We start from the raw sequence: 72,089 nt of genomic DNA, 5'->3' as shown, positions 1-72,089 counted from the left end.
TATACTTGTTTAGGACCTTCTTCTCAAGTTTTCCAAGATCTTACTTGACTTCTTAGGATTCCTTTGCGAGTTATAAAAGGTAAGGATGGTTATTTCCTTAATTACATAGATAGCATGAATCTAGTTTCTATATTTGAATATCATTGATATGTTTCCTAAATTAGATTCTTACAATGATATACTACTGTTGCATAACCTTGATTACAGTAGCATTGCTTAAATTGATTCATGTATGATTTACTTACCAATTATATACAAGTGATTGTAATTATTGATTTCTTTCCATATATGAAGTTACCATATATGTGATGATATGAATTGATGCATGTGTATGCTTAGGTATGGTTTGGAAAGGAGAGGTGTTCTTTTGACACTTCTATCCTTGGACTACTACGGGAATATTATGGGATGTTTCCGGAGATGCCCTCTGGACACCTTCCTAAACTGTTGGATGACATATCTAGGATTGTCTAGTAGTGTTTGGCTAGGATGTCCTGTTATGTCGACCCTAATCGGAGGGGGTATTGAGACCGAACGACCCGTGGTAGCAATGGGGATTCATGGGCGCTCAAGACCGGTAACCAACCCGTGAGAGGACAGGGAATCACATTGTGGGGGCCATTTATTGGTAGGGTTGCATATGGTTAGACTTGGGCTCACGGGCGCTTAAGACCGGTAACCAACCCGTGAGAGGACGTGAGAGCTTCCCGTTTACCATATGTGGATGATCAATAGGGTTGATGAGTCCGTAGTCGGGGACTATGAGGACTCTAGTGTGAAGGATACCGGAAAGGATCGTCGGGGGACGAGGAATGGACGTATCTGGATCCGACTTGATGTAACCAAGTAGAAGACTTGCATTTGGCTAGGCTTAACCCTGACATGCGCCGGTACTTAGACCAATGGTGATGTGAGAGAGTGGTGACTTAACCTCCAGCCATGGAATGTCCCGAGGGATGCCGGACCCATTACCAACTGATGATGAGTGATTGAGACCTTCCTAAAGAAGTACGGTGCTATGACTTAAAGCATGTCGCCCAATAGAGACCAGCATACATAGAGTTAGATTCATTCATTCATCGCTTGTCTCATATCATATTGCATTTATGTTTGTTCTGAAATCCTGCCATTTATGATATTATGGATTTAATCGCCTTCTACCGAGTTTCTTTGAAACTCATTCCTTTATTGTACAATGTTTGTTAGACTATCCTGCAGGTACTGAATACTATGACAGTCCCTATGAAGAAGCACAAGGCGAGGAGGCATATCTCCAGGAAGGTGATTGCGGTTACCACAATTACACTGAAGATCCCGCGAGTGGTTATGCTCCGTACGATGCTTAGTCCGACCATTGAGTGGAAGCGTCGTTGTGCCATTTATGAGATTTACACTTATAAGGATGTTGTCTATAAAGTGGAGAACAATTTAGTTACCCAATGTACTTGCTACTGGGATTAGATTTGTCTAGTTTATTATCTTTTAGAGCTACTTTTCCGCTAGTTGTAAAGTGGGATTTTTGCCTCACTTTACTTATCTGTTTGATACTCTGATTATATCTATCATTCTGATTTGTTTATGATTCATTCTTTCCTTATTGGATTTATGTTTTATCTTCTGCACTTTTATTATGATTGTTCATGATTATGTTATTGTGAATGTGGGAGGCTGATCACTCGATACCTGATCTTCGGGCCGTGGATCACACTCTCGGGTATGCCAGATAGGGTACCGGCTGGGAGGACGTGACACTTACTTGTTCAAACTCTGTGATGGAGCAAACTTGGAGCTGAAGAACTGAGAATCGTCAAAGAAAACACTGAAAGCTCGAGTGCAAATTCACGAACTAAACAAGTAAAGTTTGAAACAGTAGATGGAATGGTTTAAATAGGCTCATGGATAAGAATGTATACCGGCAGGATTGACTTCAATCAATGGATGGGGATGAACGATGATTCGACTGATAATAACCAACGAACAAGATTAAGAGGTGAAAATCGACGGATCACAATCATTGGCAACTCGAATGTCAGAGTAATGATGGCTACGGTTGTTAGGAGCTATGTGGTGTAACTAGCACAAGTTGCAAGAAGCGCGTGCGGCTAGAGAGATGTACCGTTGCGTAGAAAAAAGGAGTAAATGTGACGATTAAGAGAATGAAGAAACATTTGGCTTCCCACCTTCCAAGTTCGACAATCGTGATCGAAGAGAAACAAACCAAGCTATCAGTTGTTCAATCTTGATCACTTGGCTTGAGGGGCTCATGATAAGGATAAAATTGTAATGAATTGTGGTGTTCCAACTGCTAACTTAACCTTCGGAGGTGGCTACTCGACCGTGTGGTTGGCCCACGTTTGACATCTGTTTCGCAAGAATCTAGAGGCTAAACAGTTTTTGGACGCATCAGCTGCATTTCTGGTTTTCCAGATGCACCAAGTCAAAGCACTCCATATTTGATCAACGTCATGCATATTATTGCTATCTTTAAAATGTTGTGAAATGTACTGCATACACTCATGTAAAGAATCCCCTAAAAAAAATAGATGTATCAATATGAAGGGGAGCTAGGGAACCACTAACACTCCTTCACATGGTCACAAAAAAATAAAGCATGAAGCATGAATTCATTTACATCCACAAATTAAGCAAATAGGGGTTTAAGTGCCACCCCTCACAAACAATGAATTATCTATGGCCAAGGCTTCATGAGATGTGCACCACAAGAAGTGCCTAATCTTGGGCAGGGTATCCATACTCCAAATTCTATTCCAAAAATTAGAGTAAGTAGAAGAAGATGCAATGTTACCTTTGGAGCCTGCCATGGCAATAGGCCAATTTGACTATGAACTTACCATGTTTTGTTTTGTACCAAATCTAAGAATCACTAGTTGTGGGAGATAAAATTTGTAAGGAGCTAATAGTTGCCACTTCCATGGGGAAAAATAAGGATTGTAACAAAGTTGTATTCTATTGCAAATCATGTCATAAGATAAGTTCATGTAAAAATCTAGGACTCCTAATGTCACATCCACCCAGCCGGTATCCTATCTGGCATACCCGGGAATGTGATCCACAGCCCGAGGATCAAGGATCGAGCGGCCATGCCTCCCACATACACGATAACATAATCACGAACAATATAATCAATGTTTTAAGCAAATAAAAATAAGATCGAATGAATAAGAAAAGATAATCAATCAAAGTGTGGAAATTATCAAGTATCAAATACATATCAAGAAAATCTCAAAAGAGAAAGAGGTGATCAGAAGTCACTCCTTCTCCAAAGCAGAGAAATGGTTAATCAAATCAGTTACAAATCCCAACATCAAAGAGTAAATTCAAAAGAGTTATTACAACATATTCGGGTTCCAAAATGACATAAAGGGGCCTAGGCTAGGGTCTCCTCCGTCTCGTATAGAATATCTTCGTATGTGTACACAAGGAGACCAAGCATGGCCTCTCCCAAATCAAGGTCGGACTAACTCTAGTACGGAGGTTAATCACCCTCGGCACCTTCACCATAAGCTTTGTAATAGCCAGGACCTTCACCATAGTATGAGGGATCCTGTGCCGCCTCATAGTTGGAGCCATCAATGTCTTCGGTAACTGTAGATATATCTAACAAAAGCAATTGCAGAAAGGAAATGAGTTCAAAGAACTCAGCAAGGTGAATCGTTCCACTATACACAAATCATACGATACAAGTCACAATATGATGCAAGATGATATGAGACAATAATGAGATATGATTTTAACTATGAGTATGCTAGTCTCTAAGGTAGACATGCTTTAAGCCATAGCACCATACTTCTTTAGGTCGTCTGTCACTCCCCCTCAATCATACATGATATCTTGGGTCTGCCGGGGTAATTGGGTAAAGTCCTTATCAGAAACCATGGTTGGGGATTAGGTCACCACTCTCTCACATCACCATTGGTATAAGTATTGGCGAATGTCACGGCGAAGCCTAGCCCAATGCAAGTCATCTACTCAGTTGTATCACGTCAGATCCGGAACTTCCCCTATGGCACGGACCAACTCGGTTCCTCCTCCTATGGCTACAACCAACTCGGACTTCGGACTCATCAACCCTATTGGACATCCACAAATGGTAAATGGGAAGCTCTCACATCCTCTCACAGATTGGTTATCGGTCTTGAGCGCCCGTGAGCCCAAGTCTATCCATTTGCAACCCTACCTATAAATGGCCCCTTTCGGGTATCCGCAGTATGGTTTATGTCCTCTCACGAGGTGGTTACCGGTCTCAAGCGCTCATCAACCATACCCTACCACGGGTCGTTCGGTCTCAATACCCTTCCGATTCGGGTCTGATACAACAAGGATAGTCCTAGCCATACATCTAGACAATCCTATGTATGTCATCCAATAACTCAGGAGAGTGTCGATGGACACCTTCGGAGAACATCCCATACTATTCCCTTCAATGTCCAAGGACAAAAGTGTCGGTAGGACACTTCCCAATCCCAAGTCATACTTAGTTATTCACAAGCTCAATCTCATCATATCATACATGATCAATAATTCATCCTATAAAGAAGGCATAATATAACATGATTAATCATATACGTAATCATAAAGAATAATTAAGCATGATATTCCGAATGACATGTAACATACTATTACTAATACAAAATGCATACAACAATCATAAATGGCTAAGGAGTACACATATGAAGTATATTTACTGAGTTTTCAAAGTAGAAGTAGATTTGCATAATCAACGTACTTGAGGTAACGACCGTCCTTACCTTAATCGAGTCGGGAATAAAATCAAGAGTCACCAAGAATAGCCCAAAAGTCAGTGTTTGTACCCTAGACAACATATAATCAACATTAGAGAAGAAAGCAATCGAATCGGAGGTCAAACGAAGCAATTCGGCCAAAGATAGAGTTGCTGTCATATCTTGGTCGACTGGCTGGTCGACTGTCAGTCGACCAAGCAGTCGACCAAAGCAAACAATAACGGGCATAATTGGGGATTTGGCCCGAAACTGATCTTCCGATGCTCCGATCGACATGAAACTTGAAGGGCATGATTATGGAAATATGGGGACACTACACACCAAAAAATATCACGATCCAACGGTCCAATTGTGAATACCCAAATCAAAACCCTATGTTCTATATGCTAAACATCAAGTATTGAATTGGAATTGATTGCAATAGCAAGAATTGATGGGGAATCAATTAAGGGGATGATAAGAACTAAATTAGGATAATGAATCAATAGTAATTCAAATCTAACATACATTTCCACATCAATTTGAATTAAAGAATATGTTGAAATGAAAGGAATCATGGGATTGTAATGTAGGTGAACATAATCATAGCAAGAATGAATTGAGATTGATGGAAATGAAAGGGGAAGCTCATGGCCAAGTATTTGCTAGGTTGCAGCACTTCAACCATGGTCCAAAGATTATAAATTAATAGAAGATTGAGTAGATTAGAAGAAGAATGAGAGAAATCATACCTTGAATTGATGATTGAGATGGAAAACCAATGATTGGAGTAAAAGATCTTCACAAACACCAAGAGATGGCCTAGGGAAAGTCACTCCTCGTTCTCTGGAGTGCCAATGATCAGGGTAGACCTTCATTCACGAGTTCCAAAAAGGTAGGGTCAAAATGGTAAGTATTTTTGGTAATTTTCGAATTTCATAACTGCTAGTCGACTGGTCATCGACCAAGCAGTCGACCAAGGCTGACAGAAACCTTAGAACATGGATTCGGAAGGCCAGACTAATCCGAATTGAGTTGGGTTTTCTCCTACAAGTCAATCAACAAGTCTAGTTTCAAGAAATACCTTCGGATTGAGCATGAGGGTTCAATAGGCGCTTCAACTAATTCAATTCTTCGATGCGCAGATTTTCACTAAACAATGTGCTCAAGTAAGGGGCATCACTGTCAATGTCCATAGGCTCTAGATCAAGCATCGAATCTTCAACCAAGAGGGCCCACAAGTCTCTTCTACCTCCACTTTGGGTCTTCGGACCTACAATAGTACAAAATCCGGGCCGGGTCATTGTTAGGATAAGGCCGGAATTTACACCTAGGACGAGGGTGGCTACCAATGCACTTTAGAGGAAATAAATGGAGCCAAAGATATCTATAAATATCCATAGTCAATCCATTCCCTACTTGTTTCACAAGACCCTACTTCGGGACGTTTCTACCCATAAACACACTTCTCCATCCCGAAGAACGATAAGTAGGGGCTTCTATTACCGACAAAGATTTTCCCTTAATGTATTTAGCAATCGTAACCTGGCCCATAAGGATTCAGGATATTTTAATAATTTCCAACTTTGTTTAGCTAAAAGGGTCTTATTAAAACAACTCACATCCCTAAACGCCAAACCTTTCTCCCTTTTACTTTTGCATAAAGTATTCCACTTAATCCAATTAATACACTCCCCTTGATCATTTTCCCACCAAAACTATGTGATCATTTGGTTCATTTTATTACAAATTTCACTTGGGATAATGAAGCAAGATATGGCATACACAGGGAGGGAAATAACCACTACCTTAATTAAAATCTCCTTCTCAATTAGGGACAGAAGCTTTCCCTTCCAACCCACTAACTTAGAGGGAAGTCAATCTAAGATAAAAGAGGAAGTTTGAGTCTTTGACTTGCCAATAGAGGAGGGTAAGCCTAAATAAGTGCCATGGGAATGTACATCTTTGATGTTCAGGATATAAGAAATAGCAGCTCTGACATCACTTGGGGTCTTGTTGCTAAACAAAATATTTGATTTGTTTGGGTATACATGTAACCCTGACATCTGTTCATATTCCTGCAAAATAATGTTAATTTGAAGAGCACTAGGAATAGAAATAGGGGCAAAAAGCATACAATCATCAACAAAATAAGTGATCTATTTCAGGTGGTTGGTGTGCTATCTTAATCCCTAGAAGTCTAGGAATCCCATAGTTTGAAATCAGCTTTTGTGAGAAGGTTTCTTGACAAAGTATAAAGGTACATCGGCTAAGAGGATAACCCTGTCTAATTCCTCTCTAGGGCACTATTTTCTTGGACAAGGTTCCATTAATCTTGATTTGAAATTCCACTATAGTGATGCACTGCATGACCCATTGAAGCCACACATCAACAAACCCCAAATATCTCAAGGCGTGCTCAATATAAGACCACTTAAGTTTGTCCTAAGTCTTACATAAGTCTAATTTTAAAATCATATATCCATTCCTAGATTGAAATTTCTTAAGGAAATGCAGATATTCATGAGCTAGATAAATGTTATCTTGAATAACTCTACCTGGGACAAAGGCACTCTGGGTCTAGCTAATAATGGCACCCAAAATGGGTTTAAGTCTATTTGCCAAACACTTTGCAATCATCTTGTATGGAGTAGTGCATAAACTGATGGGTCTAAAGTGAGACACCTCTTGAGGGCTAGATTTCTTAGGGACGAGGAAGATAAAAATTTTATTAAGACTTTTCAACATAAAACCTTCATTAAAGAAATGTTGAACCCTTTGACTAAATCCAGACCCTCAATGTATGTCCCAAGCTTCTGAAAAAATATGCAGAAAGGCCATCAATACTAGGAGCTTTGGTTCCCTTCATTTGGAAAAGAGTCTTCTTAATTTCCTCAAGGGTCAAATGTTTGCAAAGTGCAGCATTATCTGAAGCTATAGTACATAGAAGAGAGTGAGCGAGAAATTTATAGGAGGGTGAGGAGAAGTTGTGAATAAGGATGAGAAGTATGTATATGTTTCATAGTGAATCATGTGTTCCTCCTTCAGCCAGTTTTCAGCAATGTCTTTCGGTCTGTAGATGGTATTTGTTTGTCTCTTCTTTGTAGTAGAAGCATGAAAAAAATATTAAATCGCAATCTCTCTATTTTAACCATAACCCCCTAGATCACTAACACCAATATTTCTCCTCTACCAATAGTTGTGTCTCTAATTGCCTCTTAAGTTCTAGCTCTTACTTGGCTAGATTTTCAAAAGGAAGTTGTTGTTGACAAACTTCGAACAATTGGGACAATTTGGTAATTTCCAAAGAAGCATCCTGGAAGGTAGACTTACTCCATTTTTTTAAGGATTTTATGCAATATCTAATCCTCTGCTAAAGCTAGAAACTAGGGGATCCAAAGTTTGAGCGAGTCCAACCTTGGTGAACCTGAGTAGTCAGAGCCTAATAGTCCTCCCACTTGGTCTTATAAAGAAACCTCATGGCTCTACGCTTAGATGGATATACGGTGACCTCCATAGGGGTGTGATCCGACCCCACCATGGGAAACCTATGGCCCTAGTCCCCTAGTAAGAATTAAGGAATTCTAAATTTACAAAAGTTCTATCAAGACACCATTTGACCAACCTAACACCTTGTCTTTTATTGGACCATTGAAAATTTTGGTCCAATAAGTTTTAGTAATCCATTTTTATTTTTTTATTTTTTTGAAATTTTTTAGAACTAAAGAAAATTTCCTTTTCACTTTTTGAATATTTATTTCGAGTTCTTTTAAAATGGGTTTAAAAAGGGATGGTTGTTTTTGGGGAGAACCAAATGAAAATTCTATTTCCATTCCCCAGACCGTTAAAAAACTAAAATTAGCTTTTTTTTTTTCCTTTCTTTTTCATTGGATCTCTATAGTATGATTGTAACTTAGATCTATGCCAAGGTTTCAAATGGAAAGAAAAGATAATTTTACCTGAATACCTTTTGTTAACCAGTTTTTTGAAAATTCTCTTTCTAATAATTGCACATTGTTATAAGTGCATTTAACATTAACTTCCCTATTCCACACTTTAAGTCTTCATACCATTCGAGCATTTGAAATAAAATACGACTGACATTTTTAGCTATTATCAACGAAAGCAATAGAAGATATTTCCTAATAATCGAATGGATCACTCATATGCAACCCATTATTGGTTGAGCAAATAATAGATTATCCTAGACTTTTACTATTCTCTCATTTCCTTCTTTTTTTCTCTGTCAAGTCCCTCCTTTTTTCCTTTTCTTTCTTCTCAGAATTCAAAGTTTTTAATTCTATATTTTTTCCTATCTAATTCCTAAAAATTAACCTCACCTCTCCGGAGATATCAAATAAAGAGGTTTGTCTATTCTGTCCAAAAAAAGCGACAAATGTACATTTGCTTGAAATAGTTCCCATATAGCTCTTTTACATTTTTGAGAACGCATGAATCCTTGGTTGGGATCGAGCAAGTGTTGTTGAAGGCCCCCGATTCAAGTGATGGTTCTCTGTAAACCTAAAGAAACACTTGATTCTACTCTTTGCTGGGATGATGGGTGCTAAATAATTTCCCTTTCCTCAACCTGCTCGAAATATGAGTACCTTTATTCCTTGTCATAATATCCAAAGATTCTAGATTAAAATTCTGCAAATCTTAAGGAAAAAGAGCTGTTTTTGCTGTTTCTATAACTAATAGAGAGGATTCTTTTTTACCAAAAAAAAAAGATAGAGAGGATTCTTGAGTTGAAGATGATGAGGCTTCGAAGTGTTGAGAGGATACCAACGAAATATTATCCAATTCATTTCTTTGTCAGAAATGGATCATCCATTTCCTTGTAGATGTATGACATGTGTTCCACCATCACATCAAATGGTTGAAATCCCTTTATAAGTCACATAAACCTTTTAAATGGTATGACTTGTAAATGGACCTCAACATTTTGATGTAATGTTGGAACACATATCACATATCTACTAGTTCCTTGTCAGAAATGGACCATCTATTTCCTTGTCAGAAATGGACAGGAGAATTGTTCGGATACCAACTTGCGCTGAAGGGTTGCATTCATTCAATGAGGCGTGTAATAGCCCAAGATAATTATTCACAACATGAGTTTCATGGCCCATCACCACCCATTTTCTTCCCTATGAAATGGGCCTGGGCACTGGACATGGGCTTTCCCTAGTGGATTTGGTATTCATAGAAGAAGAATCATATGCAATCAAATTTACTGTTGAAAACGAGCCAACCCAGGTGTTTCAGTTCAAAATTGTCAGACCAGACCTAGAACGATTTGCTTGGAATGAACTGGACTGGTTTGAGTAGTTAGGGTTTCTCCTATTGCTACTAGCTCCCGTTCCGACACTGCCTGTTGCTGCAAGAACAAGACCCATGACTTCTGGGTGAGATTCTGGAATAGAGATGAGTTCATTAACGTATTTGAGAAATTGTGGATGAAAGGGTAACCAAAGATTTTCTGTCTGTTGGAGGTAAAAGAAGATTCTACTCAACCAAGGTGACTTTGGCCGATAACCGGTGAGATTCCTCCCTAGGTGGACGCTCAGCGGTGCTACGTATCCAATCTCCCAAAATATAAGCACAAAACTCTCCACACATTATATTAGATATTACTTTGTAGATTGGAATGCCAAATTATCAAGGTGTGTTTGAATCATATAGCTTCTTCAATCGTGTCCAAAGTAACTGCACAAATAAAAATTTGAGGGCAATTTGTTGTAATGTAAATCCACCCAAGTCTCCTCGTTTCTCGATATATGTGTGGGTTTCTCTTAGCGAGATCTAAACAATCGTTGCCAATGGTGGATTAATAAAGTGGTTAAAGGTCCAACCTCTCACGGGAGGTCTTGGGTTAGCACCCATTCAACGGCATTAATATTAACTTTTTTTTTTTCTTTTAAATTTTTGGGTGAAGGTATGGGTGTGGGGAGGAGGTGTGCAGCTTAGGTGATCCAAGTTAAATTTGTGAGGGTTTGCGTAGAAGTTGATCTGTAGAAAACCCTCTTATCCAAACTTAGGCATAAATGGAGAGTGCACTAGATCTTTTATGAATCTCTTTACTTGCTCTACTATTAATGCGGAAGGTTTGGCCATCAAAAAGATTAGTGCACTGTGATAGTCAAAGGCAAGAGATAGCATAAATAATTTGGGAGTTTATAACAGAGATAGCATAAGTAACATCCAGCTTTCTGAGGTTATGGTGGATCCTAGTGAAACTTCTTGTTCAGCTCTCACAATGTCACAACCAATAGTTATCTGCACAGCTTCAACCATGGTTCCTAATCATGGACCGAGAGCACATATTAAGGAGATAATGGAGGCAGGGGAGGCACAAGGGGATTTGGGACGGAATAGTGGAAGAAAAAGAGCTGCTTCTCCTGAACAGGTGACCAAGCTGCTTAAAAGATTAAGGATTGAGGAAGAAAATGCATCTATTGTTTGTTTAGAGTAGAGGGGGTTTTGGGATAAATGTTTCAGCTCGTGGATTTGGTGTGAGATCTGCAGATCGTCGTCGACATTTCATGAGAGCTTGTGGATATGATCTACTTCTTTTGGACAGGGTTAGGCAGGCTGCCCTTGATCAGCCCCCGAGGAGAAATGAAGTTCTTATTCTGGAATTGTCAGGGGATTGGCCCTCTCCTGACTCAACATTAGTTGCAAAAATTTTGCAGGAAAGGAAGGCCAAGCTTGGTAATGCTAATGGAAACAAAACAGGGAGATGGTGAAATGTTTAGAGTTGCTAGAAAAATAAACTACAATGGCTCTTTCTTTGTTAATCCTATAGGTTTATCAGGTGGTATTGGCATATTTTGGAATGGCAACATCTTTGTCACTGTGTTATTTTCTTCCTCTCATATAGTTGATTTGTTGATTCTAGCTCCCTCTCTTAATGCAGAGTTTAGAGTGACTTTGGTTTATGGGCATTCTCAAGCAGAGAATCGAGATAGAATATGGTATGATCTTTCAAATTTGGGTGAATCGGTAAGTACCCCTTGGCTGGTCCTTGGTGATTTTAATGAAATTCTTTTTAATGAAGACAAGATTGGGGGAATCCCAAGACCACATGGCCAAATGGATAGATTTAGAATAGTCATTGAGGACTGTAATCTTATGGAAATCAAATGTACTGGCCCTAAATTTTCCTGGTCTAATAAAAGACAAGGGAGGGATCTTGTTAAAGAGTGCTTAGATAGGGCTTTTATAAATCTTGATTTTCTCAACCTATTTGGTAGTGTTCAAGGTCATAGACATGCTATGGTAGGTTCTGATCATACTCCAATGGAGGTTTCTTTGTTTCCTGCAAACAAAAGACCTATGAGATTTCACTATGAGACTAAATGGGAGGATCACCCTTACCTGTTGACTCAATTAAATCTTGGTTGGAAAGGCCCTAATCTAGGTTCCCCATCTTATAAACTCCATTAAAAAATAAAAAATTGTACAAAAGTTTTAAGGAGTTGGAGTAAGGCTACTTTCCAAAATGCCCCCATTGAAATTTAAAAACTTACCCATTTGTTGGAAGTATGTCAACAAAAATCACCATCAGAGGCCTTAGCTAGTGAAGAGTTAGACCTAAAGAGAGAAATTGAAAAACAATTACTGGCTGAGGAAAATTTTTGGTGTTAGAGGTCTAGAGTCTTATGGTTAAAAAAAGGGGACTGAAACACAAAATTCTTCCATGCATCCACAACTCAAAGAAGACAAGAGAATACTATAAACAAATTGAAGGATAGCAATGGCCTTTGGCTAAATGAGGACTCCCAAATTCATTCGGAGATTTGCTCATATTTCTCTTCTCTTTTCGCAACCTCGTCTCCTCAACCTGATCAGGAGTTTCTTAATAGTACTCCCCATGCATATCAGCTTCAGATAATATCTCTCTCTGTTCCCCTTTCTCTTCTGAGGAAATCACAAAAACCCTTTCCCAAATGAAGGGAACAAAGGCCCGGGAATTGATGGTCTCCCGACAAGATTCTTCCAGAAACATTGGGAGGTAATTGGCCCAGATCTAACCCAAGGGATTAAGCATTTTTTCAATGGGGGTAACATGCTTAGAAGTCTTAATAGTACAATTATTTCCCTCATTCCTAAGAGAGCCCATCCCCGGGAGGTATCTCACTTCAGGCCGATCAGTTTATGCACTACTCCTTACAAAGTCATAGAAAAATGTTTGGCTAATAGACTCAAACCTATTCTTAGGTCCATTATTAGTTAAAACCAAAGTTTTTTGTTCCAGGTCGAGCCATTTCAAATAATATCTACCTTGCACATGAATATCTTCATTTTCTTAAAAATCTAGATCACCATCTGGCTATATGGCTCTTAAATTGGACCTGTGCAAAGCCTATGACAAATTAGAGTGGTCATACATTGAAAATACTTTGAGACACCTGGGGTTTGCATCACAATGGGTACAATGGGTTATGCAATGTATTACCACTGTAGAATACCATATTAAAATAAATGGTGCTCTCTCTAGGAAAATCTTCCCCAGTAGAGGTATAAGACAAGGAAACCTTACCCCAAAGACTTACCTCCAACTTAGGCATTCCTAGATTGCCTGGTATTAGGATTTCCCAAAATGCCCCTGAAATAAATCTTTTGTTTTTTGTGGATGATTGTATGCTATTCTCCCCTACCTTAATTTCCAATGCATCCTGAATCAATATCTTGCTACAGGATTATGAATTGGTGTCAGGACTGCATATCAATATGGATAAATCAGCTGTGATGTTTAGCAAACAAACCCCTCAACCTATTAGGGATGATATTGTCTCCACTTTTGACATTAAAGAGGTTCAACCCCATGGAGTCTAGCTTGGTCTTCCTTCTTCTATAGGAAAATCCAAATCTAAAACTTTCTCTTTCATCCTAGATAGACTAGACTCCAAACTCTCTAGTTGGAAAGGGAAACTATTGTCCCAGGCAGGAAAGGAAATTCTCATTAAGGCTGTTGCTTTTGCTTTGCCTGTATATGCCATGTCATGTTTCCTCATCCCAAATGAACTATGTTCTAAGATGAATAAAAAAAATTAGACAATTTTGGTGGAAAAATGATCAAGGGAGAGGAATACATTGGGTTAATTGGGATACACTATGCAAAAGTAAGAGTATGGGGGGTCTTGGATTTAGGGATGTTCATTGTTTCAACAAAAATCTTCTAGCAAAACAAAGCTAGAGACTGCTTACTTGCCCTAACTCTCTGTGGGCACAGATAATGTATGCAAAATACATTAAGGATGTTCCTTTCCTTGAATGTCCTCTACCTAGGGAATGCTCTTGGGGATGGAGAAGTGTCCTTGCTGGAAGAGATGTGTTGAAATTAGGTATCCTCAAACAAAGTGGGAAATGGGGCAAACATACAAATCTACCAAGATCCTTGGCTTCCATCCCTTCCTTTTAAATGCATCAGATCACCTCCTACGGCCTATGGTCCAATTTGGGTTCAAGATTTGATTCTCTGGCTGGAATCTCAATGGAATCTCCAACTTCTTACTTCTTTTTTCTCCCCTATGGAAATAGAGGCCATTCTCACTATACCAATTCTATCCTAAGATACCTTTGACTCATGGATTTGGGAAAAGACCACTCATGGTAAATTTTCTGTTAGATCTGCTTACTACCAGTGTTTGGCTATGGCAGATGCTCATGGAAATATTGCTTCTTCTTCCTCCTCTTACAATTTCTAGAAACAAATCTGACAGATTCCCACTCTTCCAAAAATAAAAAATTTCCTATGGAGAGCTTCTCATGAGGCTATTGCAATCGGTAGTTCTCTTTTTCATAGGAGGGTGGTTCCTGCTCCTATTTGTTTGGTTTGTGGTGGGGGTGTTGAGAATATGAGTCATGCCCTGTTTCATTGCGCACATGCTAGAGAATGTTGGAGCCTATCCCCTTTAAGCATTGACACTCAAGATTTCAGGGGTGAACACTTACATGATTGGATGGATTTTGTTCAAACTAGATTTAGAGGTTATGAGCATGGGTCTCATATTAACCAACTATGGAGTGCTATGATTTGGTGCATATGGAATTCTAGAAATACAAATGTGTATAAAGGGTTGGAGGTTTCTATTGGACATACTATGACAATGTTCTCTTTCTTATTTGTAGATATTCAAAATCATGTTTGCACTACTTTGGTTGAGAGAAATTTGGTTCAGCAAATTTCACTTCATCTAGCTGAGGACCTCGAGATTTTTTCTAGGTCTTTGTTGATGGCTCATGGGATAACACTTCGAAGAAGGGTGGCAAGAGATGTATTCTTTGGGATTTGGTTGGCTTTTTTGTTGCAGCTCAAAGCAAGTTTGGACTAGGAGGTTCGGCAGCGGCTATAGAGTTGGAAGCAATTAGAGATGGTTTACTGCTCGGGAAATCTTTGGAGGTTTCAAACCTTCAAATTAATTCTGACGGCTTAGATACAATTTCTGCTCTGCAGGGTCTTTCCTCTTCACTAGATTGGAGGAGTCTTAGTTTAGTTTCTGAGATTAAGAGGTTGTCCTCCTATTTTCAACATGTTTTTTTTTTCCATTACATTACTAGGGAAGGTAATTTGTTTGCAGACTTTCTTGCTAAAGGAGCTTCTAGGTTCTCCTTGGTTCGGTCTTGGTGGAATGTTCCACCTCTGTTTATCATTGATACTTCTTTGTTATTGTCCAGGTCCCCTGGTTTGTCTGCTTTCAATTAATAATTTTAGTGTTTGACCAAAAAAAAAGAGAGCCTTACCCATCAATATACCGATGGGGAAGGTGGAAGGTTTACTTATAATAGTAGACACTATGATGGCAAAGGCAACTCCATCAGGTATTTATGGGCCTTGGATGCACGTCCAGAAGCTGAAATACAATAAAGAAAATTGCCAGAACGTGGGAGGTGGTGTTGAAGTTGGGAATAGAACAAGAGAAGGGAAATCAGAACTAGGAGAATGGAGGACACGATGCAGACGTGTGGTTTTGGGGCACTAATGTCCGATGAACTGGTTGACATGTTTGTAGAGTCCCACTTGGACATTAAATTTATATTAGTGCTAGAATGGATCCACATCTTGTGAAATCCAGCCCTATCCTTACCCTGACCCGGAACCCTTGATGTTTGTAGGTCCGAAGACCCGAAGTGGTGGTAGAAGAGACTTATGGACCCTACTAGTTGATGATTTAGTGTCGGAGTCCGAGCCCATGGACATTGACGACGATGCCCCTTACTTGAGTACATTGTTAGTGTTTAGTGAAAATCTGCGCATCGAAGAGGGGTGAACTAGTTTAAGTACCTAATGAACTCCCGTACACGATCCGAAGGTATTTCCCGAAACTATACTTCTTGATTGACTTGTAGAAGAAAACCCCACTCAATTTGATCCCGTATAGCCCTCCGAATCCCTGTCCGAAGTTGTTGAACTATTTACTGATTTTCTACTGAACTATGCTTGGTTGATCCTGCTTGGTCGATCCCATTGACCAAGGAGCATTGACCAAGACTGCCAGATTTGAGTTGATGATTCCTTTGGAATATTTCACACCCTATTTATGCTAGCCTCGTGTTTTGAACCCTATTCTAATCATTGCAACATCTGAGAACGTGGAGAAGGTTCCCCAAAGCTCCTCCTTGATATTGGTGAAGGATATTCTACTCTAATCATTGCCAATCATTTGATTCTTGCCTCCATTATCATCTACAAGGCATGAACTCTCATCTTCACTCTCTATCCTACTCTTTTCTCTTCTTTTCTTACTGTTGTAACCTTGGAGTTGATGTTGCAACCTTGCAACCATCACTCCAAGTGTCCATTCCTCACTAAACCATGATCTCTTTCCATTCCTACTTATGATATACTCTCATTTTGATTCTTGTATATGCATTACCATGATTCCTTGCTTAGCAACTTGATTTCTTGTCCTAAACTGAAATGTGGGGTATGATTAGTCTAATTAATAGCTTACAAATGATTGTAATATTGTTCCTAACCTATTCCCCAACTAATTCCCTAGCTTCCCTTTCAATTACATTGATTTCTCATTGATGCTATAATTCTTGTCTATAGAACTTAGTATTCCAATATGGGGCTTTCTAATTAAACCATTAGATGATGTTAATTACTTGCTTAGGTGTATTCTTATACTGTTATTAATCATCCCTCCAAGTTTCGGATCGATCCGAGCCCCGGAAGACCGATTTCGGACCAAAATCCCAAAATCCCAAAATCCACTATGCAGCCCCGAGACTGTCCTTGGTCGATCATGCTTGGTCGATCCCATCGACCTCCAATTTTCCCGATTTCTTCTCTAATCTTTCATTTGTGTTTGTTTAGGGTCTTAATACCATCATTGGATCATTCTTGTGTGACCTTTAGATCATCATCATCACAGCGTAAGGTAAGGACGGTTATCGCCATAAATACATAGGCTATGTGATTATTTCTTGATTTACATAACTTAGTGAACATAGTTTCTTTATTACTTTTGGATATCATAGGACTGCTATACATGCTTTAGAACAATAGTATTGTGTTTGTATATATTCTTGTTATAATGATTAGTCATTCTTGTTACTTATATGATGAATCATTGCGATGTTATGACTTAACTTCTATTATGATGATGTATTATTTGTGTATGGTATAATGGACTTGAGCATGTGATTGCTTAGGTATAATTTGCGATTGGGGAGTGTCCTATTGACACTTTTGTCCTTGGGCATTGGAGGGAATAGTATGGGATGTTCCCCAAGGTGCCCATCGACACTTTCCCGGATTATTGGCTGACATACATAGGACTGTCTAGTAGTGTGGCTAGGATGTCCTTGTAGTGTTAGACTCGAATAGGAAGGGCATTGAGACCGAACGACCCGTGGTAGTGTATGGTTGATGGATGCTCAAGATCGGTAACCAACCCGTGAGAGGACATAAACCATGCTACGGATACCCAAAAGGGGCCATTTATTGGTAGGGTTGCAAATAGCTAGACTTCAGCTCACGGGCATTCGAGACCGGTGAGTCATATCCGTGAGAGGACGTGAGAGCTTCCCGTCTACTATTTGTGGATGACCAATAGGGTTGGTGAGTCCGGTGGATAATATCCGTGGCTCTAGTGTGAAGGATACCGGAAAGGATCCCGGGACGGGAGGAACGGAAGTATCCGGATCTGACTTGATACGAATGAGTAGATAACTTGCATTGGGCTAGGCTTTACCTTGACATGTGCCAATACTTAGACCAAATGGTGATGTGAGAGAACGGTGATCGAAACCTCAGCCATGGATTGTCCAAAGGGATGCAAGACCCAAATCCCCCCGGTGCTGAGTGATTGAAACTTACCTAAAGAAGTATGGTGCTATGACTTAAAGCATGTCTACCGTAGAGACTAGCATTCATAGAGTTAGAATCATACTTGCATCTTGTGTTTCATATCATATTGCATCATGTTATGACTTGTACTCATATGGTTTATGATTATTGAATGGCTGCCTTGCTAAGTTCTTTTGAACTCATTCCTTTTATGCAAATGTTTGTTAGATTACTTCACAGGTGTTGAAGACCCAGATGGTACGACCTATAAGACGAACTAGGATTCCGCATACTACCCTCCAGGTGGTGGCTACTATGAAGATCAAGGTTATGGTACCGAGGACGATTATGCTACGTACCAGGGTTAGTTCTACAATGGTGTGGGAGCGCCCGTGTTGGGTTTCCTTCGTTTACACTTATGAAGATGTCTTATATAAGACTAAGGAAACCCTAGTCTAGGCCTTTTTCTCTGTTACTTTTGGAACTTGGATATGTAATTAACTTTCACTGAGTTACTCTTTTAGATGTTGGATTGTAACTTAATTTGATTTTTTCCTACTTTTCCGCTGCCATTGAGGGAGTGACTTCCGCTCACTCTCTCTTTCTTTTGATCACACTTATACATTTGGTATCATTTTATTTCGCACTCTAATTATATGTTCGTATCTTATTCATGATATTTTTTATTATTTCCTTTCACCTTGATTATTATCGTTCATGATTATGTTATTGCATATGTGGGAGGCATGGTCCCTCGATGCTTGATCCTTGGACTGTGGATCACATACCTAGGTATGCCAGGTAGGGTACCGGATGGGTGGATGTGACACATCCCTATAATTCCTTTCCCTGCAATTCCCTACAATTCCCTCCTAGGATTGTACCATGTGGCATTTAAGTAATCCACCGGTCACCCAACAAACTAGAGTTTAAATAAAATTCAAATTTATGGGTGGTTTTAAATAAAATTCAAATTTAGTTTGAATTGGATAACCGTTGGATTACTTAAATGCCACACGGCACAATCTTAGGATGGAATTGTAGGAAATTGTAGGGAAATGAATTACAGAGGATGTGAATCCTGCTAGAATTGGGTCAAATTATTATTTCCTTGGAGAATGTCAATAGAGCGCAAATACCAAGAAACCAAATTCGAAGAAGAGTCTTATCCTTATCAATGTGACTTAAGAGGAATCATATGTGGTAAAGACTCCCTTGGGATTGCAAACTAGGAGGTCTTACACACTGCCCTACTGAGTTACATCAAACAAGGAATTCTCTCGGAATTTTGTGCAATAATGAAATCCCAAAAAATGTGGTGGAACTTTGCCTCGAGTTGCAGTGCCTTGAGAATCATGATTTAAATCAACTAGTGGGTGACAATTCTGTGCCTAGCAAACATATGGAGGTTAAACATCTTGAAGGGACGTTTGACCATGGGAAACCACTCGATGGGAATTCCCACCTAGCGGATCCTATGTTGGACATGAAAAATCGAAACATGCAGATCCCCCACATAGGCGTTGACATGGTTATGGAAGAAGATTGGTAATTCTTTTCAGTCTATTTTATGAAAAAAATTTCATGGAATTGCAAAGGGGGTGGGAAGTAAAGCTTTCACAACCATTCTCAAACACTACAGGAAGCAATACAATTCAGATTGTATCATAATGGTTGAGGAAATGCCATATCAGCATTGCCACATCAATGCCATCTCAACCCTCCATTGGTTTTGATGATAACAAACACAAGGTACTAATGTGTGCTTTGAGTTTTGTATGCTTTAGACCAAGCCAAAGTGCAATGACACCAGCCCAACTCAAAAGGATATGTCCAAGTCCAAGTGAAGAATGGAGTCAAGATGAACATGAAGATTAAGTCAAATCAAGCATGGAGTACAAGAAGACTCAAGAGTGAAAAAATCAAATCAAGTTCAAGATGAAGACTTAGTATACTTAGGCCCTAGGATACACTCATGCACGTTAATACTTGTAATTGCATCTAATAATGGAATCATGTGCACTAGAATGACCTAGGACATGTTGGGAGTTTATAGGTGGACTTAGGGTTGGCTAGCAAGACCAAAATTTGCAAGAAATTCACATGTTGTTTCAGATAGAGCACCGCTTGAATGAGAAGGCACACCATCTGAACTCAGACGATGCACCCTAAAAAATGGGACACATCATAGTAGCTCAGAGGGCCAAGGCGTTTGGACCCAACGATGATCCATCTGAGCAATTAAAGTCCAAACAACTACTTTTCCAATGGCTATATTCCTAGACGATGCACTATTTCAGTGATATAATTGTTAATCTATCTATTGGGGGTTTGGCTAAGGCACCAGAAAGCCATCTATATAAGCCTAAGTAACCCCATTTGAAAGCCACTTCCTTGCACATTGAACACACCAACCACATACCCACTCAAGCTCTCAATTTACTTGAATTTATATAGTTATTGCCTCTCACCCTCTCTCAACCCCCAAAGAACATTTCAACGTATCAAAGCAAGCTCATTAGAACCAAGCTTAAGGTGATTGAAGGCATTTGGGAAAATCAATAGTGGTGCATACATTCAATGTTGGACATTCACTCTCATTGCATCACTCACACACAAGGGGTAAAGTATCACACCCCTTGTTAGGTAATATCTTACTTACTGTAATTTGGTGCTTTTAATTCTAGTCTAGGTAGAATAGAATTGGTTGAAGTGATTCTTCCTGTAAACAAAGATTTGTAATAGGGTGTTCTTGGCCATGAACAAAGGGTTATAGAGGGTGTTGTTGCCTATGAACAAAGATTTATAAATGGTGCTCTTGCCCTATTGAACATAGATTTCAAGCTTTTGGTTTTATACCCACCATATTGAAAGAGAATCACTAGTGCAACTCTCTTAAGGCCAAGAGAGGAGTGGAGTAAGCTTGGAAAGTCAAACCACTAAATCATTGTGTTGTGGTTTGTTATTGTTGCAAATTTGCCTAAATTCAATTTCATTTCATTTAAATTTGTTTATTTAGTCTTGTATGTGCAATTATTTGAAAAAAATAGGTTAATCCACTAGTTGCAACCTATTCAAACTCCCCTCTAGGTTGCATCAATAATAAATTTTGGAGCCCTGAATCAGTGGTGCTCGTGTGGAGGAAGTTATTTAAAAGCTCAAATGTGTAACTAGTTTTCGGAGCGATGTGATATGTTTGTCAGGGGGACCTTCTTTGTTCTTTTCAATGCAAATTCCCACGTCTCTTTACTCCAGGTCCATCACCAATTCCTTTTGATGGAGGTGAAGACCAGTTTGTTAATTCAAAATGGATCTTAGTGGTGTTGTATGCTAATCCATCAGAGGTTAAGCACTAAAGTGCTTGGGCGGACCTATCCACGGCATTGGAGCTCTTCTACTAGCCTTGTTTAGCGGTAGTTGATCTTAATGATGTGGTTGACGCATCCAAATCCTAAGGAAGGGCTTCTATTTCTTCCAGAAAATGCACATAATTCATAAATAACTTAGACATGTGCCATTTTCTTGATTTGGGTTCGTTGGACTGAAGTATACTTGGCATGGTCCTAAATGGAGAGGTCTTTGTTGCACATAATGTGAAATCCCCCATATTTCTACCCCTTTAACATGTGGCTTCAAACTGAGAAAACCAGGCCTCGAGTTGATGACAAATGTGGGCCATTCAAGTGGAGCCCGAAGGGTTGGAAATGGAACTAATGTTGGTGGATGACCCTTGAGATGACTCAAGAACTCTCCAAGAGTTTAAGTGAAGAGAAAAGATTAATCATCAAGGTGTAAAAAGGGTGATTTTGGAACGTCCTTAGATCAACGATGGAGAATCTGATTGATGCGAATAAGGTATCAAATCAAAGATCGTCGAATTACCTTTCCAACGAGCCAAAAATCATCAAAATCGGAGTCCATTTGAGGGGTCAACCAGGGGCCGGTTGAACGTCAGGTCGACCACCCCAACCCCCCACCCATTTTCCAGCTTCGGGCCAGAATCGGGTTTTTCATGTTTAAAACCCTATTTTGAGTTTCTAACCTCTCGCACTTGCATTTTAGAAGGCTAGTACGAGGCTGAGGCTAAAGGAGGAGGATAAACCAAGGGAAATTAAGGTTTCTAACCATTCGGAAGCGTGCCGGCACCCGGATCTTTGTGGAATCTTTAGGAAAGGTAAGATTCATCAAACCCTCTTCTTTGGGCTTGGTTTTAGGAGTAGTTCTTCGCAATAAATGTTGAATTTGAGTAGTTGTAACATGATAGGTGTATTAAATGCTTGAAAATAGTTTTATTTATGTTTCTCTTTAGTTCGTGAGTGGTTTGTGCGGAACGTTGCAAACAATTTCGCGTTTTGACTCTCAAAGACGCTCTCAGGCGACTCGCGAGAGCCAAATTTGGGGCTTTTTGATCCAAAACGAATTGGATAAAATTGAAGGTACCCTTAGGACCCTATTGCTGCCAATTAGACATTCCCAAAGTTTTCGTTTTGATTTGAATTAAAATCGATGGTAAAATATTGATTTTCATCGAAACTAGGTTGAGAACGGTGGGTTCGAACCTAGTTGGCAGATTAGGCTTTTGTTGGGTGATTATGGGAACTCTATTAAAACCCAACTGACTTCTAACTTATGTCTATTGATCTTCTTACATGATTAGGTTTATTTTGATTATAATCACCAACTCATGAGTGTGACTTTGTGGAACTTTGGAGAGCTTAAACTAACTAGAAAGGTGAGGAATATACTTAACCTTATCTTGCATGTTTAATCATGTTAATTAAATTTCATTATTGATATCTTGCCTTGCTTTAGTATTTATTTTCTTGTGTTCATGTGTGGGACTTTGCACGAATGAAAGGTAAGAAAGTATGTTTGCTTCCATTTTCAATATTCTTTGAAAATAATATGAGAATGTATGAGATGGATGAGATTGAATGGAGTGAGTTTTTCTTTTATTCAAATCCTAAATTATTGATGTGAAGATATATGGATGATGTTGGATTAAATTACTTTTTTTATTTTATGTTTCAAACTAGGGTTGTGGGTTTGCCCATTACCCTTGTGAACTTACATGAATATTCATCTAGAGCTAAGTAAATGAATGCTAAGTGTCTAGAAGTGTTTGGCTAGGTAACCTCATGAATACTACTACCCTTTCGGCAGGGGTATTGAAGCCGGTTAACCCATGATGTTAGTGGCTGGGTCCTGAGTGTCAAGCAAGCCCACTATCATCATAGAGAGGTAGGGTTGCATATAATAGATAAGGGCTCCTCGGCGCTCAAGACCGGTGAAATGATCCGTGAGAAGACATGGAGAGCATCATGTCCATTATATGTGGATGACCACTGGGTTAAGGAATGGGATCCAACAGATGCCTCCGTTGAGGATTCCATTCATAGGTGGGAAGGTATCGAACCAAAAGGGCACTAGGCATGAGGGGATATATCCGGACCATATGTAGTACGAGATCATATGACTTTGCATTGGGCTAGGATTATGCCTTGACACACGCCAAATCTCATACCAAACGGTGATTTGTGAGAGAGTGGTGACCTATACCCCATCCATGGCTTGACAAGACTTTACCCAACAACCGCGGAGAACCCAATAGACGTCTCTTGTTGAGGGAGAGTGACTGAGACTACCCAAAGGAGGTTGTTGTTTAAACTTAATGTGTGTCTACCATAGAGACCTCATGATAGAGTTAGGAGCATAATATCATAATCATTCATATATCATGTCATTATCATTAATTATATTTGTCGATACTCATGCTATATGTGTGGTGTGGAATCTTATGAATGAATGCATGATATGATGTGGAAATCTTGTGGACAAATGCATGATATGATGTTGAGTTGACCTCACTGAGTTCTATTGAACTCATTCCTCTTTATATGTTTGTTTCTATTAGAGTATTCTACAAGTCATGAAGACTCCTTCCAAGTGGAGGATTCTTTGCCGGCAGACTTTCTTGAAGGAGTGACTGAAGAAGATGCAGATTCGCATGGAGCTTCATGCCCGTGCAAGTACTGTTCTTATGAGGTTGGATTTCATTAGGGAATCAGTTTAGTTTAAATTCTGCTGCAACAAACTATGCTTCCTTCAAACTTTGATATCAATTTTGATTAACTTTAGATAAATGGATGACTATAATCTTTTGATAATTCAGATTTGATAACTTTATACTTGAACTTGATTTATTCCTGTCTTTTAATTATGCTATATCGTGTTGTATGGAATTGTCATTGAACCTAGGTCTTGCGGTGTATCACCCCCACGGGTATTCGGGTATGGTCAGATCTGGGTGGGTGGGGTGTGACACATACAGACGACTTGATTGCAGCCTTTTCCCTAGAGACAGGCGAGTTATGTACCTTGAAGCAATAGTGAGAGTTCTCCTTAGATTGGAATCCAATCATCACCCTTTTTTGATTGACATGAACCCAATTATATGCCCATTCCGAAGATGCCCCTTCAAAATGGAGGCGATGTGGTTCATTCATAGTGAATTTAATGATGTTGTTACCAAAGGGTGGAATGGGAAGGGAAATCCACTGAATGATTTATCCCAACTTCAACAAAGCTTATTGAGTGGAATAAATCCAGTTTTGACAGCGTGGAGAATTTAATAAAGAGACTCCATGCCAAACTAGGTGGCATCAACAGAAATCTTTCATCAGGTTTGTATAACCCTTTTTTGGTTAAATTGGAAAACAAACTAAGATTGGAACTTGAGAATGCACTATGTAGAGAAGAAATATTATCAGCTCAAAAGTCCAGGAAGTATTAGGTGCTTCTAGGAGAAAAGAACATAGTATACTTCCATATCTTTGTTGTCACTCGTTGCAAGAGTAATAAAATTGAGGGGCTGAAGAGTGGTATGCTATGAGTGTATGTGGAGCCTTGGAGCGGCGGCTAAATGGAAGTCTGATTGAGCTACAAAGTTTGCATGTGTTCTCTATCTCCTGTGATGAATAGAGACACTCACGACAAAGATTTCATGCGGCCTGGAAAAGGAAGAGCCATTATAGAAATTACTTTATGGGCATTAAAGAAGCTTGGAAGAGCTGTTGTTCTTCTGTTCGAAAACCTATATAGGTCAACCACAAGATAGGGTGGAAGCCTCCAAGGGAGGGCTGGTTTAAATGCAACACAGATGCTACTGTCAATAGCCAAATAATCATGCCCTACTAGGTGGATTGGTTAGAGACAAGGAGGGGAGCTATAGGGGCGGAATCGCTGAACCATGAACACTAATTAGTACATTATAAAATTGTAAAGGATAAGCCTATTAATTCAAATTCAAATTCAAATCCACCGTAGCTAACTCTATACTCGATTGATACTATCTCCAACCGATCAAGAAGAGTTTGAGTTATTGCTAAAATGTCAACAAGTTGTAGAGTTTGATTGTAAACAAGTTGTAATTCAAATTCAAATATTCGAATTGTAATTCAAATTCAAATATTCGAATTGTAATTCAAATTCAATATTCGAATTGAAATTCAAATTCAAATATTCGAATTGTAATTCAAATTCAAATATTCGAATTGTAATTCAAATAATATTAATGTACATCTCCCACTCACGAATTTGAGTGTCGAAGAATTCTCTCTCAAACGAAATTCTAGCTTGGTATTAGTTTTTCAGCCTCTGGCCACCGTCCACACAATCCTTAGGACCTTCTCTTCTCCCCACAATGAGCGTATTTGCTTCCTCCAGCTCCACCACTACCATGGCTTCTCCTCTAATTTCACCTACCAACATCATTTCCCTCCTACCTGTAAAGCTTGATCGAAGCAATTATCTCCTATGGAAGTTGCAATTTCTCCCTTTATTTCATGCACATGACCTTTATGGCTATGTAGATGGAACCAATCCAGCTCCTCCTCAGACCATACCCAATCCCTCCACCACATCACCCACACCAACCTCCATTCCTAACCTTGCATATTCTCAATGGTGCAAGCAAGACTAGATGATCTTATCATGGATCATCTCCTCCCTTTCTGAAAGTGTTGTTTCTCAAATCGTTGGTCTCACCACTTCCCACGCTGCTTGGAGTTCCCTTGAATGAACTTACCTCCCAATCTCAAGCCTACGTAATGCAACTGAAATACCAACTCTTGCAAATTCTCGAAGGTCACTCTTTTATGGTTGAGTATGTTTAGAAGATTAAATCTATTGTTGACCATCTCGTCGTAACTGCTCATTCAGTTTTTTATGCTGATATTATCCTCACAATGCTTCGTGGCCTAGGCCATGCATATGAATCCTTTGCCACCTCTATTACCTCCTGTCTTGACCCTCTTCCCCTTGATGATTTCATAGGCCTTTTACTAAATCAATAAATCTTTAAAGATTAAACAAGACAACAACTTGATTTGCCTTCATCAGAAGTTAATTTATCCACCAGATTAATCGCCCCACCCCCTAACCGAAATCGTGTCCCCTTTCATAGCTATGCTAGAGGATGAACTTGAGGTTACTCCAATCATGGTCGACATGCAACACATCTTCCACCTCTCCTCCTTACCCCTATGATTTCTTGTCAGATTTGCAACAAAACTAATCATACAATGGTGCAATGTTATTTTCGCTATGCACCAAGTACCAATGCCTCACAGCTGAATTCTTCACCAAAAGCTTTCATGGTAGCACCCATGGCTTCATTTGATCCTTCTTGGTACCCTGACTTAGGTGCCACTCATCATGTTACGTCAATGTAACCCACATGGATACAACAATGCCCTACCATGGTACTGGTCAACTTCACATTGGTAATGGCTCAGGTTTGTATATAAAAAAATATTTGAAGTGCTTCTCTATCAACCCCTTCAAAAATTCTTACTTTTATCTAAAGTGCTACGTGTTCCTTCTATTACTAAAAATTTGCTCTCTGTGAGTAAATTTACACGTGATAATGATGTTTATGCGGATTTTCATCCAAGTTCTTGCTTTGTGAAGGATCTCAAAACGGGGATTGTTCTACTTGCCTCTATTGCTTCCATCCACCATCTGCATCTCCCTCTGTTCATCTTGGCAAACGTTTGTCTCAAGAAGTGTGACATGACCGATTAGGGCATCCATCGAAGAGAACTTTGCTTTAGTCCCCCTTATTTTTGGCCAGCCACCTTTGAAATGGCCATCTTCTTAATTAACCGAATGCTTACACCAATACTTGGGAATAAATCTCCATTTTACATGTTATATCACAAAGATCCAAATCTTTTATTTCTCAAAAACTTTGGTTGTGCATGTTTTCCTTGGTTATGGTCTTATAACAAAAACAAGCCGCAATATAGCTCCAAGCAATGTATTTTTCTTGGATACAACAACTCATACAAGGGGTATGTATGTTATGATCCAACTCTTGGCCGATCCTACATCTCTAGACATGTAGTTTTGGATGAAACCAAGTTTCCCTTTGCAACTCAACCTCCCAACCACCCTTCCTGCTCTCACTTCACTCCCACCATAGTTACAGCTAATAATCTCTTTTCAAATTCAAATTCAAAATTTGAAATCTCTCATCCCACCCTAAATTCCAATACAAATTCAAAATCTTGAATTTTCCCACCCCACTCAAACTTCTAATACAAATTCAAATTTTGAACTCTCCTTTCCCACTTGAATTCAATTTGAAATTTCTGAAACTCTATCTCAACCTCTCACCGCACCCGAAAACCCTAGCCCATAACCCACCTGCACCATCCAACCAACTCAACCTCAACCTTACTGTAACAACCCCCGTATTTCTAACCCGGGATTTGTATTGCAGGTCCGATTAGTCGAAGGTCCAGCCAGAATAAGTTGTCGAATATCCAAATTGAAGTCCATGATCCATATCTTGAATCCATGGATCTAGATTCTCTTGATGAAGAACTTGCCTTACTAGGAAAGTGGATCACCAGTTGTTGTCATGAGGTGTTTGAAGATGTCCGTAATCAAGGTAAGATCTCGCCCACATGTTGTATAGGGTTAGGTTTGAGTTGGGGATCAACCCTTTGAGCAAAGCACCCAAGTAGTGAAAAGTACTAGGGGGCAGTTGCTTAAGGTGGTTGATTGGCCAATCAATCACCCCAAGCGACCGCCAGGTATGCTTGCGGGATTTTTACCCTAATTTGCCCCCAGTCCCATGTATATAGCAAACCTCGACCTTTTTACTCATTATCCTATTTGGGATTGCTATTGGGGACGGTTAGGAGGAAAAAAACACGTGTTGGAAGGTGAGAGAAGCGTGGTTTGAGAAGAAGATCCAATCCTTCATCTGTTTTGTGAGTCAAGTAGAGGTAAGTGATCCCCACACTCTCTATCTTTCTTTCTTCATCTTTTGAATGGTGTGGATGATTGGTGGTGAGTGAATTGTATTGATTCTTTTCCCCATCAGTGAATTTGATTAGATCTTGTCCGAAAATGAATCCTTGCATTTGAATAAAGGATAGATCTAATTGAAGGAGATGATTTAAATAATGAATCTTTAGAATTCTTGAGTTCAGTTTCGTGCTGGTGTTGCAGGCTCCTTATGGACGAAATTTGGATTTAGATCTTCCCAAAACCGAATTAAAATTGGGAGATCAAAGTTAGAATTTCGGACTTAGAAGTAGTCTATAACAGGGGTGGTCACTTGACCCAACCAACCGCCCCAAGCGACCGGCTAGCTCACAGTAGCTCTGTGAAGTTGGTCTTTGCTCTGATTTGACTTATGTCTTCTATATATTTTTGCAACTTTATATTTAGGTGATCTTTGAGGTTCTTTGAAACTATTGTGGGTGAAGTATACTTGCATTTTAGTAAGCTTTTTACATATTTACAGGTAAAAACACATTCTTATATATATACGATGATATGTTCTATCATGAATTGTTTAATTTTTATATATATATATCATTGCTCTTGTAACTTGTTGTAGTTGTATAATTCAATGATTAGTAGTTGAATGTATGTTGTAAATGATGTTTATATGTACTTTATTTGTCACATCCACCAAGCCGGTACCCCAACTGGCATACCCGGGTGTGTGATCCACAGCCCCGAAGATCAAGTATCAAGGAAATCATCCTCCCACATAGACAATAACATAATCATAAATAGGAAATAATCAATGTTTAATATTATAAACAAAATATCCAAATCAGGAAATGAATAAATAATGTAATCAGAGTGCGGAAAATGATACCAGATATCCGAAGATATCAAAATAGAGTAGAGAGAGGCGGAAACTCGCTCCACAGATACAACGGAACGTAGTATGTAAGTCTAAAAAGAATTACAACCAAGTCAAAAGAAAATAAGAAAGACAAACTAAACTTAAGAGTTTTCTATCCTATAGATGGCATCTTCAAAATAGTGGACTTCGTCAATCCAACATAGATATTCCATCTCTACGTTACGTCTAATCGTAGTACTCAACTTGATCACTTGCGGGATCATCAGTGTAATCTTGATTGTCGCCAACACCTTGCGTGTAGTACGCTTCATCGGCTTGCACTTCATCATACTGTCCTTCATAGTAGTCAGTACCTGTAGGATAATCTAACAAAACATTGTACAAAGAGGAATGAGTTTCGAAAGAAACTCAGTAAGGCAAGTTAATTCATAACATGATAAATAACATGCGGCAAATCATAACAAGATGCAATGCAGTATGAAACAGATAATGTATGTATGCATCTAAACTCTATGTATGCTGGTCTCTATTGGCAAACATGCTTTAAGTCATAACACCGTACTTCTTTGGGTAGGTCTCATCACACAACACCTTTTGGTAGTGGGTCCGGCATCCCTCGGGACATTCCATGGCTGGAGGTTAAGTCACCGCTCTCTCACATCACCATTGGTCTAAGTACTGGCGCATGTCAAGGTTAAGCCTAGCCCAATGCAAGTCATCTACTCAGTCACATCAACTCAGTTCCAGATACGTCCATTCCTCGTCCCTGACGATCCTTTCCGGTATCCTTCGCACTAGAGTCCTAATAGTCCCTGACTACGGACTCATCAACCCTATTGGTTATCCACATATGGTAAACGGGAAGCTCTTATGTCCTCTCACGGGTTGGTTACCAATCTTGAGCGCCCATAAGCCCAAGTCTATCCATATGCAACCCAACAATAAATGGCCCCCACAATGTGATTCCCGTCCTCTCACGGGTTGGTTACCGGTCTTGAGCGCCCATGATTCCCACTGCTGCCACAGGTCATTCGGTCTCAATTCCCTTCCGAATCGGGTCTGATATGATGGAGACATCCTAGCCAAACATTGCTAGACAGTCCTAGGTATGACACCAAATGATTCGGGAAAGCGTCAATGGGCATCATTGGAGAACATCCCATACTATTCCCTCCGATGTCCAAGGACAGAAGTGTCAAAAGGACACTCCCCAATCCCAAACCATACCTAATCAAAGACATTCTCAAATCAGTCATGTCATACACAATCAACAATTCATCATATAAAAGAGAATATAAAGTCATGATCTAATCATTAAACAATATAGTAATAAGAAAATCATATAAGCTCCAATAATGAAAAAGAAAACATAAGTGAAGTGCTACTGTACTTACAGTAGTACATCAGAAGTATAAAGTACAAGAACAGTACATAAACTCAGAGTTTCAAAAGGTATAAACTCAAGAGTATACGATCTATGTCATTATGAAATAACTATCCTTACCTTGATTATCGCCGAAGATAAACCAAAGATCAGACTCCTAACAAGCATATATACAACATTAGGAAAGATACCTAAAAGATCAAAGAGCAAACGAATCAAACTAAGCGAAAAAAGAAGCTACTGTCTCCTTTGGTCGACTGCTTGGTCGATGGCGAGTGCTTGGTCTACTGACCCAGTCGACCAACTGAGTCAGTACGGAATTGCAAAAACTAGATTGGTCATAACTTCTTCGTTTGAAGTCGGATTGATCCGAAATTTGAAGGGGAACTTCCTAGAATGTAATATAACTATATGGGAAGGTAAAATCATCAAGTCATGGTCAAATGATGGGTTCTTGATTTGAACCAAGAAACTAGGGTTTCAACCTTATGGCTCTCATGAAAAGGCTATGATCACAAGATGAAAGGGAATAAATTGCTTGGCCAAAAATAACAAGAAAATCATTGGAAAAAAAAATAAAGTTTAGATTAATCTAAACATTACCCATGAGGTTTCCCTCGCATGGGAGGTTACCAAAGGTTTCCAAAAATCAAACAAGGGTTAGGGTTTCAAGAAAAGTTCCAAGTAGGGTTAAGATCATGATGATGATCATAGATCTCAAGGAATAGAATGAGATCATGGAATAGATGGTTGCAAGAATGCAACATCTTCTTCCTGATCTCAATCAAGAACAAGATCGAAGAAAGAATAATTTAAAATTTAGAAGAGATACTAACTTTGAATTGTCAGATCAGAGATGAGAGGCTTCAGATCTGCAGAGGAATCTTCGAAATCACCGGAAAGAGTTTTGGAAAGGTCTTTCCACGTTTACAAAGTGTTTAGGAGGCAGCCGTAACTAAGAAACATGAAGTATGGTTTAAATATAAGTGAAAAACCCTAAAATTGGATTTTCTCGAATTTAACACACAGTTGGTCGACTGCTTGGTCGACTCGCCCAGTCGACCAATGAGTCGACCAATTAGGCCAAAATAGGGAAATGGAGGATCAAATGGACAGTAAACCTCAAGGGCTTTTGCACACACAACAAGTGACATACCTAGTGTGTAGAAATGCCTTCAAACCAAGTCAGATAACACTCCAAGTCCTTCAACTAATCTCATCTTCATCAAGCTGCAGCTTCCTTTCCAAATCTGCACAGACTTCCAAGTATGGAACTCCATCATCAACATCCATGGGTTCAGAGTTTGACACCATGTCTTCTACTGAGATGGCTCATAGTTGGCTTCTTCCTTTACTCTAGGTCTTCGGACCTAAAAGCAACCGGGTTTCCGGGTCAAGGTCAGGGTTAGGTTAGGGCTGGATTTCACATTATTACTTTGTGACATGGAATGAATGATTATGTTATAAAGGTTGGTGACGTGATGTAATTGTGATGGAAAGGTATCCATTTGGGTATCCACTGCTTGGGATATCAAATGGTTGTGGTATGGGACACATGTTGACTAATGCCCCCAGCACTATCATGATTGTTGGATGACATACCTAGGGAGTCTAGATTGCATGGCTAGGTACCCATACATGCTACTACCCTTTCGGTAGGGGAATTGAAGCCGAATGACCCGTGATAATAGTGATGTGACTCTGTTTCATCTTACAGCGGTAACCAGTCCGTGCAAAGATTTAGTGGTCCACTATTGATCATGCAATGGTAGGGTTTGGGCTCATGGACATCCAAGGAGCGGCGGGAGTCGTGAGGGGTCATGAGAGCATCCGCCCCAACAATATGTGGATGACTATAGGGTTAGGGAATGGAGTCCAACAGCGGTAGCCAGTTTGTGAGGGTTCTCTCTCTTAGGTAGAGAATGATACTAAACCGAGTTGGTTGGTGCCATAGGGAAGTATCTGGAACTACATGTAGTATGTTACCGTATGACCTTGCATTGGATTAGAAACCCCGACATGCGCCAGTACTCATGCCAATGGTTGTGGTAAGAGAGTGTTGATCTAAACCCCAGTCATGGTTGATTGATGAGGACTGAACCCTTTTACCCAGGATCCCAACAGAGGTAACCAGTCCGTGAGGGATCAGAGCCACTAGACCTACCTAGAGGAGGGTTGGTGTTATATCTTAAAGCATGTAAACCATCTAGAGACTTGCATAGTTAGATCTTAGTAGCATCCATATATTTGCATATTGATAAGCATGCATTTTATCATTAATTATTTGATTTAATTTCTCTTACTCAGTTAATTAAAAGAGAGCTAATTGAGTAATTTTGTGTCTTTTTCAGGAATAAGATGATTTTGGTTATTACAGATAATGTGGAGCAAAGTTGGCAAATATATTAGAGGATTTTAATTAAAATAAAATTAGGGATTCAATCTTGCTGCCCAAGAAATCATGAAGGCTGAGACCCAACTTAATTAATGCAAGGAGAGCATGAATCTTAGCCAAATTGGAAACATGTGGAGATCCAAGGAACAAAATTGGTAATAAGATTTGAAAATCGGGTAAACAAACCCACTCTGAGTATTTTGAACATATCTCTCTCGTATGAACTTGGATTGCAGTGATTCAAGATGCTATGGAAAGATAACGAAAATATCTACAACTTTATAATTTTGCATTTTTCCAGAATCGGAAACGAATAAATGTCGAATTGATGGGTAAAGAGGACGAATTCATTGTATGCGGGATACATAAAAGAGAAGCCAGCCACAGAGAAGAGGAGAAGACGGCAAACACGGATCTTGGCTCTCATCTCTCTCATTGCTCAAGAAGAAGACCACATCTCTCTCTCTATCTATCTCTCTCTCTCTCTCTCTCTCTCTCTCTCTCTCTCTCTCTCTCTCCTATTTCATCTTTATTTGTTTGATGATATTTTATAATGAGTAGCTAGTTCCTTTTCTTTGGGATGTAGATGAACCATTGCTTATTTCATTAATTTGATTGTTCTATATCTTCTAGTAGATTGTGGTTGAGTCTGAACAAAGATGTTCTATAGCTAAGCAAACTAAGCGTGCCATGTTTCGACAAAGGACGATAGTCTTACAAAGGAATATCTAGGAAATACCATCCTTTGTTTTGAAGTATAGAGTTATATTGATTAGTGAAAAGCATTGGGAATTCGAAATCCTAAAGATCCTCACATATTCATAGTTAAAGTTTTTGCATTAATTAATATATTTAATTTAAATTTAGTTTTGTTGAATTCAATCTTAGTAACCTAGCCTTTTAGTTCCCCATAGTTCTACCCCGTACTATCTGCTAGCTAGATTAGTATAGGATTTTATTTTTGATTGCTTAGTTGCACAATCACATATCATTCATTACATATATGTTTCATTGGATATACATGTATGTGAGATGTGTTTGTCCTTACTGAGTTTGTCAAAACACATTTCTTTCTTTGTATGTTAAAACATATTGTACAAATGGTGTTCCCGAATCGGGAGAAGTTCTGTATGACTGGAGCAACTCCTATGAAGAGAATGTGGTACCGTTAGTGGGAGATGGAGATGTTTGCCACGAAGCCTCCTAAGGATGCTTGGAATGCGCTTATAGCACCCATTGATGGCAGAAGGAGGCAGATCACCCGGCATTTTGAAAAGTCTCTCGAGAAAAACTAGAGAACCCCCTTTATTTTTAGATTAGAAGATAAAGTTTTGGCTCAGAAGCGAGCTACCGAAAAGAGACTGACTTAGTTTAATAATTACTTCTGCTGAATTCAATAAATTTTGGAACTTGATTACTTTGATTCTTTTCTTTGATTCATTCTTAGAGTATTTGAACCATTGTAATCCTTTTCAATTAATTATTTGAGCATGTTCTTGCTTATGATTATTATTACATGCATTTATTAATATTGATGATAAAACCGTGGATCCTGTGACAAATGGCACCCACGGATTGTCGGGCGGGACCAAGACCGACGGGTGGGGTGTGACACTTACCATGTGTGAACTTGATCCAAAACGGGTCATCCCAAACCCATCTTTAAACCGCACCTCCTAGCCACCTCTCTTGTTGATAATCTTGAAACTGAACCCACCTCATATACCATTGCCAGTAAAGACCCCAAATGGAGGCTTGCTATGAATGACGAATTTAATGTGCTCTTACATAGTGGTACTTGGAGTCTAGTTCCTAATCATCCCCACATGAATTTGGTTGGAAATAAATGGGTTTACAGAATCAAACAAAACAATGATGGCTATATTTCACGTTATAAGGCTCGTTTGGTTGCCAAGGGATTTCCTCAGCGTGAAGGAATTGATTATTTTGACACTTTTAGTGCCGTAGTCAAACCTACTACCATATGCTTTTTCTATCGCTAGCAGTTGCCCAAGGATGACTCTTCCCCAATTGGATGTTCAAAATGCATTTTTAAATGGTGAATTATTTGAAGAGGTTTACATGGTTCAACCCTAGGGTTTCATTGATCCAGAGAGACCTACTTATGTATGTCACCTTCAGAAAACTTTGTATGGCTTAAAAAAATCCCTTAGGGCATGGACTCATCGGCTTGGCAGTTATTTACTCATTCTGGAATTCTCACAGTCCACATTTGACACAACACTATATGTTTGTATTTCAGCACATCAAACAATCTATCTTCTTGTATATGTGGACGACATTGTCTTCACTAAATCTAGTTCTTTTGAGGTTAATTATGTCATTACAGCCATTGGTAAGGAATTTGCCATAAAGATCTCGGTGACTTAAAACTACTTTTTAGGGGTCGAGGTTACTCGCTCTTCTCACGGTTTACATCTCTGTTAGTCAAAATATTCTTCAGATCTTTTGCGAAGGACCAATATGCATGAAGCTAAACCAGTAGCAACCCCGACCTCCATCACCTAAGCAACCTCTGAAGAACCTCCCCTCTATGATGATCCATCCCAATATAGAAGTACAGTGGGTGCCCTTCATTATTCGTCTCTCACATGCCCTGATATAGCATTTGCTGTCAATAGGGTTTGTCCATATGTGCCCTACAATTGATGATTGGGTTGTGGTTAAACGAATTCTTTGTTATCTAAAAGAGACCCCGTCCCATGGTATTCTATTTCGGCCCACAACTAATCTTTCTCTCACAACCTTTAGTGACCGGTTCAACTATTGATCGACGATCTACAAGTGGCTACTATGTTGGGCCCTAACTTGATCTCTTGGAGTTCCAAGAAACAACCCATGTGGCCCGCTGCTCTACAAAATCTTAGTATAAAGGGGTTGCTAATGCTACCGCTGAGTTGATATGGTTACTTTAGCTGCTACGTGAACTTGGGGTTGTTACTTCTACACCAACTCTATACTTCGATAATATTGGAGCTACTTACCTTGTTGCTAATCCGGTCTTCTATGCAAGAACCAAACACATTGAGATTGACTATCATTTTGTTCATGAACAAGTCGCCTCAAAACATCTTTCTATCCAATTCCCTCCCACAGGAGACCAAATTACAGACATTCTCACCAAACGCTTATCTACTCTGAGATCCAAAATTCTAAAATCCAAGCTCACTGTCTGTTCCCAACCAATGACCTTGTGGGGGAGTTTAAAGGATAAGCCTCTAAATTCAAATTCAAATTCAAATTCAAATTTAATCTTAAATCCACCATAACTAACTCAATCCTCAATTGATCTTGTGAAATCCCCCAGATTTCTAACCCTTTAACCCATGGTTTAAGGACCCGCAAACCTTGAACTCGAGTAGGCAAAAACTGTGGGCCATTTGACTTGAACTTGAAGGTTTGGAAATGGACCCAATGGTAGTGGATGACCTTAGTGATGACTCGACCACCATCCTAGAGTTTAAGAAGAGAGAGAAGGTCAATCACAAATGCATTAAAAAGCGATTTTAGCACGTCTGGAAATCAATGAAGGAGAATCCAAATGACGAGATAAATATACCCAAACGTAGGTACATAAAAGACCTTTCTTTCAAGCTGAAAAACACCAAAATCGGACTTTGGTTGAGGGGTCAACCAAGGGCCGGTCGATCAGACCATTTGACTAGTCTGGGTTGACTGCCCATTCCCAAATTTGGGACAGTTTCGGAAAAATATGTTTTAAACCCTATTTTATGCCTCCACTCACCTTAGAATGTATTTTCTAATGCGAGAGTGGGACTGAGGCTTGGAAAGAAGAGGAAACCAAGAGAGATTTTGGATTCCATCCACGCGGCATCTCTTTGAGACTCGAATCATCACGGAAACACTAAGAAAGATGTGTGTTCTTCAACCTCTCTTCTCTAAACCTAGTTTAATGGCATTTTCTTCATCACTGAAGGTTAGGTTTTAGTAGTTGTAATTAATAGGTTGCAATGAATGCCTTATTATACTCTCCTTTATGCTTCCATTGTTTTGAGAGTTGTTTATGCAATTTGTTGTGAATGATTTCGTGTTGAATCTCTTAGAAACGACCACAGGCACTCACGAGAGCCAAAATTGGGGCTTTTTGTTCGAGGCCTCGTTGGGATGAATTCTTGGTATTTTTAGGACCTTATTATTGTTAATTAGAAGACCCCCAAAGTCTCACTTCGATTCGATTTGGAATCATAGGTGAAATATGGATTTTTACTGAAACTAGGTTGATGATGGGGGACCGGTCCTGTAAGCCTATGCAACCGACCGTTCAACTGGTGTCTGGGAAGTGTAATTTGGACCTCTTTTGAACCCCAATTGATCCCCAATTAATACTTACTCTTCCTCTTATGTAATCAGGGTTATTTTGAGCATAATTACCTATTCTTGAGTGTGATTTGTGGGACTTTGGAGAGCGAAATCAATTTGAAAGGTACTTAACCATGTCTTGTATATTTGATATTGTTATTTCAATTTCATTATTAATATCTTGCTTTATTTTTTATATTTAATATCATATGATTGTGTGTGACTTTGCGCGAATGAAAGGTAAGAATGTATGATTGATTCTTTTATTTTCCTTTCGAATCTTATGTGATGATATGAAAATGAGTGGGATTGGTTTGAGACTTGGTTCTCTTATTTCTATTTACCAACTAGGGTTGCGGGTTCGCCCATTACCCTAGTGACCTTATATGAATGTGCATTTATACCTAGGTACATGAATGCTAGGTGTCTAGAAGTGTTGGGCTAGATGACCCTATGAGTACTACCACCCTTCCGATAGGGGTATTGAAGCACGTTAACCTATATGTAATGACTGGGTCATGTGAGTGTCAAACAGACCCATTGTCATCATTGAATGGTAGAGTTGCATATAATAAATAAGGGCTCGTAGGTGCTCAAGACGGGTAACCAACCCATGAGAGGACATGGAAAGCATCGTCCATTCTATGTGGATAACCATTGGGTTAAGGAATAGGATCCAACAAATGCCTCCGGTTGATGATATTGTTCATAGGTGGGAAGGTTATCGAACCAAAAGGGCACTAGGCATGAGGGGAGATATTCGGACCATATGTAGTATAAGACCATATGACTATGCATTGGGCCTAGAGTTGTTCTTGACAAACATGTGTCAAATCTCATGCCAAATGGTGATGTGAGAGAGTGGTGACTTATACCTCAACCATGGATTGATATGACCTTACCCAACAACCACAAAAAATCCAATAGACGTCTCTTGTTGAGGGAGAGTGACTGAGACCACCCAGAGGAGATTGGTGTTTAACTTAATGCGTGTCTACCATAGAGACTTCATGATAGAGTTAGGAGCATGACATCATAACTATTCATTTATCATACTATTGTCATTGATTACATTAATAATCTTATATGTGTGATGTGAAATTTGTGAACGAATGCATAACATAATTGTTGAATTGACCTCACTGAGTTCTATTGAACTCATTTCTTTATATGTATGTTTCTTTAGATTAATTCTACAGGTTATGAGGACCCCACTCAAATGGAGGATCCGTCGCCAGTAGATTATCATGATGGAGCAATTGGAGAAGAAGTGAACGCGTATGAAGCTTCATGCCCATGTCAAAACTACTCTTATGGAGTTGGTTTCTAGGAGAGAATTATTTAGATTACTTCTGCTACAAATAAACTACTCTTTTCATTCAAACTCTGATATTTTCTTATCAACATTAGTTAACTCTTAACTTTAGTAAATGGATGACTATAAACATTGATATTTCAAATTTTATAACTTGATATTTAAATTTAATTTATTCTTGTTCTTTAATTGGGCTATATCATATGTTTGTGTGGGTTTGTCATTGAACCTTGGTCCTGTAGGGTATCACCCCATGGGTATTCTGGTACGACCGGATCCAGCTGGGTGGGGTGTGACAGATTTTATCTCCAACCGATCAAGAAGAATTTGAATTATGGTTAAAGTGTCAACAAGTTGTAGAGTTTGACTATAAACAAGTTGTAATTCAAATTCAAATATTCAAATTGTAATTCAAATTATACTAATACAAATCTCCCACTCACGAATATGAGTATGGAAGAATTCTCTCTCAATTGGGTTCTCTCTGAAATGAAGTTCTAACTAAAATCAAAGAGAAACCAAAGGAAAAATAAAAGAAGATTCCATCCCTAAAACCTTTGAAGTTTATTACCAAAAAAAGAGAAAGATTAAGATGGTCATTGTAAATATCTCGTTAACACTTAGATTTTTTCCAAGTATGTTAGTGTCTTGCAACCAGAAACAAATTCTATCATACATAGCATGCTAACAAGTGGTTTCCCAATCCTCACTGTTGAGAAGGGTGTCAAAATACAGTTTTGCGGATTTGACAAATAATTATGTCAGCTTCCAAAAAGAATTCAACAGAAAAATTCTCGATTCCAGTGTATATATGTCATGATTTGTTTTTTCTTTTCACAGAAATCTTTACAGTAACAGAACAGTCTCTTCTAATCTAAGGGAGCAACAAGATCTTCCCACTCTTGGTCAGAAGACAATATCATTTGGGTGCTAGAAGCACAGCCAACTTATACAAATGGATACAGAAGTTTTAAACATTGATACCATGGTATCCAACAGTCATGCTTCAGTCTGATACAAAAAATAAATAGTTGGCAAAGAATAAGGGTAAAATACTTTTCCCTCTGCATTCATTTTCTTCATTTGTATTCCAAATCCCCAGTTAGAGAATGTCCTTGACAAGAATCTTTACTTTTGTCATAAGGAAATTGGAAATCTGAGAGCAGCAGCTTGTTCAAAACTAAGATGAGATCTGACACTGCTCAAAATCAAGGAAAGGAACAAACTGTCAAATAAAAAGGAAAAGACAATAGCAAAAACAATAGCAACTTTTTTTCATGTTTACTTATGCAGCAGTAATAAATATATCTTTTTGACCAGAAGACATTTGCATACAGAGCTTTCATACACTGATCCCAACAAATTACAAAATGTCCATGTGATCTAGAGAATGTAAAGTTTCATGGTATCCTACTTCTTATTAATATAAATATTAGAAATAAAGGAAAAATAGCTGTCAATATTATACCTTCTATATTTGTCTTTCCCCATCTTCTCTGATATCTCTCAATTGACTGCCTAATTTGACAATGTCTTCAACAAGTATCTTTCCTTCTGTAACAAGAAAACCACAGTTTATATCTCAAATAAGGATGAAATCTGAATCTCCCAAGGAAGAACAACAAAGAGTTATAAAAACTTAATTACAAAAAACTTGACAGTATGTTGAGATGTATGGCAATATCACATTAAGAAGAACATGGTGAAATACAAGGAAGCAGCTATTAGTAATAACACCCATCATGTTATTGGCATAGAAATACATGACAATATGGTGAAAGTTGCTCAATGCATTAACCAAACTAATCCTTTTTCTTCATGATATGGAAAAATAAAGGACAGTTCTTAAAATTTTAACGCAATCTTTATGCCCATTTTATGTTGTTTCTGCCTTCGCAACATACACAAACTCAAAACATTTTCTTTGAGCAGACTCCATCTTCAATCATTCTCAAGAGTTCCTGACAATGGCACTTCCATTATCGTGCCAACTTTAAATTAATGGCCAAGAAAAACTGAGTAGAGTTTTAAAATGCTATTATCAATCCACGAAAGGAAATACATAGAAAATAAGATCATTCAATCTGGTTTGATTTTAAATGATTTCTTTGGTTAGTTGCACCTAAAAGACTGAGGCTAACAAAAGTTTGGCACAACCAATTGAAGAATGAGACCGAGGAAGTGACAGTAACATAGAAACAAAATTCAGGCACTTGCCTCTATCTTTGGAGAGACTGCTTATTAGTTCTTGTATACCCTCCTTGCCTATGGTGTTCTTCAGATACATGGCTGCAGCTGCCACTTCCTCAGGAGTCACCTTCCCATCATAATCCCTGCATCACAAAAATGGTATCAGAAAGGTAATCCATTGAACAACATCATGAATAGCAAGAAAATTGTTTACACTGACACTTAGTAATTGAACATTCTTATAGTGAAAAATACATTTATAGGAACTACTATATTTCACAAGAAGCTATGGAAAATCTGATGGAAGAGGTTCAAGATAATCAATATCAAAAAGATACCCATCGAGAGAACAATTTAATGGTGCAGTATCGTACTGAATTTGGCCATATGGGTACATACATATTGCATCTTTGAAATACTGATATGATACAGGCATTAACAGGATATGGTACTTAATTGAGAAAAAATTAATTGTATCACTGTATCCATCAATGAATATGATACAGATCGGTACAGCTTGATTCCAATTGAAACACTGGATACTTATTCATAATTAGCTTACAACCTGCAGAAAAAGATAGCAACATCAGAGAAGAAAACCAATACCACCTGAAACCTAGGAAAACTCATTTTTTGGCTTGATTTGAATGGCGGAAAATATTCCTCCATTCAAACACTTCTAACCATGGCATTGCAGCTTGATTCAATCATCAACCACTCAAAAAATTTGGGTTGAAGTTTTCTACAACAAAAATTGACATAAATCTGAAAAAAAGTAGATTTTTTGCTCAGGTCTTGCTTTACAACTCTCTTTTTTTCATATGGATCCATAGTTAGGGAAGGGAATCTGATTCATTACATCAAACTCATTAATTTGCATAAATTTGAGAACAGATCTGTGATTTCTTCGCCCCCAAAACCTGAGTGATATTTTAATGGAAAATTATTTTTTTTTTCTGCGAAAAACTGAACGATAAACTGTTGGAAAAAGTATGAGTATCACAATAAAAATATTTCTTCATTTTTTTTTTGCATTTTCATAACTTCTATTTTCTAAAAAATAAAAAATTGTGGATGTGTTATACCAAATGGTTCATATTTTGTTTGAAAATTAAGGTGAGCTATGAAATACCTAAAAAATAACCCGTCTGATTTTCTTTTAAAAAATATCTTCTCTTTTTAAGAAAATAAAAGATACTGAAAATTTGGATAAAAGAGGAAAGGGAAAATTACGATAGTTGTAGATTGCTTTAAATCGCCAGAGGATGAATATATAACACTCTTTGGTTGTTGGAAATTTTCTGACCCAATGTAAGTTGGAATTATTATCAGAAAATAGGTGACATACATCCTGGCCAGAAGAACCAGACACAGCTGGCCCATGTAAACCAGTCCTATTTAGGCCAGAACAAGACTTGTTCAAGCCAGCTCAGCCTTTGTAGGAGCAGTTCAAAGTTGCTCCATGATTTCGACAGCTGTTCCCATGACCAGTCAACCAGGATTGCTGCACATTGGTGTCTATTTTCATCATTTCAGCCTTTAGTGTGATTATATGTAGAAAGAATTGTGAAATTCTGACTTGATTCTGAAGGACACAGTAGGAACTTTATTTATATTGAAAACTTACCAAATACAGAACAAATCAAATCTTCCCAGTGTGAGATTCTAACAAGAAAAATAGAATCCTAATAAATCCACCCTAAACAAGGAGACCCCAAATATGGAAAGTAAACCTACTAAATCTGCACTTCAACACTCCCTCTCAAGTTCGAGCATAGATATTTATCATGCCTAACTTGCCAATGATAATATTGAACATCTTGACACTTAAGCTCTTTGTAACCACATTGGCCCCTTGATTATCTAAAGTAACAAAGGTAATCTGAAACAGGCCTAGCCTCAACCCTTTCCTTGATGAAGTGCCTGTCAATCTCCACATGCTTAGTCCTGTCATGCTGTAGGGATTATAAGCTCACTGAGTTGCTGTCCGAATATAGCTGTATAGATGCCTCTAAATTGGTCCCAAGCTCTTGAAGAAGCCCCTTTAACCATACAACAACAACAATAAGCCTTGTCCCAACTAAATGGGGTCGGCTACATGGATTCTTGCCCTCCAATCAGTTCTGTTAGAGGCCATGCTAGATACAAGGCCTAAGCTATACATATCTTTTCTCACCACTTCCCCTTTAACCATAGTACCTCACAAATACCTTGAGCTAAAGCCCTAGATTTTGCTTCAACACTGGATTGTACAACTACTGCCTGTTTCTTGCTTCTCCATGCTACCAAGTTGCCTCCTACATATGCATAGTAGCGAGAGGCAGACCTCCTGTCATCCAAACATCCCACACAATCTATATCTATGTATGTCTCAACTCTAAGGTGTCCATGAGCTGAATTCAAAATGCCTTTCCTTGGAGTAGCCTTCAAACATCTCAAGATCCAATATACTGCATTCAGACGTGAAAAATGGGGATCATGCATATACTAACTAGCAAGACTAATTGCAAATGTGACATCTAGTCTAGTGTGTGACAAATAGATCAACTTCCGTACCAACTTTTGATAGCTTGTCTTATCAAGTAGTTCTCTTATTGCCTTCAACTGTAGATTAGGCTCAATACGAGTCTTAGTTGGCCGACAACCTAACATCCTAGACTCCTCCAGTAAATCCGAAATATACTTCCTCTGAGAGAGAGACACACCACTGGCTGAATATAACAGCTCTAACATGAAGAAATACCTAAGTTTGCCCATTTTCCTTTATCTTAAATTCAGTCCCCAAAAAATCTTCAAGGCTGAAATTTCTTTCTCACTGCTGCCTGTGATCACAATATCATCTACATATAAGTGTAGTGATGTGGGAACCATCTCCCTTGATGAACAAGGTGTAGTCTGGCATTGCTCGCTTATTGGCATTAGAGATCATAGCCTTATGGAACCTTTCGAACCACGCTCATGGAGATTGCTTCAGCCCATATGACGCCCTCTTCAACTTGTCTGCATTGCTTTGCTTATTGGCGTTAGAGATCATAGCCTTATGGAACCTTTCGAACCACGCTCATGGAGATTGCTTCAGCCCATATGATGCCCTCTTCAACTTGCACACTTTCCATAAGTCTTGGCAGTAGAATGCCTTGGTGGCACATTATGTACACCTCCTCTTGGAGTTATCCATGCAGAAAAGCATTCTTCACATCCAATTATTGTAGACTCCACCCTTTATTCATTGCACATGAAAGAATAGTCCGAACTGGGTTCATTTTGGCAACAAGGGCAAACATCTCCTTGAAGTCAATGCCATAAGTCTGAGTAAAGCCTTTAGCGACCAATCTTGCTTTGTACCTCTCAACAATCCCATTTGCCTTGTGCTTGATCACGAACACCCATTTGCACCCAACAATTTGCTTTCCCATAGGTAGAGTCACTAATTCCCATGTTTGAGTGATATAATGCTTGGAAGTCTTGCCAAGTGTTAGAAACAGAGAGAGGACAAAGAGGAAATGAAACTTTGAAATTCTAAGGATAGGGACTAATTTGAAACATAATTGGAAACAAAATGTTTGGTGCAAGTCTGTGGCTACTTTCTCAATGCAATTAGTAAGTCCAAAGTAGGATCAAAAGAAGGGGTTGGCTTGGAGGAACAAATTCTTTAAGACTAGGAACCAAAGCTTCCAATTGGCTTGGCTCAGAAGGGGTCACTCATTTCTTTCTTTGATAGGTATTCAGAGGTCTAGGCTCCCCCTGCACATCATCCACCAACTATATCTGTCTGATCACTCCATCTTCCAAAGGAGAATCATCTGATCTCAGGAGGAATATCAAAAGAAGGTATTAATACCGGAACCTCTTAACTAAGACTCTCCCCCTGAAGAGGTGTAAGGGAAAAGAAAGGAATGAGTTCCTAGAACATAACATCCATAGAGACAAAGAAATGACGAGAACTAGGATGATAACACTTATTACCACTTTTGTATAGAAGAATAATCTAAGAAAATGCACCGTAACCCACGAGGATCAAACTTAACATGAACATGGTGGTTTCAAACAAAGGCAACACAACCAGAGACTTTAGATGGTACGGTAAAGGTTGTTGTCCCTACAAGAACCTCAAGGGGGCAGGCACTGGTTGAAGACTCAAGAAGGCATTAGGTTAATCAGATAAGCTGCAATTTGAACCACATCACCCCAAAACTGAGAAGGCACATGCATAGCAAACATAATGGAATGTGCTACCTCAAGTAGATGTCTACTCTTGCATTTGGTATAAATTCTTCCTTTTGATATTTCTTCTGATATTCATGCAGATGATACTCCTTTGGAAGATGGAGTGAACAGACATGAATGGTTGGTGGATGGTGTGCAGGGGGTTGCAATGGAAGTCACTATGGGTTTTGGTATCACATATATTTTTTTAATATGTAAATAAATAAAAATCAGGTTGTAGAAAGCAATGGTTTTTGCTATCGAGGTTGAAGATGCCAGAAAGAAGGTGACACTAAAAAGGATTGTTAGGCTAGGATGATAGAGTTGAAGGTTTGTTGGATAAGTAGAGAGGACAACAAGAAGCAGCGGTGAGTTTTTCTTTCTTTCCTATGCCCTGCATTTTAGAGAGAGGATGAGAAAGGGAATGGTGCTTAGTGATGGATCAAAGTTGGCTCTGATATCATGTTGAAAGAATTGTGAAATCCTAACTTGGGTCTAAAGGACACAGTAGGAGCCTTATTTATACTAAAAGCTTACCAAATACAAAACAAACAAAATCTTCCCAGTGTGGGAATCTTACAAGAAAAATAAATCTTAGTAAATCTTAGAAAAATAAATCTTAGTAAATAAATCTTACAAGAAAACCCCAAATATGGAAAGTAAACCTATTAAGTCAATATTTCAACGTTATAATTACCAGCCTGAGGTCAAGGTGTCGAAACAGCCTCTCAGCAAAAAAATGCTAGGGTAAGGCTGCATTTGCAAATTTCTTCCGGGACTTTGCTTGTGCCTAAGCCTTTGGTTCACCCTTTGTTCTTTCATTATCTTTTGCATCTTGGTTGAACTAGAAAGCCTAATTTCTACTTTTTAAAACTTTTTTTCCCTTCTTTTGAAGAAACTATCTCCTAAACTTCTAATTGTGTAAGCCAACCTATTGCAACAAACAATTTGTGGTGAAGCTTGCCATTAAGTTACAGGAGAACCTCTTTGTTTCAGCAGCTGGGATAGCTGTGGGTGAGAGACCCAGACTGAGAGAGCCATATATTATCTTCTCTTCTATCTCCCTTTCATTGCAATCAAATTTCCTTGTGCCGCTACATTACTGTTGATTTAAACGAGAGCTGTGCAAACACATTTGAAGGCTACAATTAATCCCAGATAGGGTACCTTACATAGCTAATCCTGCTCCCAATTCCTTGCAGCAACTTTGAGGTTGAACTTCTCTATCCTCCAACAATAAACCTTACCGGAATTTAAAGCACATCAACACTTTCAGTCCATATATTTGATCCCCTACTTCCAGAATATTTCATGTGTAACACTTACCTCTCAACTACATGCAAAACAGAGAGACCCAGAGTGAGGTCTTCCTAGTGTGCACACCCACTCTACAAAAATGAAAAACACTCAAAAGTTCCACAATAAAAATAATCACAAAGGAGATAAAAGATTTACATGATTCAACGGTAGAATGACTTCAACGGTAGAATGAGTGACGGTCTTTATCCATAGAGTAATGCCTTAGGGCTTCGCATTATATACTTCCACTAAAGTATGATCACTACAATAACCAGAGAGCACCCACTCCCAACATAATCAAGACATAAAGCACCCAATCCAATATAAACCCTTGCACCCACAAAAGAATAGGGTAGCAACCCCCAACAAGTTATAACTAAGAAGCATTCACTTGAAAGGTAAAACAAATTAAATAAAGAAATTCTCAAACAACATTTGTATCGACAGAACAACTCAGACCAGTCTGTATATAAAATTCAGAAGAATAGAGCACTTTTATCTGAAGACACTTATTTTATAGAGAAACTCATCAATCTTGATAGCTAGCTCTTTAAAAGAAAAACTCATTCACTTCTCCAACTTAGAATCAAATCATAGCTTTAGCCTTTTATTCCAGTTTCTCTATTGTTCCCATGAACGAAATCCCAACCACTTCATTTTGCCACAAAAAACAGTGTTTTATAAGAAATGGGAGAGAGAGTACAGGAATTGCCTAATTAGATCAAAGTACCCCTAGATGTTGACCAAATGGAATCTAACACTTAAGATAGAACACACGGTCTTTTGTGGCTCCCAGAGCCATTGGATTAGCCCTTAAAAGGCAGGTGAAATATAGACCATCAAATCTGTCAGAGCCCATTAGATTGGCATATGATACAAAAGATTATTTTAAATGGGGTCTTTTGCAATCAATCTCTAAAATCGTGCCACACCAAGTCATTTCAGTTCTCTGTGCATCGCAGAGCATGGAATCTCCATCCACATGATCAACAAAAGAGCTTATAGGACGCCTCAACCATTTAAACCATAAGCACGTCAATCAGAGACCTTGAAATCGGATCACACTGCTTGACTTTCTCACAACCCTTGGATTTGCATCAGGCAAGTAAAGGATAAAAAAATAACTTTACATTGAGGCAAGCCTAACCACAGGGGAAAAAGTTTCCTCATAATCAACACCCTCCCGTTGGGTGTAGCCCTTAGCCACTAAACGAGCCTTGAATCTCTCAATAGATCCATTCGCCTTTCTCTTGATCTTGAGAACCCACTATTCCCAATTGCCTTTCGGCCTGGCAGCAAGCCAACCAAGTCCCAGACATGATTAACTTTCATCGACTCTAACTCTTCCTCTATTGCTTTCAACCATTCCTTTGAGCTTGACCCCGCAAGAGCTTCCTGCACGCTCTTCGGTTCATGCTCATCGACTGAAGACATTTCACAATCGATCTCTTCAGGAGTTACCATATAGGCTTCATCCTCTATGGCGATACGTCGACGAGGAACTAGCCCGCGCCCACTATGGCGCAAGTGCATGTCAGATTGCTCACCCTCTGAGGTAGCTATCACATCTGCACACCCACTCCCACTAAGATCTTCTGGATGAACCCCAGGTTCATTATCCAGAATCTGAATCTCTGGAGTGACAAGACCATTATCTTGTATCTCAAAGAATTCTAATGATTCTTTGTTAACTCCTGAAAGAGATGGAAAATCATTCTCCAAGAATGTTGCATCCCTAGACTCAAGTTCCGTTCTCCTCTCACTCTCATCTAGTCCAATGAAGACATGGCCCTTTGAGGGTTCAGAATATCTCACAAAGATACACTTTCTTCCTCTAAGTCCAAGCTTTCCATATTGGTGAGAAGTAGAGTGAACATATGTTGCACATCCCCATGCGCGCAAGTAACTCAAATCTGGCTTCCTTCCGGTCCACAACTCATATGGTGTGGAAGGAACCGATTTGGTTGGAACTCTATTGAGGATATAGGCCGCAGTTAGCAAAGCATCTCCCCAATAAGAGATGGGTAGATTTGCCTGCGCCATCATGGATCTCACCATGTCTAGCAAGGTTCTATTCCTCCTCTCAGCAACCCCATTTTGCTATGGAGTCCCTGGAATAGTAAGTTGTCTAGATATCCCCTTTTCATCACACAACCTTTTGAACATATCGGAGAGATACTCTCTACCTCTATCCGTTCTAAGAGTTTTAATCCTTTTATCTAACTGATTCTCAACTAAGCTCATGAATTTCTTAAAGCATTCTAAAGCTTCTGACTTATGAGAAATTAGAAAAATGTGACCATACCGTGTATAGTCATCTATGAATGTGATGAAATAAGCCTGTCCTTTTCTAGTATGCACATTCATGGGTTCACACACATCTGAATGGATAAGTTCTAAAGGTTGCTTAAAACTAAACCTATCTTCTTCCACAATAGAGATGTCAGAGGTGAGGTGGGGAATCAGCAGAAATATTGATAAAAGCCCAATGTAGGATAGCCTTTCTACATAGTTTTAGCATCAGCATAGAATGGGTAACCCATGACAGAGCTGATATGATTGAAACAATTAGTGCTCCAAAATAGTGAAGGATAATTTCAGTTGCTGCAGTAAGGAGGTAAACATTGATATTGAACAGGTTGCTTAAAACTAAACCTATCTTCTCCCATGTTAGAAATGGCACGGGGGGGGGGGGATCAGCAGAAACTTCAATACAAAGCCTAACATAAGACAGCCTTCTTTTATTCATAGTTTTAGCATCATTATAGAGTGGGTAACCCATGACAGAGCTGATATGACTGAAACAATTAGTGCTCCTATAGTGAAGGATAATTTCACAGTGGCAGTAGCAGGGAGGTAAACATTCATATTGAACAGGTTGCTTAAAACCTAAAGCTGTTTTCTTCCATGATCAAGATGGCAGAAGGAGGGAATCAGCAGAAACATCAATACAAAGCCTAACATAGGATAGATTTTTTTTATTCATAGCTTAGAATTGATAGATGTTATGAGGAGAAGAAGGATTAATGTAGCTTGCATCCAAGAGACTAGATGGAGGCGTAAAAAAGCCAAAGAGTTGGATGACTTTAAACTTTGGTATACTGGGGATAAAACAAAAAAAAATGGAGTGGGTATAATAGTGGATAAAGATTTAAAAAATTATGTGGTGGATGTTAAAAGAGTGGGTGATAGGATTATTGCTATCAAGCTTGTAATGGAGAAAGAGTTCATAAATATAACTTGTGCATATGCACCTCAAGTAGGATTAGATGAAAATCTAAAGCTAGAATTTTGGGAAAATATGGATGGATTAATGCAAGGAATTCGTCAAGGAGAAAAGATTATCATAGGAGGTGATTTAAATGGACATATTGGAAAAGATCAAAGAGGATATGAGAGTGTTCATGGAGGATATGGTTTTGGAAAAAGGAATGAGGAGGGGATTTCAATTTTGGATTTTGGATTTCAATGTGGAATGAGATGGCTATGTGTATTAAGAAGGTGGCTAAAGATGTTCTAGGTGAATCAAAAGGAAAGATCCATTCTTATAGAGAGACGTGGTGGTGGGATAGTGAGGTTCAAGCTGCCATTAGGAATAAAAAAGCTAGTTTTAAGACATGGCAAAGAACTAAGGATGTTGAGGATCTTCAAAGATATAGGTTGGATAGAAATGAAGCTAAGAAAATTGCAGGAAAAGCAAGGGAAAGGAAGTATGAAGAGTTATACAATAAGTTGGGCACAAAGGAAGGGGGAAAATCTATTTATAAGATAGCTAAGATGAGGGATAGGAAGAGTAGAGATCTTAACCATGTTAGATGTATTAAAAATGGAAATGGTAAAGTATTAGTTTGTGAGGAGGATATTAAGAAAAGATGGGAAACCTATTTCTCTAGTTTACTAAATGAGCATTCTTCAAGCACTTATGTTTCGGACGATTACAATTTTCACCAAGGCACCAATGTCCGAACTTATATACGTAGAATTTCGATGTCCGAAGTAAAAGAAGCTTTAAGGAGGATGAAACTCGGCAAGACACAAGGTCCTGATGAAATCCCAATTGAAGTATGGAAGAGCTTAGGAACCCATGGACTAGTTTGGTTAACTAAGTTGTTTAATAAGATTATGAGCACAGGGAAAATGCCAGATGATTGGAGGAGAAGTGTTGTGGTTCCAATTTACAAAAATAAAGGAGATATTCAAAGTTGTAATAACTATAGGGGCATTAAATTGATGAGCCATATGATGAAATTATGGGAGAGAATAATTGAAACCCGTTTGAGACACTTAACTACAATTACGGAGAACCAATTTGGGTTTATGCCGGGAAGATCTACAACGGAGGCTATTTACTTAATTAGGAGACTTATGGAAAGGTATAGAGAATGTAGGAAAGATCTTCATATGGTATTTATTGACCTAGAAAAAGCTTATGATAGAGTACCTAGAGCGTTAATTTGGCAAGTACTAGAGAAAAGAAGTGTTGCAAGTAAATATATAGATATAGTTAAGGATATGTATGATGGTTCGATGACTAGTGTTAGAACAGTGGGGGGACAAAGTAATGAATTCCCGATAACAGTTGGGCTACATCAAGGGTCAACTTTAAGCCCATATCTATTTGCACTGGTAATAGATGAATTAACCAAAGGCATTCAAGATGAGGTCCCCTGGTGTATGCTTTTTGCGGATGATATTGTGTTGATTGATGAAACCCAAGTGGGGATTAATACCAAATTAGAATCATGGAGAGTAGCTTTGGAATCAAAAGGCTTTAAACTTACTAGATCGAAGACATAATATTTAGGTTGTAACTTTAGTCATGATCGGGCAGATGATGAGGTGGTGATACTTGACAATAAAGAGATTCCTCAGAGTGATTGTTTTAGGTACCTAGGTTCAATCATAAGTAAAAGAGGTGATTTAGAAGATGAGGTTTCCCAAAGAATTAAAATAGGGTGGATGAAGTGGAGAGGTGCGTCCGAGGTCTTATGTGATCAGCGTATTCCATTAAAGCTTAAAGGAAAATTTTAAAGGATTGTTGTTCGACCAGCTATGATGTACGGTGCAGAGTGTTGGGCTGTTAAAAATAATCATATAGATAAACTCAGTGTAGCAGAAATGAGGATGCTAAGATGGATGAGTGGCAAAACTAGGATGGATAAGATAAGAAACGATCATATTAGAGTTGGTCTGGGAGTTGCTCCCATAAGTGATAAACTTAGAGAAAGTCGTTTGAGGTGGCACGTTCACGTTCAACGGAGACCTATAAATGCTCCTATACGGAGAAGTGATATAATCCATATTGAAGGAACTAGAAGAGCTAGGGGTAGACCTAAGATAACCTTAGGAGAAGTGGTGAGAAATGATATGTATAGCTTAGGCCTTGTATCTAGCATAGCCTCTAACAGAACTGATTGGAGGGCAAGAATCCATGTAGTAGACCCCATTTAGTTGGGACAAGGCTTATTGTTGTTGTTGTTGTTGTTAGCATCAACATAGAATGGGTAACCCATGACAGAGCTGATGTGACAGAAACAATTAGGGCTCCAATAGTGAAGTAAAATCCACAGAGGAATGGGGTTTACATAATCTCTTTGGAGCTTCAGATATAGATCTCATTGGCAAAGGAAAATCATTTCAGACCCTGCTAGGCAAGAGCACAAACCAGCACATGGGCTCTGATTTCCTCAGCAGAGAACCTGAAGGATGAAAATGAAAACTCCTCTTTCTAAGAGCAGATAAATATAAGACCGCCTGAGATTTTCATTGCGTAGATTGTGAGGGTTGAACAATATTGAACAGTCTGAAGCCAAGTAAAATGGACAACCACACAAGATTTTCAGTGGTTGATTCAAGGAAGAATGTGTCGATAAACATTGGGCGAACAAAGAGGAGGCACCGTTGGATGAAGGACAAAGTGTAAGGCAGATGGGGTGTCACAAAGTAGAATAGTATCAAAGAGAGAGGGACAAGATCTGGTCCCAGCTATAGGAGGAACAGACAGGATCATAGTGGTCGGAGGTTTTTACTTTTTGAGGGGATGGGGGGGGGTAATGGGAGGAAGAGGTCATAGCATTCTTGCCAAATTGCCTGCGTGTCAATTTAGCTCTTCACCATAAATAACTAGATATGACTCATTTGATCCATCCTCAGAAGAAAAAAAATCATCTCCAATTAATAACAATGAACTTATTTTTGGAAATGGCATTGACTTAAAAAAAGTAGAATCTACCTGTCAAGTAGTCGCCAGCGGTCACCGATCTTAGCATCGACATCATCAATTTCCTTTTCAAGCTTTTGGAGCATAGCATCAACCTGAAAGTGTAAGAAAGGATGTATCACCAGCCTTGGCATGTATTGTGATTACATGCAGAAATGGATGTAAGAAACTCCTGCCCCCCCCCCCGGGTTAAAATAAATAAATAAAATTCTAGACATCTCTTACCCTATTTATCAGTGCTGAAGACACCTTGTCATCCATAGCCTCTTCTTCAGCAGTTTGGTCACTATCCTCCCTGGCAGCTTTGTAAGCCTTCTTGGCCTCTTCTTGACTTTCAGTGCCCTCTTCTTCTACCATTCTATTATACAACTCAATCTACAAGGAAATTGTTATAGCATTAATGCACAAAATTCAGAACCCAATATCGAAACTAAGGTACATGAGCAACAAAATGTGTGAGATAAAAATTGTGGAAGGGAACCAGAAATAAGTGGACATACTAGTATACAAAATTTACTGAATAGTTATTGATGAATGATGAATGGATGACCATCAAAAGAGTCCTAGAATTGTAGCAGCTTACAGTCTTATGACAGTGGTTGTGCATGATTCCATCTTTCCCCTGGAATCTACTTAAATATTCCCCATGTTTCCCTGCTTCTGCTTTTAGCAAAGCATCCAGAAGCAGGATGATGCAATCCAAGCTGAAGAAGTGTCTCAGAAAACAGAGCATGCAAGCTTTATGAAGAATGAACTACAAAAGCCTTGGGGAGAGAAGAGTATTCAAGTGGAGTAGCAGCCACATTTGTGGGATATTGACATTAGACAGTTCTGCCGATCATAGATTTCAGTATTATTTTCATTATATTTTATTATCAGCCGCATCATAATTCCAAATGTCAAGTAGCTAATAGGCAGGTTATGTTTCTTGAGCTTGTTTGAGTTGAATAGGGTTATTATTCAAAAGGCTATAATGTAAAGCTTGTAAAATCTAAGCATCACATTTATGGGCTATTGACATTTGAGAGTGATTTCAGTCTGATTTTAATTATATTTTTCAGACTTTAAGATTCCTTTGTCACTTCACATATTTCCCACTATTAACTAGCTATTAGACAAGGGTACTTTTTGCCCTTGTTTGGATTTAGTATATTTATCAGTATTCGGTAAAAATAGTAGCCTATAGAAGATTGTAAAAAAATAAAGCATCTCTACTACTCCATCATCTTATGAAATTCAACACTTTTAACTTTTTCGCCCACTCAGCTCTTGACCTGAGCTTTCAGGTTTGCTGCATTGCGTGACTCCATGTGCAGTTGAAGTCAATTCAATTGGTTTTCCCTGTTTACTTTCCTTTTTATTTCCATGATTGCATTACAGGAGCATAGCCAAACATGCACTAGATGTTGCTGCCATCTTATCCTTCCCTCGCCACAAGTATACACAGATTTCAGTTTCTCTTTTCATTTTGGTCTTCCAAAATTTGGAGACGCATAACACAATGTGAGTGCAACTACGTTCTTAAAAATATCTTGCGTACCTCCTTATTAACAAGCCTCAGAAACTCCTCACGCTCCCTACTCACGGACTGCAAAAATAGGCACAAAGCAAAAACAGGGTTTTAAATATTAAAAAGAAATTTTAAAAAAAATGAAACTTCATTGAAGCTTGAAAATAAATATTTCCCCCCCTGAAGTGGTCCTTACAGATGCAGATGCTAGGACAGACAATGCACGGCTTAGCTCACAGAGGTGCTCTTGTGTCTCCAAAGCCCTTGCTTTGGCTAGTTCTTGTGCTTCTCTTGCTGTTGGGTCGCTCATCTCTTTCAGAGCTATGTCCTCTTGACTAGTCCCAGATTCCTTCTTAGTTTGCTCTTCTTCCTCTTTCTCCGCCTCTTCCTATAATTGATAATTTCAGGAGCAAAATTTTGGAATATGCAGGCAATAATGGTTACAGAACTAGTAATATTTTATATAAAGAAAATTCAGTATTATTATAACTCGATGAAAGCATAATGACTGAATGCTTGCACATTATGAATGACCCAAAAGATCAAAGAACTACACAAGGTGTCATAAGTTGGACTATAAGCAGTTGACTGGATTTCTTAAAAAGATTAAAAGAAAAAAAGAAACTGTGAATAATTCCAGAAAATGAATAGGAGCTTGAGGTTTTTGTAGACTTATAGTTCCACCTCTAATGGATCTTCATTAGCCCTACACAACAGGTAAAAAAGAAGCAGTGCATGGGACTCCCATTACGGCAGCGTCTGGAGGGGCAAATGTACACACCCATAGCCCCTGCTTTGTAGAAGAATATTCCAAATTTTTAATCCACAACCAACAGGTTGCAATGGCACAACTTCAGTGTTGTGCATAGGATCGTCTACTATTAGCACTACATTTTTAAAAGGTATGCAATCTAGTTTTTAAGGCAGATAAATTTTTGAAGCATACGTGAAATTTTATTTGAACACTCAAAAGGAACTCCACACGATCCACAAATAACACAGATATGAAAAAGGTGAAAAGTAGAGTAGAAGACTAATAGAAAAACCAATAATCTATAGCATTGCAAACTCCCAAGAAAGACATATTTTGTTTGGGTAAAATTGGAAAAGAGAATAAAAAGAGGAGGTAGGAAAATCTCAAGAGCGCTAACGCTAACTCGAGAGTTTTGGCTTCCTTATTTTGGATGGGATTTCTTTCCTATTTGTAAGATCCTATTCAGATCTGTAGTCGTATTTGGTTCTATAATAAAGGTTATGGCCATAGGAGGAGAACATGATACAGCACAGCCTCCTTGGTCTTCTTTCTTCTTCTTCCTCTATCTATAGCCTACTCTATTTTTTTTCTCTTGAATCTGTTCTCTCAATTACATATTTGAATAAATATTTTGATATAACATTATTGCAAATAAAATGCTCCTAAAGCCCAAAACTTTAGATTGCATTCTCAGCAGCGAGCACAACACAAAAGCACACCATGCCTTTATTTATATCAGTCACTATTCACTAACACTTATCTTCACACACTCTATAAGAACCCCCAAAGATCCACCAATAACACAGATACAAAAAGAGAACAAGTGCACCAACAAGACTGGGAAGATCCAGAAAGATTTCGAATGAATATTATAAGAAAACAATGTTTGCTTCATCATTAGGTTGTCCTGGGTGTTTGGTTAAGGTGCAGTTGCCTCTTTTTCCTCCTCAGGGAGCATGGTGGGAGGTGGCATTAGTTGAATATCCTTGTTGTCTGCAAACTCCAAAAGAAAGATCTGGAATGACATTATAATAGAAATTTTTGCTGCTTCACTGACATGGTCAGAGAACTCTCAAGATTTCACTGGGATCTAGTGAGATATCTCCCCTTTTCCATTTAGCAAGACGGGATGAGGCGATTTGCTTAGCACATACGGTCTTAAGTTTTGACTCTTGAGTTGAACTTTGATAATTGGATTATCATTTGAACTATGAACATGCATAGTATATGACTTGGTTAAAAAATTTGAACTTTAAACATTAATGTATGAGAATATGATGTGTACATTGGGCCATTTTAAGATTTTCCTTTTGTGTAGTGGTTTTGCATTCAGGATCCAAAGTGGAACTCATGTCTGCATTATTTGTTTAAAAAATCTAAGGTTGCTGATGTTCTCAAAAGGGCTAGAATAGGCTGGACAGCAAGTTCGAACACTGAATGACGCCTAATACCCCTCAAGTTGGAGCCTCCAGCTGGGAAAAAAATACTACAAACTTGGCGAGATCTCACTAAGATCTCAAGCCAACTCTCTTTTTTGAGTTGGCAAGATGGGCCTCGAGATTGAGATCTTGAACCATGATCATTGGGTTGTCTTGGGTGTTTGGCAAAGGGTTGCCTCTTTCTTTTCCTTAGGGGAGTAATTTAGGGGGGGGGGGGTTTAGCTGACTATCCTTGTTGTCTTCTACTGTTTTGGTTTATTCGGGGTCTGCTTCTATAGTTTCTTTTTTGGCCTCTTTGCTGTTGGGTTCCTAGTGCATTGCACTTCCATCATATTTCTTTTTCTCCAATAAATTTCCTCTTTCATTGCATCCAAGAACAACACCCAGGAACCCCCTCCACAACCCCCCCCCACAAAAAAAAAGGGGGAAACGGAACAGCTACAAAAGGACAAGCAGGTAAAAATATCATCATCATCAAGCCTTGTCCTAACTAAATGGGGTCGGGTACATGGATTCTAGCCTTCCAATCAGCTCTATTTGAGGTCATGCTAGATACAAGGGCTAAGCTATGCATATCCTTTCTCACCAATTCTCTTAAGGTTAACTTAGGTCAGCCTCTAGCTCTTCTAATACCTTCAATCTAGATTATATCACTACTCCAAACATGGGCATTTACAAGCCTCCGTTGAACGTGGTCATGCCAACTCAAACAACTTTCTTGTGGCTTATCAGTTATAGAAGCTACTCCCAGACTGACTAATATGATCATTCCTTATCCTTCCTAGTTTTGCCCCTCATCCATCTTAGCATCCTCATTTCTCAAGTAAAAAGATCATTGACGGACAAAATCTCTCACACCACTATGTTCCAACATTATGTCCCACATGCAATCCTACTGCTTTCCTAGCAACCTCTCCGTGGCTAAATTCTTCCACTTGCAAGATATATTGCTATAAGTACAGAAGGACCCAGCTCCTAATGATCTTTACATATCCCCACAATGCAGGATGCAACAACATAGACATCCATTGATAACAGCAAAGTCTCCTCCAGGCTCCAACAAAAACTGCTCCCTGAAAGCCACCCAATACAAGGTTCTTTGAGGACAGCTGTAATTGATTCTACTATACCATTAGGCCCAGAGTATGAAAATAAAGTCTGATCATGATCCCACCATGTAAAACCATCCCACCTGATCCCTAGAGAGCTAGTGATCTGATTCAAAGGGATGCAGCAGCATCTGTTTATTACAGATTGTAATCGGGCTCATTTTTCTAACTGGGATACTGGTTAGGAGGTAATGCCCTCCTTGTCTGGGTTCTCCTTACCTATTTCTAAAGGGGTTCTAGAAGGATACCATAATGGAACAAAATTCACTTGAAACATGCGAAATTTCCTATTTTTACAAGCTTGAACCTGCATGAACCCAGAAAATGTCCCAAGTTTTGACCTAAACCTAGGAAGTTTCGACAAAACTGCGCGAAACCAGGGAAATTTCCCCAGCAAGGTCAAAATCTGGTCCGACCCGGCGGCTTGTTCCCTTAAAATCCCTTTATTTTACACGAAACTTTGCACTTCGCAGATTTTTGTGTGAACCAAAGGCGGAAGGTCACCTTCAAAACCTCTAACCCCCCCCCCCATTTCGACCCTGTTTAGATCATTTTAGCTCATTTAAGCACTTTAGTTCACTCCTTTGGTGATTTCGGCTCTTTTTGGTGGATATTTCAAGGGTTTTCAAGCTTTGTTGCAAGGTAATTGAAATTTCCCCAAATTTTTTATTTTTTTCTTTGTTTGATGATCAAATGATGTTGGATTCTTTTGAAATTAATATGTGTTGTCTTTAGTAGCTAGGTTTACAAATGTATGTTGTTGAATTTGATTTTTGAAGTGTGCTACTATTTTTTTTCTGATTTTTCATGTATTTAATAATTACTAATTATTAATATTTTTATTATAAAAATTATTTTTATATGCATAAAGAAAGAAAAAAAAAAAAGATCAATGTGCGCTAATGTGTTCTTTATGCTCTAATTAGCCAGTAGAATCCTACCCCAAAAAACTCCCTAAATCATGTCAAAACTTGTTGTCAAAACTTGCAAGAAAAAAGTCCTAGGTTTCCTAGGTTTTGACCTATGTTTCCCATTTTCACAGTGTCAAAACTTGAGTTCCCCTCAAATTTTATTCCATGGTTCATACCATACTTGTATTTTTTTTTTTTTCTTCCTCTTTTAACATAAATCTCTCTGATCAAAAAAAAAAAAACCTATTCCACCCAATCTGTCCAACAAATACGGAGGGTCTAAGGAATCTGTCTTTCCATATACAGCCCCAAATAATTAAACTCCAGCATATCAAATAATTTTCGAAGCTTAAAGACCAATGCATAGCCTTCCCATCACAATTTCAGTAAGAGAACACCTTGATTCTTTATTCCTGAAAACCCCTTATTTTCTCTACTCAGATACCTCAACAATAACTCCAATGTAGACAATCAGAAAATAATCAATGATTTCCAAATGCAGTGCTAAGGGGGAAAACAGGGTACAGGTACAGGGGCTTTGACATGCACTCCATTTGTCATATTGAGAACCAACTAGCCTATGTATTCAACGCATACCATTTTAATCCTTTCATCCTATTGTTATCCATGTTGGGAGCGGGAGACATCTATACACCGAGGGGGGATGTTGAAATGTAGTCCATTCACTTTTATGTCTTCTTATACATAAGTGTAGATTCATTGTATCTGCATGCTATATAGGACTTATAAGTCAACCCTAGCCAGGATACGTTTTACATGATTTATTTATAAACAACCGATGGCCTCTGTCAATCTAACAAGCCATTCTGTTTCCTCTAATCATCTCTTCTCATTGTACCTGTATGCTATATAGGACTTATAAGTCAACCCTAGCCAGGATACCTTTATGTGATTTATTTATAAATAAACAATGGCCTCTGTCAATCTAACGAGCCATTATGTTTCCTCTAATCTTCTCTTCTCAAATAAACAAAGACTGTAACAGTGAAATTACAATTAAGACCACAGACTAATGCAAACAAGACACAAACACCCACGGCAATAATAGAATACCAAGGATGCTTCTAATTGGTGTATACACCAAACAGATATAGGTTGCATTCCAATCTTACCATTGGAAAATGAAAAGCCAAATAGTAGAGGCAAGGCAAAGGAAAAAAGTCACTGTAGTCAATTAATGAAACCGAACTCTTTAACTTAACAGCTTAAAATCTCGAAAAAGGAATTAGGGGCTCAAATGTTCTCCACCTTACAAAGTTCTTCTTGCATCTCTAGGAACTCTAGCTTCCTCCTCCTCTCTGAAACAGAATCTTCAGATGGTAAGGATACAACTTGAACGGTATCAACAACCTCTTCTGGCAAAGAGGACAACGTAGCTTGAACAACATCTGGCTTCAGCTTTCCAGATATGCTGAAAGCTCTACAGGTCAAAGAAACACCGGAAGGGAGGGAGGATTAAATGTGAACAAGAAGCATAAAGAGATATGCACAAATAAAGCTTCAATTACCTGGAAAGAATCAGAAGAGAAGAGGGAAGAGAGTGATTAAGCGACAAGTCCAACCAATCACTAATCTGCAAAAAATTTAAAAATAATAAGAATAAAATTTTTCATGATCGTTCATGTCTATGTATACTGACTTTTAGCTAGAGTATAGACCTCACCAAATTCAGTAGCATCACTAAGCAACAAAGGAAAGCAAATCAAGTTCCGACAGAAAAACATAAAACAATGAGAATAATAAATGCATGGGAGTGAATTAAAACACAATAAGAACCCCAAAATGAAATGAAAATGCACACATAAACAGTTCAGGAATCAACTTCATCTTTGAAACAACCCAAAGGAAAAACTATCAACATTTGGAGATACAACGGCCCTCAACTCAATAGATCATATAACTGAAAGAGAGAATACTGCAAGAGCCAGCTTTGCTAAAAAGGGAGTTTAGGCATGCGTGGAGAGAACAGAACCAACCTGCAGATTACATGACAAGGATTTAGCTAAGAAAGCTGTAGTGTGGTGGGATCCTATACAATTCCCTAAGGAGCTAGATGATCAGATCAAGAAGGATCCAGAAGTAATCCAACTCATGAGATATCTCAGTCAACTCAAGACCTTGAGATCTCAGTTCAATCAAATTTTGAACCAACTCAACATATAAAAGCATCCAGAACTCAATAAAGTTGAGATATCTAGGCCAGACTTTTCTGAGTTCTGTATTTTGCTGTTGGAAGCTGAATTCCTAAACTTTTCGGTGCATACACAGAATTCCTTGTTTTGAGTAATGTATTTATGCATTCACTACTTGCAGGGATAGTATTTTATTATAGTTTGAATATTTGCATTGTTTATTGAAGCTGCTTTGCATGAAATATATGATTTTTTTTTACCTCTTATCACTAGATTTTGAGTAAAATAAGGGTTTCAAACTTCATAGCAACAGGTTTACCCCATGGCTCAAAATCAAACTCTTAACTCTAACTAATACTTATGTTTTGTCAAATCTGATAGTGTCATTGTGTTTAGAAAGCCTAAAATAGGTACAATAATTTCAGCCCCATCCCCCATCAAAACCCCCAAAAACATGGCCATCCCAGCTGGCCAGAGAATGCACCAACTTGCTGAGATCGTGCTCCCAGGTTGTTTTTCTGGGGTAGCATGTTGGGCCTCAAGTTCAGGTCCTTGAACCATACGCTGTTAGTTGTGAGATGTGATCCTCTCGCACTAAGAGCTATCCCTTGGGATATGAATTAATGTGACATGAGGCAGAATATGTGATCATATTAGCAAAAGCCACTAATGGCATCTTACTTTTTACTTGTGAGGCATGGTCCTTTCCAACTTGAGCTGCCCTTTGAAGTAGGAACCCTATGCAGCATTAGTTAAATCAATGTGGATTGGGGCACGAAGGTCATTCTGCTAGATATAAAACTAATCCAAAAGGAACTCCAAGCTAAATATTCAACTCTGTCAAACCTCCATCAATCAATCACATGCAACAATGCATTTTTTTTTTTTTAACTAAAATTGTTCCCAATAAAGGAAACTACCCCAAATTATAAAATTTCAAAAGGACTCTACTAGATATCTGACATCTCACGATAAATAAATGCAATTACAAGAACAACCCCCAGCAACACCTTATAAGACCAAAACTCTGCTTTGAATCTGGCTTATTGGTTAGTCATGCCAGTACAGCCATGATAATGCTACTGCATCATCTGGAAAAATTGAGGATATGCTTACCAACCCTAACACCAACTAGGAGTTTGGGTCCAATTGTTCTAACAAGAGCCAAACCAAGTTCACTTTACCCTCAGTTGGATTCTACTAGGGCCAAAAGTGGCAAAAACATTATATGAATAGGGTGATAAAGTTTCATCAAAAGGAAGAATAGATTGATAAAGGATATCCAGAAAAGTTGATAATATACAAGAACAAGTAATATACAGAACCTACTGACATTGGAAATCGAGCAAGATAAAAATGAAGTGTCAATCAAAGAACCAACATCAAGAGTGAAGCGCTAGGATTGTTATCTGACAAACAAATATCTTTGCATTTTAACCATGGGTTGTTTTGGGATCCAAGTCAAGATCAATAAAAATTCAATTAGATTTTTATCGAGATGCAAGTGCTTGGTTTTCGTAAAGTATCTAACATTAGGTTGCCAGGATGTAATATAAAAGCATTTTCTTGGCTGCTGTGTTTGTTATGGATTGTGGTTTGAGGAATCAGTGTATGATGTTTTCTCATGGAGAGCAGGTCACAAAATCAATTCTGTTGCTGTTTACATAGCGAATTCTGCATGCATGCTGATATGCCCTCATAATTCTGCCTTATTTCTCAAACAGCAGGAGTTACATACATAAATAGAAAGTTCAATTTTACCTGAACAGGACACATAAGACCACTTAAATACCAAGATCTCACATATTCAACTACAATATCAAGTGAACTGTCTTAAACAATCAGGGAACAAAGTTCCTTGCACTTGTGGCTAAACTGAGAGACACAGAGATTGGCCGCTCCCCTGTGGATTTTATAAATAGATAAATATTTGAAACAGAGACAAAAATAGTACAAAGTTCTAGTTGAGCAGTTGAGCTATAACCTGTTGCCGCATTTCTTCCACTGAAAGTAACCCAAGTAAGCCACGCTCTCTACATGCTTGACGGAGTTCATCTTCTGAGAGTGACTCCACACCCTCAGCTTGAATCATCCTATCATCAGTCTTGATCCTAATAAACCAAGAAAATTATTCTATTTCCATTTTTTTATTTAAAAGAAAAGGAGACCACCAAGAAACTTATTCTTTAACAGGGTGCAAGTGCAGCATGAAATACGAGAATATCATATTTGAATAATGCGTAGCAAGACACAAGGAACACCAATTAATGTACAAATGTTGTCGCTCTTGTCCCAGTTGTGATTTTTCACATAGTTTGCATTAACTAAGTTTCAGATTTGAACTAAAGCAAGTCCAGTTCAAAAATGGTCCTATCTTAAATCTATGAGGAGATGAAATTCTAATCATGTACACTTATTTGTAATGGGCTAGTTATAAGGTAAGTACGAGTCTTAAAGGGTGTGCTGGGTACTAAATTGATATTAGCAGTAACACCACGCCTTACGCAGCATAATCCGCTTTAGTTTATTCATTGAAGAGATAGTTTGGTCACTTGTACATGCAGAAGTTCTAGAAGTCTTAGGCTTCAATAATTCTCAATAGTTAAGTAATTTAGAGTCCTATTCAGTTAAGTTAGTCTAACAACTTGGGATTTAGAAAACCTTATTTTCCAGATTTCCTGGATCACCCTATTTCTTCTTGCTTTCAGCAATCATCCATAGTTTGAAATTTTGTCTTGTCTCAGTATCTTGACCAATCTGGTCAAGACACTGAGATACCAAAATTCCCACGAAACATGGTAAATCATTGTACAATGTTCCCGTTGCATGTTTCAGTGGTTTCTTGGTGTACAGCCTAACTTCAGGCCAATGGAAGTATGGAACACAATGACAATGTTATTTTTTACTAAAACCTAACGCCAACTACTCTTCTTGATTCGCACATGCCCAATTATATGCGGACGAAACTAGATCGTGTATTTTTCACAAAACTAAACATGGAAATACAAGAAAACATTGAAACTTTTATTAAAATACAAGAACAGATATTGAAAAGTAGTCAATCTCAGTTACAATTTACAATTACAACCCTTGAAATTCTTGAAATTTCACCGAAATGTCACCAAGATTTCTGATATTTCACTGAAATTCAGTCAACTGAAACGGACCATGTTTCATCTCCGTAGGCTTAGGATTTGCCAATTTAGTACCATGATCATATCAAGGTTTCTTTTTTCTTCAATCTCTTCTCTTTGGTTCTTTTATTAGTCATCCTCTCCCTTTCTTTGTTGTGGATCTCATTTGTTCTCTACTATGTTTTGAAAGGATCCTTGTAGCCACCAACCTCATTTTGTTAGGACTAGGCGAAGCTAGTTGTTTATTTGCCATTTCTTATAAATATGCACCCAACCTCCACCCATAATAATAGTTAATTAAATAGAACACATAATTTGGACTCAATTGTATATCCAAGCTGTCTTGGATGACCTAAACCATATTGGGTTTCGGATAGAGATGAACTTAGCTTAGTTGAGTCATAAATCTAGTAGAATTCAAAGAATTTATACCATGGTTTTCAAAGCGTCTGCCTAGGTGCGCCTAGGCGGTAAGGTGGTTGAAAAACTGCCTTATTTGCCACCACTTTGTAGGCATGCAGTTTTTTAGCCGCTTTTTCGCCTAATTGCTACCGTTTTATTGCCTTGTGCGCCTTATTGCCACCTAGATGCCAAAGTGATTGCTTTTTTGACATCTTGTACATAATAATTTTTTTTTTCAATCAAATTTTATTTTACAAAGCCATATACGAACTTAATAGTTAGTTATTTCTGAATCGGGAAGCAATGAATCATTAGATGGACAAGGCACTTATTTGGTATCACACTATCACAGAGGTAAGTAAAAATGTAAAATTACTACTTTCATTTTCATACTTATAATTTGATATAGTTCAATCATATATTATAATGCTTGATTAGATGAACTCATGTTTGTGTTCTTTTTTTTATAATCTTTCATAATTATAATTCTTGAATGCTTGTTTTTTTTTTTTTTGGATGAATATGATTATTGAATGTTTGCTTAGCTTATAATAAAAATCTATCAATTTAAAGTACTTGTATTGAAAAACTTTGACCCAACTGTTGTGGTCGCCTTATTGCCACCTATGCGCCACTTTATCGCCTAGGCAGAGCCTTAACCGCTTTGGTCACCTTTCCGCCTTGACAACCATCTTTTATACTATTTGGGGAAATAATGCAATGCCCCCAAGGTTTTAAAAATTGAATATGTTTTAAATCAATAATTTCATCCCAAGGGCATTTTCATAATTTAGACACTAGGGGCAAACATACGAGTTCAGAACTAAGAGTTCCTTAAATATTATTAGACGTGTTAAAAGCTAATCTGAAAAATAGATATTTCATGAATTTAAAGTGTAGTTTAATTCTTTTATTTAAATATTATTTGACAACTTAACAAACATGTGAGTATCTAGCCTAGTATTAATATTTTTAATGGTTTTAATATTGGATCAGATAAATAAAGCAATGATTTGAATAAATCAGGAAAACGGGGTGCAGATTATCAAACTTGAAAAGAGAGAGGAAGGGATACGGATTGGAGTTATTAGGATTAAACAGAAATTAAGAAAGTCATGAGAAAGTGAGATAAATAATAAAAAAAAAAGGTGAGAAAGTGACATAATAAAATAGAAGAAAAGAGGGAGATAATTAGAAATGCAAGTGAAATGTTAGGGGGAGGAGAGAGAGAGAGAGAGAGAGAGAGAGAGAGGTTGGAATTGTGGGATATAAAAGAGAGAATGGGCAGGACAGCATAAGAAAGAAAAGGAGCCGAGGGAGCGACAATCAAATTCTGGTTTTAGCCTTTTAGGTAAGAGTTATTCTCATTGATCAAATTCTGGTTTTAGGTAAGAGTTAAATCTTATTAATCAAATTCTGGTTTTACATAAGATTTATTCTCATTTATCAAATTCTTGTTTTAGATAAGAGTTATTCTTATCAACCAAATTCTGGTTATAGGTAAGAGTTATTCTCATTGATCAAATTCTTCTTTTAGGTAAAACTTATTCTCATTAATCAAATTCTACCATTGGGTAAGAGCTATTCTCATTCAAATTCTGTTTTAGTTTACCCTCTTAACCCAAATCATATACATATTTTCCCTACCATGAATTTCTTAGATTATTCCTTGTGAAACTAGTTTTCTGCTTTGGACAAACTCTTTGATTCAGTTTCTGTGAACTTATACCTAAGGATACTCAACTTCTTGACTCCGTACTTTTATTAACTATGAATCTGCTTTTTCAAGTCTTGTTTTGAATATTTTGGCTCAGATCTCTTATCTCAGGTGTAGTGTATCAGTATTGGTCTTAAGAACTAACCATAATGCTAGACTTCCATTATAAAAGGTCAATTAGTTGTTCAGAAAACTGGGGAACTAAAGTAACAGTCAGTAGGTGATTTAATAAAGAATATATTGTGTAGGTTGAGAATTAAATTAGTGCTTGAAACTTGAGAAGTGGACACATAACTTACAAGTCAAGGTAAGTGGGATATAACAGGTGAACATTACTGTGGTATGCTTCTGTATAATTATTACTGTTGATTAGTACAAGAACTAGTGCTGTCATGCAAGATTATTGATGTTGTTTACATCCAATTACTACTGTTTAATGTTGTAGCCGCTGCTGTTTGTACAGTAATCAATGCGTTGCATGATTTTTGCTGAGTAAGTCATTATGCAGTTAATGATTATTGCGGAGTAAGTCATTATGCAGTTAACTAATAGTGTCATATTAAACATCAAGTGAGTGACAGCAACAGAGTCTGATGACAAATACAATGTACTGTGCCGGAGAAGAGTTATAGCCACCAGAGTGGGAGAGTACTCCACAAGGCTCCGAAAACACCCATTGGTATAGAATGATGGGGTATACACATTAGTACCAGAGTGAGTGACATGATGTACATGTTGTCTTAGAATGGATAACAATAGTGTGGCCATGTTTCACTTATATTATAGATGGTAGCAGTGTATTTTCCCTTTATACCGGCTAAACGAACAAGATTGTGTAGAAACCAAAAGCGATTATTGAATTGTTGTTATTGAGCAACCAAAACTGTCTTGTTTTACTTGAAGGTACTTACTGGTGTTCTCTTATACTCCAACTTATTGGGCTGTGTAGCTCACCCCATTATTCTAACATCACAAAAGATTGAGATGAAGTTCAACTGCGGACGGAGAGATTCCAGAGCAACCTGAAGAGAAAATTTAGTTTCACTTTTTTATTTCATTAGTTGATGTAGTAAGGCACAACTGAGATGTAGTCTTAACAATCATTTGAATTTTGGACACTTATTTGTTGGGACAATAATTTAGTTTGCCACTCGTAGGAGTTATTTGGGACTTAATGTTGTGTTTAAATTTTTAGATTTGAGATTTTGAAGTTATGATTTGATTGGTTTGGCCTATGGTTTAATTGGTGTGATTTTTATAATATCTGATTTTGTTAAGTTAAGCAATCATTTGATCAACGCCCATGAGATTTGAACACCTACCTACATTTGGGTTCGGGTCATGACAAATAATGTCTTTGTTTGTTTTATATTTTAGAAGTTTGAGAGTTAGCCTTATTTCAGGACTATTACAAATTCTGTCTGTGTTGATGTGATTTCCACTGTTAAAGACAGATTCAAAATAGAATGAATTGAGTTTATGGTTTGAGAGTCTTTGTGGCAGTGTTTGTGTGCACCCTTTTCCTTCCGTTCTTCTTCATTGTTTCATTGTTATTCTTTCTTCTCTATGAGATTATTGCAAACAGCATCACTTATTAACTCTTTCTGAGCTGTGATCTGCATCGAACAAAAGCAACTCACCCTCCTCCCCCCAAAAAAAACCCCAACGAAGATAAATAAATAAATTTGCAAACTCTGTATCAAAAATATGGGAAGGGTTTGTCTTACCGTTGTAGTTTTTGCCGAAGCATGAAACGTAGATACGCATCTGTTCCATACGGGTTGATTCCCATGTATTTACACATATTTACTAATCGAGGCCTGAAAGTAACAGAAAGCAATGTGACCAGAAAACAAGAAAGATGCTCCAAAGATTATTAAATTGAAGGACACATTTGACTAGAGAAGTCGAAGCTTCCACAAAAATGATTGGGTATTGAACTGTTCAGATACAGCAGTCTGCAGTCTGCAGTCTGAAAATAAGACAGTCAGACCTGGAATACCTAGAAACCATTGATCATTAGGTTTCTTTATTCAACATTCTGGTTAATCCAACCACAGTCTTCCTGTCTAATCTGGAGGTCCTCTAGAACACCAATGAAATGATAATAGAAATACCAACCTGCTGATATTGTCAAGAGTAAGCTCATCATTGAACAACTTTGCAAAGCCCAAAATTTCTTCATTAGAAACATGGCCACCAGTCCTAACCTATTTCAGCATTTTGGTGTACATTTAATTGCAAGAACCAAGAATGGACATGATAGGGGAAAACCAAGAGTGAAATAAAAGCAATATCACCTACCTTGTTCAAAAATTCATCAAGATCTTCAGCTGTTTTCTTGATTTCTCCACTTCGAGAATTTTGGACTTCCTTTGCCATTTCTTTGACTGTATCTTGAAGAAACTTTGCATACTCTATCCTTGCATTAAGCCTCCTTTTCAGTGCTTCCTATAGGAAAAGGTTGCCACTAAAGAAGGATGACACAATAACTAGAAAACACCCACAGAGACAAACTATATAGATAGATATGGATGCGAGTAAGTCAGGAATATCCATTTCAACAAAGCAAACTAGTAGGGTTATCTTCCTTTCCAGAAATACTATGTATCAAGGAACTTTAGGAACCACAATTGGATGGGTTCCCTCCAGAATGTTCATATAGGAAATTTGTGGATGACCTCAACCATCCAGTTGAAGGCAGAAATACAAGGCAAATTATAGAGAAAAAATTGATAGATGAGCTCTTATATGGGTTTACATAGGTGAAATGTTAAAGAGAAACTGGTGTGAACCATAGAATGGTAGGTTCAGGAAGTACCTCCCAAGTTCAACAGGAGTTGCACATATACAACCTATAACCAAATATAATGATAGAGAGTTCTAGAGTGAAGGAGGTCGCATTGGGGTTGGAATGGATACATTCTGACAATGATGGAGGATAGCCTTCTGGTGTCACAATGGAAGTGAAGTGTTATGAACTTGCTTCTATGGCTTGCTCAGTGTGTGTACTTTACAAGTGGGTTGCAGCTGAAGTCCTGCATTGCTTACCCTTGTTCAATATCCATCTTTTCTTCCTTGTTTAGAAACATTTGTTGTTTCCAATAAAAAAGGTCATAACAAGAAAATGAAGAAAGCAAAAGCCAACAATAGAATACCACACCCAAGAATGGTTAGCCATAAAAAAGCATACAACAGAATACCAGACACAAGAATGGTTAGCCACAGAATAGCATTCTAATTTGGTAAACAAAAGGGTTTTTGTTTGGAGGGAAATTCTACTAACGGCAGGTGCCTCGCATGACCATCCATGATCCACCTAGTTCTGCCACTTTAAAGGATGATGTGGCATTTATAGTATAAGATAGACAGTTCAAACTCATGATTGGACAAGTTTCAAGTTTCAGAATCAAATCCATCAAATACCCTCCCATGTGTTTGCATGCACTGACAAGCTTCTAAGTTATCCATGTATTGCACGAACTTCATTGGTGCTTAGTTTCTCAGACTTCTAATCTGCTACTTTGCCTTTTCTTTTTTATATTTGAGATGGGCAGAGGGGGGAGCCAAAGCTCAACACATACCCATAAAATTCGGGAACCAGCCCACTAGTCACATGGGAGATATTCAGGGCATGTCAAGGGACGCCTTGATGGTGCAACGAGGAAACATTTACCCTTTTATATGTGTCTGAATATATGGGATTCCAAACTGATCTAAATTCAGCAGTTCGAATAACTATGTACAAGATGCCAAAAAGTAAACCACTTTAGTGAAACAACTATAAAGGTTTGAGACTGAATGTAATTTCAGCCTATGCAGTTCATTTGCAATGAATTTGTGGTAGGTCTCAACAAATAACTATCACAATTGTTACCTGTTCTTTCATCTTGTCTTGGAAAGTAGATGGTAACATGTTGGGAAATAATCTCAGGAATACTGGCAGCAAGAACTCCATGAATGGAACAATGAGAAAAACCGCAACTGGAACTAGCCTAAAAATATCAGCTGTGGTGCGTGTTAGTTGTTGCCTCTCTCTCCGAGAAAGACTCTTCCCATTGGCAAGTTTTACAAGTAATCTTGAGCATATCCTAATATCTGCCCAGAGTAGTTTGGTGCCCAACCAATAGTGTTGCAGAGTCGATTTAAATTCTTCTTTCCAGTGAACTAATTTCTTGGCCCAGTCCTCTCTGCAAGGAAGCATGAAAGCAAAATATATAAGGACATCAGTTGTGCTACCCTAATCCAAATAATTAAGCAGTAGTGCTATATGCATCCAACCTGCTCATAGAAGCAATGGCTCTCAAAGCCGGACCTATCCCCAACAATATGGCCCAAACTCTTTGTAATATAGACTTGGCATTCTTCTGAGATTCTTGCAACTGTTTAGCTTTTGCTTTAGCCTTCGCCTCACTCAAACCTTCAACTGCTTGATCACATTCTTCAGGAGATGCTTCTTTCTTCTGTTGAGCCACCTGTTCTTCATCACTTCCCTCATCCGCAACAGCCAGTTTAGGTTGACCGGCTGCCGTGGTTGTGGATTTGTTACGCATAGTTTGTGACGTCCACCCAATTCCCAATGGAGAAATAAACTCATGTCGCCTATTACCATACTCCCAAATGGATATACCAAATGAATTGTGCTTAAGCAACCCTGCTGCTGAAAACTTCACTAGCTCCTGTTTATCAACTGAAACTACATCCACCTCCCTATGACGGTCAACATCAGTAAAATGATTATCTCTGACCCCATTCAGAAGCGGCGAATCTGGCAAAGGAGCAAGTTGCCCATGCCCAAAATTTTTAAACGCTTGAATAGAGCGAATTGGCACATTTTGGTAATCCAAGAGGAATTTCCTCTTTCTGAGAATTGCTCTTGAAGCCATCGTTGAAAATTTCTTACTCCCCAAAGAGAACTATGGTCATATCACTTCAAAACCGGCACTCAGTTGAGTTGGTAAGTGAAAAGCTGATATCGCCAATCTAAACACATCATACCAAAATTAATAAATAACTACCCAAATTTTCAACTGACATAGAAATTAAATTTTTCTATCAATTCACCAGTTCCTTTAGCTTCAATAAGGATTTATATATGCGAAAAGACAACAAGAACTTGGAAATGGATGGTGTAAGGAAAAGAACAAGACAATTATTAATCAGAGGGTATCAGTTCTGAACTGAACAGTGGAATAAGTAACCCTTTTCATATATATATCAAACGGTAAAATAATAAGAACTTAACAGAACTCATTCAATAACTTGTCAGCACAGGTATTAGCAAACTCAGAAGACAATGACAAAATATTAAGAAGAAGAACAGCGGTGGGCACAAAGAGACACCAACCTAGCAACCTATCTATGATGATATGGCCCGCCTTAGTTTACTTCCTCTGCAAGTTCAAAGTAATTAGCAATTTAACCATTTAATTGAACAGAGTTTGGACTAGAAAAGATGAAATGATGATACGAATGACACCAAGAAATTGGATAAAGATTAAGCCATTTTTTTCTGTAAAACAGAAATGGACGATTGAAGATAGAAAGTCTACGCTGCTAAGAATCGATAGCAAGCGAAAAAATGATAGTTTATTAGGGTCTTAGCCATCGAAATAGTGAATGTTCCACCTTCCACGTTTTTGTAGTATCGTTCACGCCGCAAAGTCGGGGCCCATCACTTGGGGATCCCTCTGAATCAAAGACAAGAAAAAGTAACAACATTTTTCTTGCCCTTATACAGGTTATCGTTTTGAAAAGAATGTGAAGAGACGAACTAAGAATCACTCAAGACTCGAAAGAGAGGGCAACACGTTTAACAAGCTCGGGTTGCAGGATCCAATTCAACAATGAAGAGAATTAAGATTCTCAGGTTTGAGATTAAAAGAAGAGAAATGTAAAAGTGTCTAGGTTTGAATTAAGCTTTCTATTTCTAACCTGCAACCTCTCTCACTCACGCGGTGGACAACATTTGAATTAAGGTTCTGATTCAAACCTGCAATCTCTGACTCTAATTGAAGTTTGAACAAGAAGATCATTGGGTAGGTAAATCCTGGTTTCGGTTTGAATGAAATTTAAGCATTCAGCTGTGAAAACTGAAAATGAGAGCTGAAGAAAGAAGAAAGATTGTCAGAGAGAAAATTCAGAAATTGTTTTTTTTTTTTTACGTGGGGTCCATAGAGTGTCGTTATACCAATCCAACCGTTGATGATCTTAGTCCACCTGCGGAACAGGTCCTGAAATGCGAACCTTTTCTTGTCGTGAGTATATACTTGCTCGACTAGACCAAATACGCTCGATGGAATATCCTTTCCACACTTCCACCAACGTGCACGTGTTATGGGTAGGATCCCATATTCTCTTCGGACATGCGGGTCAACTCCATATGACTCTTG

General features: G+C 38.3%; 1 protein-coding gene across 4 annotated transcripts; it reads right to left on the bottom strand.

Annotated features, from left to right (window-relative positions):
• Positions 1-38,868: 38,868 nt before the first annotated feature.
• On the bottom strand, positions 38,869-71,822 carry LOC149011104 (uncharacterized). 4 transcript variants are annotated; one of them, XM_089163826.1, is made up of 17 exons: positions 71,632-71,822; positions 71,045-71,090; positions 69,979-70,680; positions 69,575-69,887; positions 68,002-68,148; positions 67,819-67,907; positions 67,425-67,517; positions 62,429-62,555; positions 59,821-59,885; positions 59,561-59,732; positions 54,275-54,466; positions 54,109-54,156; positions 52,794-52,943; positions 52,581-52,663; positions 40,871-40,986; positions 40,122-40,207; positions 38,869-39,851 (listed from the first exon to the last, which is right to left on the bottom strand). In XM_089163826.1, exons 3-16 carry the CDS (start codon positions 70,581-70,583, stop codon positions 40,125-40,127), a joined length of 2,283 nt encoding a protein of 760 aa, XP_089019952.1. In that variant the 5' UTR covers positions 70,584-70,680; positions 71,045-71,090; positions 71,632-71,822; the 3' UTR covers positions 38,869-39,851; positions 40,122-40,124. The 4 variants fall into 4 exon arrangements, with proteins under 4 accessions (XP_089019952.1, XP_089019951.1, XP_089019953.1 ...); XM_089163825.1 differs by having other exon boundaries at positions 71,690-71,822; XM_089163827.1 differs by lacking the exon at positions 71,045-71,090.
• Between the last annotated feature and the right edge of the window lie 267 nt (positions 71,823-72,089).

Source organism: Hakea prostrata, chromosome 7 (genome assembly GCF_041222555.1).
Source record: "Hakea prostrata isolate BN-2017 chromosome 7, UWA_Hpros_2, whole genome shotgun sequence".
Taxonomy (NCBI): Eukaryota; Viridiplantae; Streptophyta; class Magnoliopsida; order Proteales; family Proteaceae; genus Hakea; species Hakea prostrata.
The sequence above is the reverse complement of the archived record's forward strand: the minus strand, read 5'-3'. Positions and strand labels throughout refer to the sequence as shown.

What these genes read in the sequence shown, in the direction of transcription:
- LOC149011104 (XM_089163826.1), bottom strand. Translation starts at nt 70,583, where the DNA reads ATGGCTTCAAGAGCAATTCTCAGAAAGAGGAAATTCCTCTTGGATTAC. An exon ending in TGGAAGAAATGCGGCAACAG is followed by an intron (nt 59,886 to 62,428) that starts GTTATAGCTCAA and finishes AATTTTTTGCAG; the next exon opens with ATTAGTGATTGGTTGGACTT. An exon ending in CGCTGGCGACTACTTGACAG is followed by an intron (nt 40,987 to 52,580) that starts GTAGATTCTACT and finishes TTTGTGATGCAG; the next exon opens with GGATTATGATGGGAAGGTGA.